The sequence below is a fragment of the Chelonoidis abingdonii genome, chromosome 11, assembly GCF_003597395.2.
Source record: "Chelonoidis abingdonii isolate Lonesome George chromosome 11, CheloAbing_2.0, whole genome shotgun sequence".
NCBI classification, from domain to species: Eukaryota; Metazoa; Chordata; order Testudines; family Testudinidae; genus Chelonoidis; species Chelonoidis abingdonii.
In genome coordinates this window covers 32,095,911-32,161,344 of record NC_133779.1, presented here as the reverse complement: position 1 = coordinate 32,161,344, position 65,434 = coordinate 32,095,911, and the positions used below count along the sequence as shown (strand labels likewise).

General features: G+C 55.0%; 1 protein-coding gene across 1 annotated transcript; it reads left to right on the top strand.

The window, feature by feature from the left end:
* The first annotated feature begins 29,099 nt into the window (after positions 1 to 29,099).
* On the top strand, positions 29,100 to 46,698 carry KLF16 (KLF transcription factor 16). The gene is made up of 2 exons (XM_032788306.2): positions 29,100 to 29,707; positions 41,305 to 46,698. The coding sequence occupies exons 1-2, from the start codon at positions 29,296 to 29,298 to the stop codon at positions 41,601 to 41,603; spliced, it is 711 nt and encodes a 236-aa protein (XP_032644197.1). The 5' UTR covers positions 29,100 to 29,295; the 3' UTR covers positions 41,604 to 46,698.
* The last annotated feature ends 18,736 nt before the right edge of the window (positions 46,699 to 65,434 follow it).

Sequence of the window (65,434 nt, the reverse complement as noted above, 5' to 3'; positions counted from 1 at the left end):
TGTGTGCATGCTTACATTTGCACACATGCACACCCACCTCCACTCCCAGCCATAAATATGAGAGCCCACATCCCCCCCACACGTGCCCCACATGCATGCACACACATACGTGTACTCACACTCAGGAGCACTCTGAGGGGTGGGCTGGAAGCCCCAAGCCCTGAGACTGGTCAAAGCAACCACAAATAGCGACCCAGGCCCTAAGGTCTGGCCCAGCCTTTTCCAGCTGCAGCAGCCCTGATTGCTAGGCTGCTGGCTGCTGTTAACCCCACGCCCGGGGGAGGAGAAGGAACCTGATGTGTGTGGAGTGGGTTTTGAAATGGACCCCACCGGGTTCTTTGGGATCACCCATCCCCCCCTTCCTGGCTGGCCTGCAAGAAGCCCCTGCCTATCTGCAGCCTTGGCTCCCGGGAACAATTAGCTGCCTCGCCAGGGAAGCTGGGAACGAACTGTCTCTTCAAATCAGGCTGTGGGTGACTCCGCCCAGCCTGGCCCCTCTGCGCATCCCTGGCCCCTTTGCTTATGGCGGTGGGGCCAGCCAATGGGGGCTGACTGGGCACCCCCTGCACCCCTCAGGATGTGGGCCACGGGGGGGAGCACCAGAGACCTGGGGCTGGGGTGTTGGACACCAGCCTCTCTCACCCACTAGCAGGGCTGGAGCTCAAAGGGGGGCGGGGGAATTAGGTTTGGGGCCTGGCATGAGAAATGATCCGATTCTCTGCCCCGCCTGGCAAGGGTGCCCGTGTGTCCCTGCTCGTATCACAGTCGTCCATCCCCTTTCCTCCCCTCCCGCCCCCGCACTGGGCGGGTCAGCCCCTGCTGGTGCACTCAGTGGCCCCATAGCCCGGGATGCACTGGAGGGGCTCAGGGCCGGACTGGGGTGGGTCACATGCAGGGCTGGGGGGGGTGGATTTTGGAAGGGCCCAAGCCTGAGCTCCAGGAGAGCTAATCAGACCCACTCGGGGGGTGCTGCTCTAACCCACCGCACCAAGCCCCAGCTGGGCTCCCTCGTCCCAGGCACAGTCTGGCTGCTGCCATGCGGCCCGTTTGCCAGGCCTTCTCCAAGCAGCCCTGTCCCAGCACTGCCTGCTCCCCTCCCCGAGGCTGGTCTCAGAGTCCCCCCCGCTCTCCCAGTCTGTGATTCCCTGTTGACCCGCACATCCCCTCCAAGGCCCGTGGCCTCCTGCAGGGTCAGGTGACACACGCTAATCTCCTTAGGGGCCTGGCGGGACTCCGGCGCGGTCATGTGCATGGGCCACGCCACAGCTCGGCTGCCTGGTCTCAGCTGGGAGGACTCAAAGGAGCTTATTGTTTGGGCCGGGAGGAGAAACTGAGGTGGCAACAGCAGCAGGAGACCAAAAACGCCGGCCCGGGGCCTCCATCCCAGCCCCAGGGTCGCCCCGTGGACAAGGCAGCCCCCTGTCTGGCCATTCGGCTCTGGGCTGCTGCCATGGAGGGGCAGGCAGGGGCACTGCCGTTCAGCGTGGGCTGCCCCATTCCCTTGCCTGGCCCTGCAACCTGGCCTGGGCCCCTTCAATGCTCTGCTCACTCTCGCTGTGCCTCTCGCAGCCTTTCGGGCTCCTACGATGCCCCAGGACGCTCGCCCTGCCTGCTCCCCACGGTATCCACCCTCGGCGTCTCTCCCCAGCTTCTGGGTGCGCCGGCTGGTGAAGCCGGAGCCTGCCATCGGGAGCTCCCTGCATGCGGATGGGCTAGTACGACACACCCTCTGTCGTAGCAGAGCCATATACTGATTACAGCTGGGGAGTGGGGCGTCCGGACTCCTGGGTTCTCTTCCCAGCTCTTGGAGGGGAGTAGGGTCTAGTAGATAGGGCAGGGGGGTGGGAGGGTGCTAGGAGTCAGGACTCCTGGGTTTTCTTACCAGCTCTTGGAGGGGAGTGGGGGGTCTAGTGGTTAGAGCAGGGGTGAGGTGTCTGGGTATACAGGAGAGGGGGCCTGGAATTAGGACCCCTTGTAAATGTAACACGGTGCTACCTCCTCTGCTGCTCTTTCTCCACCCCTTGGAGTTTTCCTCCTGTCCCTCTCCCCAGAGTCACACGGCTCCTGCCTGCAGAGTGCCCACTGGGTCTCATGCACACAGACACCTGTGTCTCTCAGGGTCCTCCTTGGACTTGAACTTAAACATCCCCGATCCTATAGAAGCTCAGCCTCTGGCCTGATCCCCCCTCGCTGCCCTCTGTCCGCAGCCACCACCCTCCCTGGCTCCGATGAGCCAGACCTAATCCTGACACAGAAACATTCTGTTTGTGCCAAATGTATTTTTATCCTCTTACTGCTGCCTGTTTCCTGTTTATAAAGACCCCTGAGGCGCTGACGTGAGCCTGGCGGCCTGGAATCCGGGCTCCAGGGCTGTGTGCAGGGCCTAGGATTGGGAAGTTTTACTTACTGTCTCAGGAGAAGGACGGTCCCGCTCACAAAACCGATCCCCAAAATAGAAAGAAAGGAGGGGATCTAACTAACCCTACCGCCAAGGAGCTACTGTCTAGTAATTGAGTGCTTGGCACTTCAACCATGTTATTGGGGACCCTTGGGGTCCATGGTGAGGGACAAGCCCTGCCCTGAAGGGTTAATGACCGATGTAGACCCACAGAGAAACAGAGAGGTGAAGCCACTTGCCCGAAGTCCCACTACGGATTAACGGTAAAACTGGCATTAGCATCTCCTGAGTCCCATCCCACTACCCTGTCCACTAGCCCCTGAGCCTTTTGGGGCATACCCCTGCAAGGGGGGCTGTTAGGTGATTGATGAATTAGGTATTTATGCTGAGCTCATTGCTGGAGTAGGAGAAATGGTTTATATGAGATGATGGATATTTCGATTCTATAGCTCGATTGGAATACATTAGCTATGAGTATAGGGATTTGATGAGATGAGAGATTAGGTGATAGCTAGCTAGATGAGAGTTTAGACTGAACGATAGACACAAGAGGGATAGATTAGATTAGCTAGATTAGCTAGAATGGTTGATGGATGACAGAGCAGAATAGATCAGCGCAGTAGATAGATGAGTCTGAATGACAGATGAAAGGCAGACTGATAGATTAGATAGAAGAGAGATTATATCAGAGTAGATGGCAGAGAGATAGATTAGAAGGATAACGGCTATAGCGGGGAGGCCAAACTGTGGCTCGCAAGCCACATGCGGCTCTTTTACAGTTAAAGTGCCCCCCCATAGTCCCACTTCTCCACCTATCAGACTAGGGGGTGGAGGGGAGAGCTCAGGACCTCTGTCTTGCAGTGGGCTGGTGGGGCTAGGGCTTCTGCCCAGACGGGAGGGTTGTCTTGGGGCTTCAGCCCCACAAGGTGGGCCTGCTGGGGCGCAGGACTTCAGCAGGAGCATGGCTGGAGCCCCAGCAGGCGCCTCCCCAGGTACTGAAGCCCCGGCTCCTGGCAGGCGTGCCTCAGCTCTCAAACTTCTGGAGATTGTCGTGTTCGGCTCAGCGGGTCAGTACATTTGGCCACCCCCCGGGCTATAGTCCAGTACTGTAATTGGTGAGTCAACTAAATTATTGATAGATGAAAGTAATATTTAATATTTTAGATGATACATAACCAGATTCGACACAGTGCTAGATTTGATGATTGAGAGGCAATGATCTTGGACGATAGATTCCGTTAGATTATTGTCTTTTAACATTTCTGTCATGGTAGCTGTGAGCCCGAACCGAAACAGCTGTGTTGGCAGGATCCCCAGGTCTGGGCACAGGTTCTACTAGCAAAATAGCACTTTACAGGTATCGCTCGTTTTGTTGCGGGCTGGAGGCTGGAATAAATGACCCCGGTAAATGCACGGCTTTGGCAGTATAAGATGCAGCCACAATGGGAACAGTTAACTGGCATATTGTACTGGGATAGGTGGATTGGTGAAGTGCCCTGAGTGTGGACATAGCCATGGGCTTTGAGTTTTCAGACAGGACAGAAATTATACTAGACATACAAGCAAAATATCACCAGAGAAAGAGAAGAAGAAAGAGAAGGAGGTTCAGTGAGCTGAGAGCAGGAGCTCCTTGTGTCTGTGTCTTCTCTGCCTGGCCTCGAGTTTATAGGGTTTATGCCCCCTGTTGCCCTGCTCCGTCATGACAAGGTGACATTGTGTCGTGACCTTGTAGTGCCACTTCCAAAGGAGGCCCAAGCCCGAGCAGTGAGCACTCAGCGCCCACCTTGGGAGCCAGATTTCCAGAGTTCAGTGCCCCATGTGGGCTCGTCCCTTCCAGGTTCCTGAGCAGCCTCTGGAAGCACAAAGGAGAAGGTTGGTCCCTAACACACAACTCCACCCCAGGCTTTTGTTCCATGCCGAGCCCGGTGCATGCCGGGAGCAGGCTTTGCTGGGTTCTGCCCGCAGCTCAGCTGGGATTGGTGGAGCTCAGTGGGCCTGATTCTCCAGCCTGTGCAGCCCCTAACACCAATGCCCAGTGGATGTCAAAGGGCACTGCCCCAGATGATGGGGATGCAGGCACACTCTGCCATGTGGTACAAGGCTACACAACCGGGCAGCGGTGAATGGGGCCCATTGCCCAGACCCCTCACTCTGGTATCCCTGAAACCTGGGAGGTAACAGACACCCACACTTCCCTCCGCAGCTGAAAAGCCCAGGGGGACTTTTAATCAGGATCTTGCCTAGAGGCTGGGACCTTTTGGGCCAGGTTCTGAACAGTATTTAGGCGCCTAACTCCCATTCCAGTGGGATTTCAAGGGGAGTCGATACCAGTGAGGAACTGGACCTTACCAGCCTGCCTCCAACTCCACACTGTGTTTATTGGTAAAGAGATGGAGTCTTCTGGTGAGGTCTGGAGACAGGTTCAGGCACTGCTTCCCCCATCTCAGTCCCCTGTGGTCCCCTCCAGCCTCTGCTCTGCTTTGATTCAGCTAGCACAAGGAGGGTGAAACTTACATGGCCTGGCTCATGGTGAGCAGTGACAGCCTTGGTGCTTGCGCCAGAGGGGAGCACAGAGGCAGGACTTGGGATCGGCGTAGCAGGGCCCTTCCACCAACCACCCGATATTGCAGGCCCAGGGAAGCCAGAGCCGCTGCCTGCAGGCAGTCAGGAATCTCGCACCCAGCTCCCTCGGCCTCCTAGTGCTCTTACTCATTCTCCACATGGCTGGGAGGAGCTGTCCCTCTGGAAAGCAGCCAGACCTGAGCCATCAAGGGCCTGTTTCAGACAGGTTGAATAGCCCCAGCTCCCACTGGAGGGCGCTTAGCACCTCTGAAACACCAGCCCATAAAGGCTTAGAGGTTGGTGGCACATGGGAGAAGATGGGAAGCCAGCACAGGGCGTGGAGCTTGGCCTGGAAGTTCCCCGTCCAGCCCGTACCATTGAGCAGGGGTAACGGCCGCACTCCACCCCGGGTGACGTGGTCTCCAGGAACGGCCCGTGGCTCAGCAGGGTACAGGGGCCCAGCCTGGTGGCGAGAGCGCATCAAGTCCAAGAACAAGACATGGCAAGATGGCAAGCTGAAACAGATCAAAGGAAAGGCTTTTACACATAGTGCCCACATAATCTGTGGGACTCACTGCCACAAGCTGTTGCTGGGGCCAAGAACTTCGCAGGCTTTAAAAAGGGATGGGACATTTCTGTGAAGAACGAGACCATTGAAGAGTAAATATTCAAAAATAAACAGGAGCTTTGGCAGGGAGATAAATAAAGATGCTTCAGGGCGTGGGTGGACCTGTAACTGTTGGATCAGGAGGAAACTTTCCCTGGGGGCTTCTTAACCCATCCACTCCAGGGCTTCTTCCGGCTGCCTTGGAAGCAGCTGGGATGGGCCAGTGTTGGAGATGGGATACTGGGATAGATGGGCCCTTGGTCCAGTCCGGATTCCTCTGGGTGACTGTGCTGAGATCTGCAGCAGTTAGGAAAAGCTGCAAGCTCTCGGTTAGCCCCGCATGAGATGAGGGCAGACCAGCCAGCTGCCCCATGTCCCTTCATAGCTGCCGAGACCAGCAGGACAAGGCATCCTGGTCACCCCAGCTTAGAGCCCTGAGCTGGGGGGACATGGGCCTTCTCCATCAAGGGCTCATACTCTGGTATTTTCTCCTTGTGGTTAGGGGTCTGGGGCGCCAGGCGGTGGTCCCAAGTAGCTGCTTGCTTTGCTTGTGCATCAGCCTGGTGGAGGCTGAATACATACATCTCCCCCTCACTGCCACTGCCACCCCCTGGACTCCTCACTCCCCCGGGCTGACTCAGTTTCCCCATCCAGAACAGGGTCCCATTTACTCTGCCTCTGCCCACTGCTGGCGGGGATGATTTATGCATAGGCCATTCCCAGATCAGAGACTGGATGTGCATGGCATAGGCCTGGCCGTATGACACGCATCAGTCATCTCCTATCCACATGGCATGCTCCGCAGAAGGCAGTTGAGCCGGCGCCAGCCTAGGGTGGTGGTGCTGGAGGGGTGCAGCATGCTTTGCCCCAGCCAGTAAATGATCCAGCAATGGGGGTTTCATTCCTGGTTAGGTTAGCATGGGGCATAAATGAGCCCTTTGATGGCTTGGGTCTGCATGTCACAGTCATGAGACCCCGTTCACAGGCCGAGCCTGGTCATGGGACCCAGGAAACTGAATTATGGCCTTTTAAGGAGCTTTCTTTCTTTCCCCACTGTGGTTTTCACGTGCTTGTCATATGAACAAAGAAGGTATAAAAGGCCGAGGGCGGGGAGGGAGTCCAGCAGGGGCTCGGGCTGGCGAGAGGAGACCCAGCCAAAGGGAGAAGAGAGGACACCAGGGTGATGGGCTCTGCAAAGCGCCAAGGGAAGATGGAGAGAAAAGAGAAAATCCACCCGGCCTCCCCCCTGCGTGCTGGCGGATGAAGCTTGCGTGAGTCTGGCCTCCCCAGGGCTGTGGGTGAGGCCGCGGAGTCCAGGTTTCTGCGCGGCTCAGTAAGTCCTGGGAGCGCTGGCTGCATTGGGCAGACGGTGATCAGGGCAGCGGCATTGGTTGGGTTTCCCAGGCTAGAGGCCAGGGGGGTCGGCGTGGGTGCAATATAATCCAGGGTGAGTGCAGCCCCTGCCTTTCTTCCCAGCCCCTGGCACGACTCGCTCTCTGGATGTGTCAGACAGATGGCTCAAGAGAAGAAATGTGGGCGTTGGAGGGGAGGAAGGGGTTGCTTGTCTGGCATGCGGCTGGGCACTCAGGGCACACGGCATTGCTCTTGTCCTCCCATTGGCTGGCTGGCACTTCCCCAAATGGGAACCCAAAGGGCACAAGGCGGTGGAGCCTCCCAGCTGATCGGAATTCTCCTGGCTCTAATGACATCAATATGCCTCAGCCACCAGCTGCCATCCCTTGCCCTCCCAGCTGATATACGGGGCCCTGTGCCAGGAGAGAAGCCACTGGATGAGGGTGGGGCTGTCTGGGACTGAACGGAGCAATGGCTAGTAACCAGAGCTGATTCCTAGCTCTGCAGCCACACGGCCAGGGAGAGCAGTGGGTGGAAGACGGCAGCAGGATCCAGGATGGAGAGTGGAGCACCATCTGACTCTGTGTATTCTGCAGAGATGCTCCAGCCAGGTCAGTCCCATCACCTGGCCCACTGGGGTGGGAGTTATCTCCCAACAGTCTGGGAGGGGGTGGTAGAGAGGAGGCAGAGGCAGCACCCGTGCCCTTATCACGCCCTGTCTCTGTGCTTGCTGGCTCAGCCAGGAGGGGATCACCTGCCCTGGGGCCCATAGCAGGCGGATGGTCCTCCAGGGATCGCCAGCCACACAGCAGCAGCCGACTGTCCCTGAAGCCCCTGAGGTGGGGCAGAGACTGGAAATAACTCGACATCTGCCACTTCCTCTGCAGGTACCCTGATCTCTGCCTCCCCGCCGAGGCGTGGAGACTAGGGCAGAGGGAGCTGCCAGAATCCCCACAGCCCGGCTCATGGAGTGTCCCAGGGATGTGGCCCCACACAGCCCTGCTGCCTGCGGGAGGCTCCAGGCAGACGTGCTCTGCACGGAAGGGATGACTGAGGGCGAGAGGCTCAGCCGCGCCCTTTCTCCGCTGCTGAGCCAGCCAGCAAGAGCCCCAGCTCCCCCCCTGCTGCCATTGGCCCCTTGGCACTGTGAGCCAGGATCCTGGCATAGTGTCGAGGCAGACATGCTGTTCAGGCCCAGGCACTCGGCCTTGCCAGGAGAGTAAGGAGCCATTCCCAGATCTGCTGCTGATTCTCTGTGAAGCAGCCCCCTGCTTCGTGCCTCAGTTTCCCCCATCTGGAACAAAGTTAGTGATCTTTAATGGTACCTCACTGGGGCTGCGGGGTCTACAGAAGAAAGACCCTCTGGAAGGGCCAGCTAGTCACATAGGCTACAAGGGAAAAGAGCGGTTACATTCCCCAGCTCAGTAATAAGGCTGATGAGAGGCTCTGTAGCACCTCCCACTTGTAGGTCATGGGTTCAAAGCCAGCTCAGGTGAGACACTGTTGTTGCCAGCTGCTGGCTATTGCTGTGTGAAAGGCCCTGGGAAGCGTTCCAGTCCCTCTGTTAGGGATCTGCTGTTCACATCTCAACCTTTCCCTTCCTGGCAGTGTTAGCCAAGGAACAAATGAGTCACAGAGGCCAGATTCCTTTGTCTCACCCGTGGAGGGGGGGCCACTGGGAAGCCTGCATACCCTGGTGCAGTCCCTCTGCCCCTGAGGTTACAGGGCTGCCTTTTGGGGAGGGGGATTTAATTCTTCAGCTCCAGATGGAGATCAGGGCTGGCCAAAACCAGGTACATATTTTCCATGGCCAATTTTGGAAGAGGCGAACCATTGTTTTCGTTGAAACTTTTTGTAGAATTTCCCGCTTTTTCGACAAACCAAAATGACACGAAACGAAATGAACATTTTTATTTTGACAACCAAACATAGATTGGGTTTTTGAGGGGTGGGGGTAGGTTTGGGGAGAAAAAGGGGGGAACCCCCCAAAATACAAAAAGAGAAAACTAGAAAAAGGAAATATTTTTTTTTCCTTTTGAAAAACCGAAAGGAACTGAACATTTCCAGTTTGCGCCGAGACTAAACAATCTGGTGTGTTTAAGCCAAACAATGGAACATTGACAAGGAACCCCAAAAAATTGCAGTCATTTTTGTTTCCTTCTAAAAACTTTTTTTTGTACATCAAAATAACTCTTCTGTGACAAAATGTCGCCTGGCTCTGGATGCAATAACAGCCCTAATTTCTCTTGCTGCTTCTCTCAGGGTCCTCAGTCTCAGCCTGGCATATTTTGCCAGCACTAAATTCACTCCATATGTTAAAAAAGTGAGTAGCCAAAACTGCTGCTGTTCCGTGGTTTCTTCTAGGTACCACTAGAAGGAGCTGGGTTCTAGTTCTGACTCTGTCACGGCTTTGTTGGGTGAACTGGGGTGAGTTGCTTCGCCTGCCTGTACCTCGGTTTCCCCAGTTGTACAATGAGACTGGCCTTGGTAAAGTGCTTTGAGGTCTATGGATGAAACATGTTAAGAGCTAGACGTTGGCGTTAGCTACGTTTGAAGCTCAGCACGAGGTTACAGGGGAGCAGGGTGGGGAGCCAGACAAGAGACGAGTGGGGAGCAGAGCAGGGTTGCGGGGGGTGGAGACAAGGCCGCACAGGAAATGCCAGGATTTGGACGGGGTGGGCGATGATTACTGAAGCCCAGCTCTGCCTCTGGGCCTTACCCCCTTGTTCACTGTACAAGGTGGTGGATCGGCACAATCTGGAGTGGGTGTAAATTGGTTGATCACCATAGAAACCAGATAAAGTCCTGATCTGCGATGGGAGCGCGGCGGCCAGGGGGAATTCCAATGAGTCTGGACAATATCCATCCCCTCCTTTGCTCTGTCAGCCCCCCTGCCAGGACTGGCTCTGGGTCGGTCTCTGCAAGTCGGCAGCCTTGGGAACCTCACGCCCAAGCCCTGTCTTTGCAGAGACAGGACCCCCCACACACTGCTGGGCCCACCCTTGAAGCTCAGACAGTTTGGATCTGTGCCCAGATGGTGGCCAGAGACTCCCTGCTAGTCACTGAGCACTGACGGAGCAGTGAGGACTAATGGGCGTCCCAGGACGACCTGATGTCCTGATATTAGGGACTTTGTTTTATTACACAACTCTACCCTCCCCCACCCAAAAAAAGTGTGGATTTTTCTCACACGCTCTGGCCACCCTAGATGTGTGGGGCCTGGGGAACCCTCTCGCGGTGGCTTCAATTACAGCACTACTGAATACAGGAAAGTGCCCGCTGGGCAGCGCTCCGCAGCCCGTGGGGTGTCTCTGGACTTGGCGAGGGGCTGGGAAAGGCTGGGGGGTTGGTAACCGACCTCGAGGCCTCCAAGCCACTGCGCTACACCCCAGTCACAGGAACAAGAGCCAAGGGCCTGGAGTCGGGGGTCACTCGATCCCGCGCCCTGGTGGGCAGGTCCACGCTCCTGCCCACGCTGCACCGAACCACGCGATGCCCAGCGGCCGGTGGAAATTCACCTGCATTTCAGCCCTCCGGTTTGCAGCCCTGCCCAGCCTGGGGGTAGTCTCCCCCCAACCCACGAGGTTCGGGGGCCCCTTGAGAGCACTAGACAGATAATCTTTGCACACCCATGCCTCCTTGCACACACACGTATACTCACACACACAACCTGTCACTCTAACCACCTCGCACTGGTGTTTTTTTAACCTGGCTCATTTCTAGGAAATAAGAGATTTATGGCCCTTTGTTTATTTTCTTTAGCAGCTGTGATGCTTAGGGGGCTTCCCCCACCCTTCCTCCTCCCCTCCCCTCCCCCCCTTGGGTCCTTTTCTTCTCCCCTTCTCCCACCTCTTTCCTCCCCCTTCTCCCTCCCCCCCACTCAGATTTTTGCCTTCCCTTGGCTTGGGACTCTGAATCCTCTCACTGTCCCTGCTCCCCATCCCTGCCCCACATGCAAGCGAGGGCGATTTGAGGAAGGGCACCAAGTTCCTGCCGCGAAAAGCCTCTCCGGTGCGCCCTGTGAGCTTCCCTTTGTCATCCTATGCCTGAGAGATGCCTGGAGGCTGGGACGGTGAAGGGAAGCCCACGTGGCTGCCAACAGCCCTCACCAGAACAGACCTGATGTGAAGACACGGGAGCCTCCCTGCCAGCTAAGACCAGCCCTCCCACGAAGGGCAGCATTAGGAGCCTCCCCTCCATCCTGGACACTGGAGGGTTTGTCCTACTCAAGGGGGCTACCACAGGGAGATGGGGTAGGGGGAGGATTCAAGCCAGCCCATGACTGGGCATCAGGCTGCGCAGAGCTGTTCTGCTGACTCATCCTGGCGACCAGATCAGGTGGGTCCCACTGGGCCCACTCAGGTGCAGAGAAGACTGAGAATTTCCCTGAGGCGAGAGAGGGCACATCTACACTGCAAACTGACCTGGACTCTGAGACTCAGCCCCGCGGATTTTTCTTTGCAGTCTTGACGTACCCAGAGAGACAGAAGGAGGGGCAGAGGGTCCTGCTGGGTGAGCTTGGGAAATAGCTAGGGTGCTACCGCTTCTGGTGGGAGTTTCAGAGGCACGATGGGGAGTTATTTGTCTGGCTCCTTTTGGATTTGGTGGGAACAGGATGCTCCCTTCAAAGATCCCAGCCTGTGTTAGCACCGCCCTGCCCAGGAAATGGGTGAATCATTGGGCACCGTTCGGTGGGGGGAGGCTACCCGATCATACTGCCGCTGTCAGGAACTGGCATCTCCGGAGGGTCTCTTCTGTCAGTACCCACCCGGGTCGAGTGAGGCAAAGTCGGTGGCGTGAGGTTGTTAGGCAGGCCGGTGTCCCCGGCGTGTCCCATCGGCATGTAGGGATCCCCTGTCTGCAAGTCCCACGGTGGGGGACAGACATTGGAAGGACCTCAACAAGGGTGCAGGCGGGGGGCAGGTTGGGGGGGATGGGTAAGAGGGATGCAGATGGGGAAGCATCCGAAGGCAGCGAGCTATCAGGCTGTGAGGCTGTCTCCCCTGGGGGGCAGTTGCTATGGGCGGGGCATGGCCGGCCCCTGTGGGGCACAGAGTGCGGGGAGCAGCCTTCAGCTGACCAGGCAGGGGGGATGATGTGATCTGCTGCTCTGGGAGAGGATTTCCCCGCTCCACTGCATCAGGGGGATTTGACCCCATGCAAGAGGCAGTGAGGCCTTCTCCCAAGGGTTTGTGCAGATCCCGGAAACTAGCAATGCTCCAGGCTCATCCACACTGGCTGTATCCCCCTGGCCTGAGCTGCCAGGAACCCCTCTGCTCTGGCTGCCTGGAAGGTGAGGGCTGCCTGGAGATAAAGCCCCAAGCCCCCGCCAGCCTGCCCTGTCTCCATTCTCTCCCCACTGGACTCCAGATCTGCAGCAAGGGGATTGGGGGGACAGGAAACTATAGAGCCAAGGAGACAGCTGGGTCCCCCAAGCCAGGCAGACCAGAGTGAGACCCATGCCCAGCGGGCCTACTCCCTGTCCCGACCTCCGAGTATGCTCTGAGGTCCAGGGCTTTAGAGCCGATGCTGGGAGGAGCCCGAATGAGAAGGGAAGGAAGGTGAGTTTTCCAGTATTTGGGGCAACACTTGGGCGGGGGGGGGGTGTTAAATATTGATCCCCAGTGATGCCAAACAAATAAATAGTTTACAAAAGCCAGCTGCTTTCAGAGTGTTTTTGAGTGTTTTTTAATTGCATGAGCCGTTCAGGGTGTCGTCTTAGGCAGGCCTGAGCTAGATCCTACCTCTGGTCTTAGACCTCATCTTCTGTTCCAAAATGCATCAATTTAAGCCAAGGTAAAGTTTGATTTTTTTTAAAAAGCTGATTTAGTTCAGCAGGTGCCAGCCACAGTGTGAACACTCTCAATCTGAATTAAACCAGCCTTCTATCAATTCAGCCTAATATGATCCTTTATCAGTGAAACAAAAAAAGTGTATGCCTGGCTTGAAGCCAATTAAGGGTGTCCCCACTCAGTGGTTGACACCTCGTTAACTAAACTGGTTTTTAACCTGATTTAAAATTAAACTGATAGGACTTTGAATAGAAACCAGGCCTTGCTCCCATTGGAGAGCACCTTGAAAGTACACCTGTTCATTTCAATGGAACAATGCTTAGAGAAAGAGGCTACTCAGGGTGAGTAAAGATGGTGGGATCTGGTCTTCAGACTTTCTGTTAAAGGGGCATTTTTTAATGATTAAATATAATTAGGAAACTTCTCTGCATTTAAAAAAAATAACTGTCTCTTGCACTATTTGGTGTTTTTTCTTAGAGTCCCAGGTCCTGGAGTCATGGGATTATGGTAGAATCTCAGGTTTTGTTTAAAAACAAAGTAAATTGTTAGTCATCATTGCTGCAGAGAAAAGCTTGAACACTTGATTTCTAACCCCCCCCAACCCTAAAGCAAATACCCTCTCCCCATAACATTGTTTTTAAAATCATGATCTTTTTAAGTCAATCTCATGCTTTTGAATGATGGGGTTGATATCCTGTCTCCATTTCCCCACAGCAGGGGACAGCTTTGCTGAAGTGCCAGAGGATCAGTTAGTGGTACTGACTATAAACTGATAGGGAAACTGACCAGACTGCTTTGGCTGAAATGCAGAAAGCAAACCAACTGCATTACTGGTGAAAATAACATTGACTTGTTACAGTTACCATCTGTACTTTGGTAGCACATATCAGAGATCTGGACATCAGTGTATCAGGCACTGTATATTAAAAAAAAGTCCTCGCCCCAACAAGTTTGTATGAGTTTTTTTGCAATTGCAGTATTAACATTCTAAAGTAGGATAAGTAATGGCAATAAGTATTGTAAAATAGTGTGAGAACAGCCCTTTAAACATCTTTAAGCACATGCCCTGGGAGGACTACAGCACTCAAGATTGTTTGGGCAAAGTATATATTGTAATAAATCCATTCCACTTAAGTATGTCACAGCAACACTAGGGAAAGAACCCAGGATACTTCTGCTCTAAAGGACTAATCCAGCAACCACTGACTTCATTTAGGCCCCAAATGCACAAGCCTCTGCCACTTGAATTAAAGGGAAATCTCTATTTTCTGCTGTCCCTGCAGGGTCTATGACACACACCTGAGCAGTACGGAATCCATCCAGTAGAGGGCAGTCATTACAACCTTTCATGGGCACTCTTGCTCGCCTGCTGAGAGACAGAGTTATCGATATAACAGTGCACTGTTTCACCATTCCATCTATAGTATATCCTCATTAGGCTGGAGCATGAGGCGCTCAGCACCATGTGTCTATGCATTCCTGCTTCACCCCTAGGGGGCTGAGTTCAAATCCTGCCACAGTGAATTCAGGCTCGCTGCTCCACACACCCACTGAGGTGATCAAGAAAGGCTGAGGAGTGAATAAGCAGTGAGTACTGCAGGTCAGGGCAGACATGATTAGGGAGAAGCTGGTACAACTCCAGGCTGGCCATTGCCCCTTGCTGAATTCATTCTCAAGTTCTCCTTACCTGGCACCTTTCACCCAGAGATCTCAAGGTGGTGTACAAAGCTGGTGCCTATTCTACCGATGGAGAAACCGAGGCAAAGGGAGGGAATGTGCCCTGCGAGCAGCGTCAGGATCAGAGCCCAGGTATCCTGAGTCCAAGTGGGGTGCTCTAGCCACTGGGCCACACTGTCTTGGGTAGTGCTGGTGAATAACACTGGCAGACTTGGCCTATAGGATTCCCCACCTCTGTCGCTGGAGGGGGAGAACAAACGCGACCAGTTGCAGGGTTTGTGGTCTTCTTCTTTGCACGAGGGCCAGGAGTGCCTGGATTTTCCGGTGACGCTATTCCTTCACTCAGCCACGCCGGAACCCTGCAACCAGAGCAACAACTCCCTGGCAGCCCTGCCTTCCAAGCTGGTGATAGCTGCGGCCTCTCCCGTGGGGGTGGCTGACACACCAGGGATTGAACTGAGGGGGTCCAGAGCCAAAAGCAGGCACTAGCACAGCTTGGGCGAGAGACGGGCTCAGCTCCACCAAGGCTCAGGCACAGAGCAGGAGCTGTAACACAGGCAGCGGGTTATGCTTACGCAGACTCAGCTTGAGGCTATCTGCTCATCCATCAGGGAAGAGAGGAGGGCAGGGCGGTGAGAGTTTATTTTTAATGCAAATGTTTATGTAAATTAGGGTACAAGCCTCAGGCTCCCTGCAAGTTTCCAACACAGCAGCTGGGGGTGTGCAGATTCTTAGCCCCCGTTGCCAGTCTGGTCTCTTGCTTAGGGTTTGGGCTCACCCTGAGCGAAGTTGTGAAAGTCACAGGTGGGCAGCAGTCTGAGGTCTGGGTCTCCACTGCAGCTTTACCTGCTCAAAGGGTCCAAAAATCATGAGTTTTTTTTTTTTTCTTTTAAAAAGTCATTTGGGGTCATTTTATTTTTCTTTAGGGTGCATGCCAATCCCATTGTCTGCAGCCAGGAAGACTAGAAACCTAGGGGCAGATCCTCATCTGGCGTAAACTATTATAGGGCCAAAATTCCCATGACTCCAGAAGCTGGGGCTTTAAGAAAAAACTCACATAGCACAAGAGTTGGTGATACCACCATTGCCCTGCTCTCTGTGCAGGGCAACGTGGGTGCAGGAGGCAACAGTTCTGATCTGACGGTGTTTGACACTCGCTTTGCCCTGGGGTCAATGGCTGACAAGGTGAAACTAGCCACTCAAATCTGGTTTGGATTAAAGAATTGTCCTGGCTGTTTCCCTCTCAGTCCTAAACTGAAACCACGGTGTGCGTTTAATCCAGATCCCCACAGCCATGGGCAAGCAAGACCCATGTTCTCCTTCATGGCAGGGGGCACCTGTCAGTAACCTCATGGGGAGAGCTAACGCTGCGGCCAGAACTTGCAGCAGCTAAGCCAACAAGGCAGCCACACCCTGTCCAAGTGCTCGATATGCAGGGCTTGGATCGACTGCTCCGCTCTGGTCCCATCCCTGAACACCCACGAAGCTCCGATGAATGCATAAGAGCCTGTTTAGAAAACCTGCCCCCTCCCAGATCTCCGCTTTGCCTTCTTGTTCCCTTGGTATACAGACCCCCACCCCGCTTTCTGGACAAAGAGAGGATGCAAATCTAGTGGTTAGAGCAGTGGCCTGGGAGTCTGGAGTCCAGGGTTCTGGCTATGGGTGGAGACGGGGGGGCTAGCAGTTAGGAATAGAACCCAGGTGTCCTGACACCCAGCCCACTCCTCTAACTCTGAGCCCTGTGGGACCTTAAGAAAATCAATGTGCCTCAGTTTATCCATCTGGAAAATGGGGAGCAATGATATTTACTGACCACTCGGGTGTTGTCAAACTGCTGCTCCAGAAAAGTAGAGTCCTGCCCTCCTTCCCTGGCTCCTTATCTTCTGAGGGATTTAGTGACGTCTGAGAGACGTTCACATCTTGGGGCCCTGGGACCTGCCTGAACTCTGCTTCCGGAGGCAGCCAGCCCTGATGAAAGCAGAGCGAGTGACTTCCCCTCTGAGCCGCAGCCTTTCCTGCCTGTGGGAGGGTGAAGCGCCTGGAGTGTGTGGGCTGGCAGGACATCCCTGTGTGGGATCACAGTGCTGGGGGCCCTACCGCTTCTCAGCTCACAGCAATTGCACCCAAGCTACAAACAGGGGCTTGTCTGCAGCCACCAACATGGAAACTGAGGCAGGCTGGGGCCATACTAGACTTTTGCCAGCAAAGCAAAGCCGGTTGGGGGAGGGGGAGTTTTTAATGACCTGTTGATACCAGCAAAAGCCTGAGCGTAGACCCAATTATGCCAGCAAAATAATCCTTTCACTAGTACAGCTAATTAGTACAGCTGGCTGGCAAAGGGAATTTCCCTGCTGCAGAAAAGGCTGTTTCGAAATTTTGTTTTCATTCTGAATTGGAACAAAAAGCCAAAATTTTCCATGGGATGCAAATTCCAAAAAATATCAATTCTGACCCATTTCGTTCCATCGAAATGTTTCATTTCAATGGCGGTAAAAGCGTTTCCTTTCAATAACGTGACTCCAAACACTGTAATAGAAAATATTAACTAGCATGTCGAGGGCATACAAGACAATACGGTGTCATCGTTAGTACGCCACTGGGTCAGTGTTGTGATCGTGAACATTAATATTAACAGTTCATATCAAAACTGAAAGAAAATGAAGCCAGACAATAAAGTTGAACGCAACCTTTTTGCTGCATAGAAACAAAATGTTTTCACGTTATCAAAACGAGAAACTCGAAAGGGTTTGTTTAGTCCGTTTCATGTGGAAAATGTCTTAAAAATTGACAAGTTCTTGCAAAACATTTAGATTTTCATAGAATCATGGGACTGGAAGGGACCTCAAGAGGTCATCTGGTCCAGTCCCCTGCACTCAAGGCAGGACTCAATATTATCTAGATCATCCCTGACAGGTGTTTGTCTTAAAAATCCCCAATGATCGAGATTACACAACCTCCCTAGACAATCTATTCCAGTGCTTAACCACTCTGACAATTAGGAAGTTTTTCCTAATGTCCAACCTAAATCTCCCTTGCTGCAATTTAAGCCCATTGCTTCTTGTCCTGTCCTCAGACGTTAAGAAGAAGCATTTTTCTCCCTCCTCCTTCTAACAACCTTTATGTCCTTTTGACCAAAGTCCATTTTCCGATGGTCCGTCGAAACATTTTCAACCAGCGCTAGTTATTTTGTCTGGGACGCTGGCGTAAGCTATACGAGCAAAAGGACTCTTTTGCCTGGCTGCATGTCCACCACGAGGCGTTGTTCCAATACTGCCTCCACCAAACCTTCTCCAGCAGCACGTAGGCTGGACTGAAAGCTATTTGATGGGCGATCCCAGAGCCACAGCCTGCAGGGCTGATGCTGAATGGGTTCCCCTCTGTAGCAGGTGTCCATGCTTGCGGGATTCATCATGCTCAGTGGTCTCTTTGCAGCCCTAAGCCCCACCTTGGGAACACCCTCGGGGTTAGGGGCTGCTCTGAGCTGGAGGCCTGAGGACGCATGGCCAGACTGTGACATGTTGGCTGTTTGTCCGTGCTGCAAGGGACCACTGAGGCAGGGCATAAGTTAGGAGGAACCTTGGGGTTGCTCTAACTTGCCCTGGGTCTGAGCCAGCAGTCTCAGGGAAGGCAAGGACCATTGGATCCTTGATTCTTATGTCAGGCTCTACGTTGTCTGGCTAACACCCATCCCCAGGGGAGGTGGGCAATCAGGCTACCACCTCTCAACACCTTTTGCTGGTGTCACACAGCCGGGAGGTGGGGAGCTTGCTACCAGCTTCTACAGCAAGGCTCTGTCCCCTTCTTGCTGGCCTGGCCTTGACTACATGGGGCTCTCAGGCAAGTCAATTCGAATTAACTTTTAAAACGGGTTAGTTAAACCACATTACATCCCATGTGGATGCTCTTAGGCCTGGTCTACACTTATAGGTCATCATAGTTATGTCCCCAGGGATGTGGAAAATCCCCATCCCGCTGTGGCTGTGCAGACCCAACCCCCAGTGAAGACGCAGGTCAGTTAACAGAAGACTGGTTCCCGTTTCAAAGCGCACCACGTCCAAGTGCACGAGGGACAGGCTGCTGGGTCCGCATGGAAGTTATTGAGTGGGAGACTCCCATCCCAGCTGGCTGTGCACTGACTCCTTGTCTGGCCAAGTCCTCCGAATGACATCTGTGCAAACGCCACGCAAGCGAGGAGGCTCCCTCACTCCGAGAGGATCGTTCACTGTACAGGAGCTAAGGGTCAGCTCCTGCACCCATTCAAGGGAACGCTTTGATGTCAGTTGCACAAGATCAGATCTAAGGCCTTGCCCGCATACAGAATCAGTCCCACTTTAATTAGAGCAGGGGTATTAAACAGCACAGCCCATCTTGCATGGACACAGTTATACAGGTGTATGCTGGCATAGCCACTCCCCTACGGAAAGAGGAATAAGGCACCTGGTATAAGGCACTTTTATAGCAATATAACTGTGTCCACACTAGAGATTATAGCAGTAGAATGATACTGGGGCTTGTCTAACATGGGGAAATTGACCAGAAGAGCTGTTGCAGGAGAGATGGAAGTGGATTGAGCTAAACCAGAGAAGGGCAACTCTTATTCTGGGATGAGAGCATCTGCACCGGGCGCTGGTCGCCATCGGGTGAGGATGGCAAGGAACGATTCCTAGCGAGGCTGATGCCCCAGAAAATTCCACATCCAGGGATCTGACTTGCAGCATTCAGTCGATTCTCGGCCCCTCCTCCACCACTGGTTTGCACCATTGCCAATCCTCTCCCGTGGCAGACACACGCCCACGGCTGCTCCGCCTTCCCTCGTTGCCTAGCAGCCACCTTCCCGCCCCTTGCATATAGAGTCACATTGTTTCATCCATGGACTCTCACAGCATTTCCCCCCACCCCAGCATGACAAGAGTTTTTCACCCTGCTCAAAGCCTGGTTGAGAGGTGCTGTGCACCAGCAGCTCCCCTTGCAGCTGCAAGCGCATGGCACCTCTGAAAACCAGGCCTTATGGCTATTCTGGCTATAAAGATGAGTTGCAAAGCAAGCCTCTGGGTTGTCTGTCCCCTTTCCCAGCTGATTTAGGAGACACAAAGATGGCTTCAAAGTTTGTTTTGGTTTCCTTTAAGGTTGGGGGAGCACTAAAGTTTATTTGGGATTTGACGCGTCAGGTCCACCTGAACTTTCTCTTGCAGGACTTTGGCAAGCAGTGGAGGACTAAGGAAGTGACATAAGCAGAAGGAGAGACAGGAGGGTCCAGTGGCTAGAATCCTCAATTCCCTGCTTTGCTGAGGACTTTCCCTGTGACCTTGGGCTAGTCAGTTAGGGTGGGACCCACAAAGGGACTTAGGCTTTGCAATGCTGGGTGTCACAGCGCCTGGACAACCACAGGGATGCTCTGGGATTTGCAAAGCCAAGTTAGACGCTGAGGCTCTCTAGCCTATGGATGGGGAGAGACAGGTGCCCAGGAACACAATCCACAAAACCAGGGTGCTTGGTGGGAAGCCTAAGCTAGCCAGTGGGAGACACTGATGAGGGGGGTGTGTGATAAGCCCTGCCCGCCTCTCTCTTTAAGATTGGTGCCTAAGTCTGAGCAGCAAGGAGGTGCCTAGATCTGTTAGGAATCCATGAACGGGACCCTCTCTCCGGGGCTCTAATGGTGTAAGTGACTAAGGTGTTTCTTGTGTGCCTGTCTCGTGCCACGCAAAATGGACAGAGGCAAAGGCCAGGGCCGTCCTTGGGTGGATGCAGCATACGTGGCTGCATAGGGCACCTGAAAATTTAGGGAACCACCAGGACCATAGATGCCGACTTCTCATCTTGCCAGGGAGTGTTTGACCCCACCTCCGCTCCAGGCCCTGCCCCCACCCCGCCTCTTCGCTCCTCTGCTCCACCCCCACTGAGTGTGCCCCGTCCCCGCTCCTCCCCCTCCCTCATGGAGCTAGAACCCCGCAAATCAGCTGTTTGTGGTGCTCCAGAAGCACTGGGAGGGAGCGGGTGGAGTTGGTAAGTGCAGGGCTGCTGGTGCACCACAGGTATGGGGGGAGGAGGGTAGAGGGAGGGAGCTTGGTGCCAGTGGGTGCTCTGCACCCACTAAATTTTCCCCGTGGGTGCTCCAGGCCCGGAGCACCCACCCATAGAGTCTGTGCCTATGACCAGGACAGCAGGTAAGAGCGCGTCAGCTCCTGCACACCCAGTATGCGCTGCAGTCTCCTTACTAGGCAGAAGGCAGGGGTCGTATTCACAGAGCCGAATGCGCTGGCGTAGGGGCACCAGTGCAATAATACTGCATAGGGCCCCATAAATCCTCAGCACGGCCCTGGAGAAGGTGGGACTCCCTTTAGCACAGTAGTTGGAGCACTCACCTGGCCTGTGGCAAACCCCGGTTCCATTCTCCCCTCAGCCAGAGGGAGAAAAGATTCGAGCAGGGATCTTCCCTGGCTCAGCAGGGCGCTCCGACCTCTGAGTCCGGCCCACTGATGATCAAAATATTTATCCACAGTGGGCAGCGCGTGGGACTGACTCTAGCCCAGGGAGTAGGGAACCCACCTGGCAAGTGGGAGACCCCAGGTCCACTTCCCCTGCTCCAATCACTCTTACTCACCATGGAACAGTGTCTGAGGGAACCCCCCACGAGGGTGGCCCATCACCCAGCGGTTGGCACCTGCTCTGGTGAGGGGGCAGACCTCTAATGGAGAGGGGGGAATTGAACCTGCGTTGCCCATGCACATGCCCCAACCCGTGGGCTCACGTTAGAAGGCAGGTGCTAGGGTCTCCTCCTCTGGCCAGGTTTGGAGCAGGACCCGACTTGGGAAGCAGTGTCTAAGTGCACCTATCAGAGCGGGGCCTGCATGTGACTTAGGCAGCCGAACACTCATCTCCCCTTGGCTTGGGACCAGCTCGCGTGCCCAGAGGCGGGAAGGTAGGCATGGCAGGAACATTTTACACCAGAAGCTTAAGCGCAGAGGGAGTTTAGGTGCCTATGGGGCTCAGTGGGAATTTTGTGGATTGTGAGGGAGCCAAAGCCAGGCCCCGTCTTGCATTATTGCCCCAGCTGAGACCACAGCCCTAGAACGTGCATGTGTAAGTGGGGCAATGGTCACGCTATTGTGGGGAACTTTCCTGGCTTATACACGCCCCAGTGAAGTGGGCTAGGGAAAGGATCAGAAAGGATTTGAGTCCCTGCTCCCACTCCCTTTACCCAGAGGCCTCCCTGCCCTCGAGGGCTTCCCTTCCACGTGGCACAGTCCTTGTAACCCCGACAAGGCTGGGCCCAGGATTCCAGGGGGGCTTGACCCCCAACCTTGTCGTGGTCACTTAGGGCAGGGGCTAGGGGGGCTCTCCGGGGGGCTCTCTCTGCTCTGGACTCTCCCCTGACCATTGCATACAGCTCAAAGCAAATACAGTGTATTGAACAGCAACCAATGTAAAAAAATAAGGAAAACATGGGAAAGGTTAAAGGAAAACCATCACCCCCCTCTGTGGCATGGGGACGTCATGACCAACGTCTCTGGGATGTCAGGGCAGTTCACAGTCCATTCCTCATGTCCCAGGCCTCCTGCCCAGGCCCTGGCTATGCTGCAAGGATGCTGCAGGTCGGACACTGCTCTGGTGGTGGCCACATGCCCTCAGGCAGGTGGCAGGTCCCTTCTTCCCAGCATCGCTCCCGCCCCATTGGGGTTACAATCCCCCTCCAAGGCCTCTTGGCTGGGGGCTTCTCCCTGCACTGGGCCCGCTGCCCAGGCTCCCCCTTGCTCTGCCCAGCTGCTCACCGCACCCAGCTGCGGATGTCTCCAGCCCCAGCTCCACACTGTCTCAGCACGGCTGCTGCTGCTGCTCTGCCTCCAGCCCCCTGGGCTGCATCTCTGGCCCCTCTGGCTCTGGTTGCTGCAGCTCTGCTCCCAGCACAGGTCTGCTCCCTGGGCTGCTTCTGTGACTCTGCTCCCAGCTCTGACCTGCTTCCTGGGTTGCTTTTCTGGCCCCTCTGGCTGGCCCTGGCTCTGCTCCCAGCTCAGCGTGGGCCCCTGCTCTCTCCTTAGCTCGGCCGCACTCTGTCTGACCCAGGCAAGTCCAGCTCCTACGGAGGACGGGCCCCACCCTGGCCTGCTGTCTCCCTGATTATCTTGCCTGCCCTGTCAATCAGGCTGACCTGAAGCATTATCTTCTCCCCATTGTTCCTGGGGACTGTCAGTCTCAGGGTTCTGATTTCCCATTGACCCTTCTCCTTTCTTCTGGTGCTGGGAGCTAGCAACCAAAACACCCCACTGAGTTGTAGCAAGGGGACTGTTGTCCCCTTGCACATGGGTTAAGTCGGAACTAAACTTGGGCACTCAGCGTTTCTCAGGCTTAGCGGCAGGGACTGGCTTTTCCTGGATGCACCAGCACCTTGCCCCATGCTGTCTAGGGTGCTGGAAAGCCAGGGCTGGGCCGTGTGGCTGCAGCCTGGGGAGATGGTTATCGGGAGTGGCCGGAGCCCGACACTCCAGTTGTTCACTCTGAACATTACCCGTTTCCCCATGTGATACCAAGGCCTGTACTACAGACTGAGTTTCCCAGTGTCTGGATGAGGCTACGTTACTGCCTGAGGGGCTGTACAAAATCCCCCTCCTGCTATGGGGCCACGGGTGGCTGCCCTGGGAAGGAAGGCTAAAACGCAGCCCACTCTTCCGCTCAGGGAACAGCCGTTGTCACTTTCACTTCCTGATTCCCTTCACCTGTTTCCATGGCAGCTGTTAATGCTCTGTGCCATCACCAGCTCTGGCTTGTTCATAGTCTAGCCCTGGCTCGTGCTAGGGGGGCACTAGTCACCCCGCAGAAGAGGAGTAGCCAGCTGCTGCTGCTGCCGGGCTCTGCTTAGGGGAGTTTGTACAAGGTGCGTAACAAACGTGGCGGCTTTCTGGTGCACGACTGCCTGAGTCAGTGGCTTTCAACCATTCTGTGCCCTGTTACAAGAGGAAAACGACCTAGGACCTCGCCCCCATCTCATTATAAACCAAAGGAGGGTGGTTGGGACCCCCTGAAATCTGATTGTGCCCCCCAAGTTGAGAATACCTGGGCTGAGTCACTGGTTCCCTTCCCCCAGAAAGGAAAACACCAGGGAACTATACAGGCAGGACCAAAGCCCCAGATCCAAACCCAGTTGAGGGGAGGAGGGCAGTTGGAACGTAGCAGCTCATCCTTTAGGCCCAGATCTGAACACCCCCTGGGATGGTTCTGGATCGCGGCTTTATGACTCAGCCCTGTCCTTGTAGCGCGAGCAATGCTCGTGAGCGGGTGTGCTAGGGAGCAGGTGGATGTAAAATGAGCCGTCACGCACAGAAAACTGTCGATCCGGGACTCCTCTCTCCTTTCGTACCTGAGAGACACAACAGGTAACAGCACTGACATTTAAATGATCACTGGGCATCTGAGTCAGCCACCCAGTGAGATGAAGGGGGCAGCTCCCACCGCTCAGATCCAGGGTGCCAGGCACTGTGCAGCCTCATCTCTGCATCAGTTAGTCTCACCCACAGCAGCTGAGTGTTTCTCCACAGCTCCAGCCTCGCTTGCGATATTCAAATGAAAGCAGAGAGTCTGGAGAACCAGGCCTTGCCAGCGTGAGCGCACAGCGGCTGTTCTCGAGTGCTGAGAAGAGGGGGCGTTTGTCGTGCCTTTTCAATTGACAGCGGCCCGTTAAACTTAGCTGGCGGCCTGTCACTAATTTGTCGCTTGCATTTCTCTGGCCTTGGACAATGAGAATTGGCAAAATCTGTTTCACTTTCAGGTTCTCGTTTGGGCCGCAAATGCTGTTGGGGGATTGTGACGTTCCCCTCTGGTGGTATCTGGACTGGTGATCTGCTAGGTCACTCCGAGCCTCGACTTTGGGAGCCGGCCTTACTCTGCTCGACTGGTCCCCCACTCCTGGGTTGGTCACGCACAGGCTCTGGCACGTAAGCTGCGCTTTGGATTGTGCAACCGAATGACACTAGCCAATATCTCCAGTCCCAGACACAACCCTAGGAACCTCCATCTTGCAGCGTCCAGTTATGCCCGCTGGACACTGCAAGCTTATATAAGTTCATCAATTTAACAAAAAAATTGATATGTACCAGGCTTGTTATCACAGGGGGAGCCTCTGACACACTGCAGACAAACGCACTACGACAGGTAGAATAAACAAACAGATTTAGTGACTATAAAGATCGATTTTAAGTCAAAGCAGAACAAGTCAGATTTAGTAAAGGAAGAGGGTGACTCCCTCGAGGGTCTAGCACAGGGGTGGCCAACCTGTGGCTCTGGAGTTAATGTGCGGCTCCTTGTATACTCTGGAGCTGGAATTACAGGCGCCAACTTTCCAATGTGCCAGTGGGTGCTCACTGCTCAGCCCCTGGCTCTGCCCCAGGTCCTGCCCCCACTCCACCCCTTCCCCTGAGCCTGCCGTGCCCTCATTTCCCCCCCCCAGAGCCTCCTGCACCCCACGAAACAGCTGATCAGGAGTTGCAGGGAGGGAGGGGGAGGCACTGATCAGTGGGGCTGCCAGTGGGTGGGAGGTGCTGGGAGGGGGAGGCGGGAGCTAATGAGGGCAGCTGATGTATTACTGTGACTCTTTGGCAATGTACATTGGTAAATTCTGGCTCCTTCTCAGGCTCATGTTGGCCAGGCCTGGTCTAACAGATTCTTTTGTTGCTGCCTAAGCTGGTGTCCATTGTTCCTTGCAAAGCTAGCCTGGGTTTCTCCCATCCATGCCCTGATGAGGTGTGAACTGCCTCCCTGCTCTTGGAGAGTTTTTGCCTGGGCTTGCTTTAAGCCATGAGGATACATTTTCAGCCTCATAACTATATACATGAAATTATAACCTTACTGTAATGTTACAGTAACAATCATTCACTATAACAACCATGCTCAGGGCATTATGAGCTTTCCGAAGACATGCAACATGACAAACATCGCGTACCACACAATCATTTTATAAAGATGAACATGGGGGTGTTGGTGTTTCCCCTGAGGTACAGAGCATCACAGGGATTTTTAAAAAAAACTCTACTTTCATTGATTACAAAGATGTGGAAAAAAGTCTGATCTCAGGGTGTGTAAAAGCTCACTTACACCAACTTTAAACGTCCGAGCCCAAGTTAAAGGCACAGCCTTTGAAGCAGAGATGCCATTTGGCCTGATGCAGTGCTGTCTGTCTTCCTGAGTCTGCAGACAGGCAGCGCACTACCTCTTCTGCTTCTGCTTTCCCCAAGCAGCAGTGATGGAATGAACACAAGACTCCAGTCCTATGGGCAGCCATGAAGCTGATAATCATGGTGCAGGCACTGAGCTGGTCGCAGTGGAGAAAGACCCAGGAAAACTAGACTTCAGGAGGTCTAGATAGCCCTATCTTCAATATTCAGGGATAAACAGGAGCTGACGAGTCCATTGTCCTGACCCTTGCATCCCCAAATCTGGTCAGTAAGTGTCTGGTAAGTTTTGCAAGACCTCCATGGTTTGCACAAACCTCTTGAACAATGTCGGGATCCCACTTGTTTTTGGAATGCAGCTGACTCTGGGGTTTAACTGCAGCTATTCAACAACCGCCAACACTACCAGCCAGGAGCAAGGACAGGAAGTAGGGGAAAGTGCCTTATCTCTTTGTGTTCTATTGTTCTTGTGTGCTCAGTTCTATTCCCCTCCCCTGTGTAATACGCACATGCCAGACAATCTCACTTGGCAGCAAAGCACCTGCTGTCTGAGACACCCTGCAGAGACTGTTCCATGTTGGCTGCTGCAGCGCTGCTTTCTCTTGTCCCAGAACCCAGGGGCTACTGCCAACAAACCAGAAGTGGGTGCTAAAGTGCAATGAGCTGAGAACAGCTTGGTGGTCACCTTGTTAACCTTAACCTAAATGCCCCTATAGGAACTGAGGGGCCCCATTCTGCAGAGCACGGCCGGCATTCTGCTGCCCTTTAGCTCCTCTCTGCCTGATGCCTATAGCTAGCTTTTCTGTCTGGCTCCACTGCCCTAGAAACCAGGGAGCCACAAACCTGCGGGGTTGTGCGTATGGGCTATTGCATGGTAAAGGAGACACTGAATAACTGGTACAGGGACAGGGGGGCAGAAAGGGGCAGGACACTCGGGTCCCTGAATACGGCACCGGAATGCGGTGCCAAAGGGAAATTCCGACTCAGAGTCCAGGTACAAATGGCAACGAGTCTCTGGGACTGTCACCCATAGGACGGTCCCACCTCTGAATATGGGATCGGGACGCCGGCTCTAACAAGCAGCCACCAAAGGCTGTTAGTTATGATGACCCTCTCCAGGATGGCTTCATAACTGCCCCAAGCCCTGTGTCGCCGAAGGGAGCTAAAAAAGGCAGCATGAATGTGATAGGACCTGTTCCCCTGCCCCGTGCATATGAATGCTCCTGTCAAACCCTGAAGGAAGTCTCAAGGATCTCCTAATCCAGGACTTGTATTGGGCTAGGTGAGTGCCCTCTTTGGAGGTGACCATCTTGTCCTCCAGAGGCATGGCAAGACCCATCAGACCATCCTGCCTATCTCCAGCCGCCTGCCCCGCAATAGGCAGAAGTTGGCTTCAGCCCAGGAGTAGGAGGGTTAGAATCTCTGCTTTCATTAGTGGGCGAAAAGCCCTCTAGTCATAAGGGTCACAGAGAAACGCACGAACGTGTCAGTGAGCAGTGAGGTCTAAGAGCCCGCCAGACCGAAACAGGGCCTCTGAGAAATGTGATGTGCCCCGTTCCTGTTACTCAGCTGCCCGATAATGAATCCTTGCACCTCAACTTTTTTAACTGCTTCACTGATGAAAGCACATGGCAAAGAAGGGTCACAGATGTGCCCTGAGTGCGGTTTCATTTTGGTGCCTTGAGTTGGTGGCATTTAGGAGACACCCCCATGCTTCCCCCACTCCGACTCTGGGAGCCACAAGGCCAAAGTGGGAACTGGACATGAGCCTCACCAGAGGGGCAACACACCCTGAAGAGCTCAGGGGCATCCAAGCCTTTCCCCACATAGCAGGAGCCTGGTCTGCTGCGGTGGGGAGTGTAGGGACCAGGGGTCCCTCTCTCAGCCGGAAACCGTCTGCAGACTCAGGCATGCATCACTGCGGTGGTTACTCACTTCCCCCCCCCCCGGCCCCACCAGGCTGTCTTTACAGCCACAAGGGCTAGACACAATTTAAGTAACAGTTTAAACCCAGTCTGCAAACTCATTGAGTGGCGATATAACTATTTCAGTGAGGGGAGGTGGCTTTTGAACAATTCAGGTTATGCTGGTACAAGCCCTAGTGTGTTATGCTGGTATAAAGGTAACGTGTATAGCTCACTGCCCTTCCTGTGGCGGAATAAGCTGTATCTTGTACCCAGGGGCAGCTCTAGGTTTTTGCCGCCCCAAGCACAACAGTTAGGCAGTGGCTTGCCTGTGGGAGGTCCCCGGTCCCGCGGATTCGGCGGCGTGCCTGCGGGAGGTCCGCTGGCCTTGCGGCTTTGGCGTACCCACCGTTGAATTGCCACCGAATCCATGGGACTGGCGGACCTCCCGCAGTAACGCCGCCGAAGGCTGAAGGCTGCCAGACTGCGGCCCTTGCAGGGACCAGCAGGGCGCCCCCGGCAGCTTGGAGCGCTGGTTTCTGAAGCTGCCGCTGGCTGCACCAGTATGACTGTATACGGCTTTACACCAGAACAGTTCTGTGTGTCGACAAGGCTCTGGAGTCCGACACCACTTGGGTGACTGGCAGACAGGGCCCTGGGCACACGCCCCTGCCTTGATTCAGCCCCCCTGCCCATGGGCATAGCTGAGCATCACTTAGCGGCATCCCAGCAGAACACGCATGATCCTATGTCTGTTACAGTTTCCCCCACCTGATCTTAGTGGCATCCTGGGGGCGGGGGGGATTGTGGACAGTATCACTACTCTCCCCAGTTCTAGCTCTGCCTCAGTTTCTTCTGGAGCCACTTCCTGGATAGACTTATTATGCTAGAACAATCCTGGTTTGGCAGGAACCCTGAGTTGGGCCCACGGGCTGTTTCCCCACTCTGCCTATGGCCGTTTGTGTCTGTCATGCCCAGTGAGGGTGCTGCAAACACAGGTGCTTGGTGAGTTGGCCTGGCACATACTAACTAGACCAAGGGAGATGCTGGGATCTCCACCTGCGTGCAGGGTATCCTGGGTAACACTGGGGGATTGGGAATTTGCAACACTAGTTGCAGAAGAGGTCGTGGGCCCCTTCGCTCTGGTTTGGCAAGGGGAACGGGGAAGGGAATGTGCTCCAGGGGCCGCACGGTGGGAGCACGGGGGCCACACTCCACATCATGGTGATCAGCAGAGAGGAGAGGCATGTCAAAGCGGGGGGGGCAAGAGCATGGCTGGTGTGATGGGAGCAGAGGCGGCGCTGGCTTTAGGGGAGGGCTGGGAGGGAGGGCGGAGGCAGCATGGCACGACTGGGAAGGGGCTCGCACCATGCCGCTTGTGCCCGGGGGAGGGGGCTGCCGCCCACCCTGTGCTGAGACGCGCGGAGCTGGGGACGGGCCAGCAGCAGCCCCCGGCCCCTCCGCTCACCGGGGGCCATTGCATCCCCCCACGCGCTCCTTCCGCCGGCGTGTGGGCCGATGTGCCAAGAGGCGGAGCCCGACAGCGAGTGGGGGGAGCCCTGGGCTGGGCCCGCCTGTCCCTCCTTTGCAGCCCACGCCTTAGGGCGGGCGGGGTGGTGCGTGCGCTCCCGGCAGGGCGGGGACGGGTGTCCCCGTTTCTCTCCGAGAGCCAGGGCGCGGCGCAGCCACTCGGTGCGCTCGGAGGCGGAGCAGGGGCCACCCGAGCCTGAGCAGCCGCCGCTTTCTCGGCTGCCTGGAGACACAAAGGCTGCGGATCTCGCCCAGGAGCCGGGCGAGGCGAGTGGAGCAGCTCCAGTCCCGCCGGGGCCCCGCTTGGAGAGCCATGTCCTGCCTGGATTACCTCGCTGCCGAGTGCCTGGTGTCCATCTCCAGCGGGGCTCTGATCCACCCCGCCGCCGCCTCCAGCCTCCCCAGCCCCGATCCCGCTAGCAGCGAGGACCGTGAGGTGCGGGACACCCTGCGGGGCGCAGCCCCGGCGACGGCCGGCTGCAGGGCGCGCCCCGGTTCGGCGCACTCGGAGAGCAGCAACTCGTCCTCGTCGGCCGGAGGGGGGGACCTGGAGAGCGGCTACACCACCCTGTCCGACGGGGGCGGCGGACCCCAGCGCGCCCCGCTGCCCGGCCACAGCCCCAGCCTGTCCTCCCCGGGCAAGCGGCACCGCTGTCCCTTCCAGGGCTGCTGCAAAGTTTATGGCAAATCGTCCCACCTGAAGGCGCATCTGAGGACGCACACAGGTGAGGCCGCCTGCCCCTTCTCCTGCCCCTTCTCCCGGCGTGGGGACCCCATCTGCCCCCGACTTGCGCGGGGACCCCGCCCACCTGCCTCCGCCCTCACGCTCCTCCCCCGGCCCCACTTTCCTCCCCCCCGCTCCTGCGCGCGTTTTCCCTCCTTCCCCACCCGCGAGGGGCCCCCGCCTTTACGCGCCTCCCCTTGCTCTCCCGGCCCCCCCTTTTCCCTCCTGGGGTCCCGCCATCCCCCCAGCTCTCCAATGCTGTCGCATCTCCCCAGTACCCCAGCCCCCTCCCCCACGCCCTCATGCCCATAGATAGGAACACCCCCCCCCCCACGTCGCTTTTTCAGATGGTGCCTTTATCCTGCACCGATCTCCCTTCCTCCTTCGCCCGGGGGGCTGTGACCCCTCCCCCATGACCTACCCCGGAGGCCTCTCTGTGGCGGGTGGACGCGGGGGGGGGGACAGCGTGATGTCACTTCTTGCTGGGGGGGTGTTAAGCGATCTGAAGTTGTGTCCAACTCCCTCCACCCTCGCCGCGTGGATCAACGCGACTTCATTTCCATTGGCCTCAAGTCCCTCAGTTGCCAGCCCCAAAGGGTCAGGAGCCCAGTCTATTACCCCTCCCCCACCCTTCTGTGGGGTGGGCGGGGCTTGGGCTGCCTCGGAGGCGTGGCCATGCCTGTGACACGCTTCCCTTCCTTCTCTGCCATGCAGCACGGCAGTGCGGGGCGGGGACGTGGGGGGCCGCGCTGGAGCCGAAGTGTGCTCACGTCAGTCCTGGAGCCGGGGCGGGGGGCCTGCCCTGCCCCCCCCCAAATCCTGGGGCTGGCGCTTCCTGCACGCTGAGTCTGCGGGGTGCAGCTGGCTCTGGGGAAGGGCACGGGGAGGGCCGCAGGAATCCACATGGCACGTCTCCACTGGGCATAAGGCCGCCGGGTGGCTCTCTGAGTAAACTGGCGGGTGGGGCTGGTGAGAGGCAGGAGGCAGAAATGAACGTGAAGGGGGAGGGGGGGAAATCCAGGGCAGAAGCTGCCTGGTTTCTTGCTTCTCTGTCTCGCCCTGATGGCGCTGGGGAGGCTGCTGCACCCTACACTGGTGCCAGGCAAGGAGGGTGGAGCATTGGCACTGAACAGAGCAGAGGAGATCAGGGGGGGAGTGTCATTAATCCCCCCCCACACACACACACACACCTTTCTTGTTTCTAATTGGGCAGGTTGGCAGTATGGGGGAGGAAAGATAAGAGGCCCTTAGTAAGCCTTGGCTCTAGCCACAGGGTGAACAGGGCAGGGGCTGAGGGAGTGTGTGGGATACTGTTCTTAAGGATTGGTTCAGCTGGCCTTACCTGCAGATTCTTGGGGAGGCTGAGGCTGGGTACTGGTGTGTACCCACAGAGCACCCCCGCGATGTGCGCTTAGTGTGGATGCATCTTAGATCTGCTGTGAGCTCTCTCATGTGAAATAGGCTGGCCTGGTAAAACTGTACTTGTTTGCTGCTATAACTGTGCCTATCCGAGGGGCTCCTGCCAGCCCGGCTGAGTGGGTCAGAGATCACACCCCTGACCAACGTGGGGATGCTGGCAGGAGTCTGTTGTGTCAATCTGGCCTGAATGACCCCGAGCCGTGAATTTTGCATGCTGGGCTGTCAAACTGGCCCCTTTTGCAGTGTTAAGCTCACACTTAAAGTAAACTACACTGAAATATATGGTAGGGGGTGGCCAATTGTTAGGACGATAGATACAGGCCCATTGTGGGTGTCTGGAGTCTTGCACCCCAGCATTAGGAAGCATTTGGATCCAGGACTTATGTCTTGGCAGAGTTCGGATCTGGACGGCCGCCAACCCAGAGGTCATGAAAGTTTGGGGTTATTCAGAGACCCAAAGCAATTGGGCCCAGCTCTCCTGCCTCTCGCCAGTGAATCGGTGGAGTCTTGTGGATTTGCTGGGGGTCAGGAGTGGGCCGTCAGTGTGTCTGCCCAACCTTGGGAGGAGCAGAGGGTCTCATGGAGTCAGCAGCCTCTTCCCACAGTTGCTACCTGAGTTATCAGGCGGCAAGATGCCTAGATGTGAAACCTGGTGTCCCAGTGAGGCTGCGTGTGAAGCCATGTCTGGCTTCACTCCAGGGCCTCTTAGGCACCATACCATGATAGCATGAGTTGGGAGCAACTGCCTGGAAAGATCTGCTGTTCGACATGACCCATGAGCCCTGGAGGTTTTTCACCTTCCTCTGCCATGTGGGGCATGGGTCACTTGCTGGAGGATTCTCTGCACCTTGAGGTCTTCAGACCACGATTTGAGGACTTCAGTAACTCAGACATAGGTTAGGGGGTTGATACAGGAGTGGAGGGTGAGGTTCTGTGACCTGCGTTGTGCAGGAGGTCAGACGAGACGATCATAATGGTCCCTTCTGACATTAAAGTCTATGAGTCTATGAGCCCTGCCTTGATCTATGGTGTGTATAGTCAGTCGTGTTATCGGGGGTAGGAGTGGGGAGTTGGTTTGGCTTTGCTCAGAGCACTTAGTTGTCCTTTGATTTCAGTGTGGAATTTCCATGCTGGTTCGCTGGCTCCCTGTTACCATTGAGGGGCCCAGTGGGCGGGAGGCGGCGTGGGCTGGACTGTAGAAGTGGCCTCTCCTGGTCTGCCTGGCGAGAGACCTGATCAACCGGCCTCATCCTAATTGGGGGTAGTTACACTGATGGTGCTGCACCAGTGCAGAGCCCTACTGTCTCAGTGCGAATGCACTGATGTACGGTGATCTGCACGGATTCACCATACCTTGGCTTCAGATAAGGCCACAATGCAATGAGTTCTGAGGCTGATCATAGGCTGGATTAATTTAGGCAGGGTAGTAGCTGGCTCCTGGTAATGTGCATATGTAAAAGGGGTTCTCCTGGGGCATAATAGCCTTCCCCAATGTGATAAAGAGTCTCCCAAATTAGAGCCTGGAAGAGATCGCTATTGAAAAATCCCCCTGCCCACGGTGAATAGGAAACTTGCCCTGCAGAGTCTGGAGCGGGGACATGAAGCCATTGGTCCATGCAGTATTTGAGGCCTGGACTATACATTTTTTACTCTGGTATAACTGTGGGGACTATACTGGCATAGCCATGCCAGGATAACCCCGTAGTATAGACGCAGCCTACAGAAGGGGTTCTTCTGTCAGTGTAGGGACCCCACCTCTCCGAGTGACAACAGCTTTCTTCCTTCAGCCTAGTTGCGTCTACACTGGGAGATAGGGCTGTGTCGCTCAAGGCTGTCGATTTTATGCACACCTCGAGAGATGTAGCTATATTGAGCTAGTTTTTAGGTGTAGAACAGGCCCCGTATAACTCCATCCACACTAAGGATGTTGTCCCCCTTTTACCATGCTGATGTGGTTAAAGTGGTACAGCTTTTGTGATAGACAAGGCAGAGTTTCTGTGCATTGTGGCAATGCGGAGGACCCTCCAAATGGGAAACGTTATCTTCCTCAGCCTGCAGGCAGTTGGGTCCAATGCTTTGGGTGCAGCTCATAGCTTTACAAGTAGCAGCTCGCGCAGTGACACTGGCAGGGTGCTGCTGAGTTCTGTGGAACTGTCAGGAAGGCTGCCAAGGCCCTCGGAGGAAAGCTGTGAGGAGCTACCGTAGCAGAGATGGGGACTGGAGTTATTCCTGAAGGTGGGGGTGGGGGTGAAAGCTGAGGTAGAATTCGAGTAGTAGAAGTGCCATGCACACAACCCCCTGTGCCAGCTTCCTCCCAGCAGCTGGTGTATGGAGTGGGGGGAAGGGTACATTTTGCCCAGCTGCAGCCAGAACATGCATGACTTCAGATGTCAGACCCCTTCTGTGTTTGTGCAGCGCCTGGCACAGTGGGGTCCTGGTTTTCCCCCACGTGATGTGGGCTGAAATCCTTTGCAAATAAGGCCTCGATTGTGGATTCGGAGCACTTGAAAACTTGAGCCTCAGCTCGTATTGGGAATCTGGCCCTGAACTGAAGATCTGCAAGGTGGCCTGGAGCCAATAACCTGAAAGGTGGAGCCAGAGGGCAGCTAGCACCTGGGAAGTCACCTCATGGCTAGCCACAGGCACTCCCTCCACCTTGGGTAGAAATTAGTCCTGAGCAAGATCTCGCTGAGGTGGACTTGAGTTTCCTGCTGGGAGGGACGCCCCCGCTCCTGGGTTCCCATGTCGGGGTAGACTGTGTGTGTCTTGTTTACCCCAAGCCAGCATCCCGGGGGGCTTTGCTCACCCGGCAGGTTGGCTCTGGCATGACCACGGAGAGGCAGCTGGGCTCGGGCTCGTGGCATTGTGTGCAGGGCCTGCTGTCGCGTCGTTGGGGGATGAAAGGCCCCATTGTGGCATGATGGCTGGACTCGGGACGGTTTGAACTTGACGAGGTAGCATGGTTTGAAATAGAGGCACTAGGAGCTGGGGCGCTTGGCAGGGGGTGGGAGCTCAGGACATCAGCGGAGCCACCTCTCCCCCCCCATCCTCTACAAAGGAATGGCTAGAGAGTGGCTGGTTTAGAGGGTTCTTGTAACCTGAGCCGGTGGTGGGAGGGAGGTGGTGAGAAGCCAGGTCCCCTGGGACGGTGGGGCGCTGGAGCCAGGCTTCTGGGGGAGTTAGTTCGGCCTTTGCAGAGGGCTGGACCCAGAGGGTGAACTGCCAGGAATGGGGCAGCCTAGGCGTAGGCCTGCGTGGCAGGAGGGAGCTCCGGAGCGGAGGAGGGAAGGATGAGGCCTCTACGTGGATCAATGTCAGAGTCAGCCCTTTGCTAAGGCCTGTCCTCCGGTAGCACCCTAGAGAGTGGGAGGTGCCCGGACACCGGCCTTCTGTGCTGGCAAGAACCTACAGAACAACTGTCCCCAGTGTGGAAGGGGACAGAGACCTTCCAGCTGGAAGTCCTTGCATTTGGTCCCTGGACACCACGGTGACGCCAGCTCTCCAGAGTCCCAGGCCGCCCTGCCCCCTGTTGTGAATGCCTCGTTTGTTTCTCGGGGCACCCACAGCTGCACCCCCCTCCCCAGAAGCACAGCGTGGTTGGGTGACTCACTGAAGATCATGCTGTGAGTCGGTGGCAGAGCCGGGAACCGAACAGAGGAGTTCTCACTCCCAGCCCCCTGCCTTGTTGAGTAGGTCCTGCAGATAAATGAAGCTGCACAGGATTTTCAAAGCACCTAAGGGAGTTACGCTCAACTCCCCCGGACCTTCAATGCGATGTGGACACCTGACTCCTGTAGCTCCTTTCCCCGCCCCAGCCCCCGCCTGCAGCAGGCGGGCAGCTGATACTTCCAGTAGGAAGAGTGGCAATTGGTGTGTGCTTCTCTGGAGGTGGCACGATTGGTACTGAGCACGGAGGGTGCCTGATCGCAGCGTCCTAGGGATGTGGAATCTGGGGTCTAAACTGCTTGACCACGTCCCCTTTAAATCCCTGCTGTTAGGAAACCACTGGAGTGGTGAGATTATCTCTGCATTGGGCTGAACTGCGGGGGCTGGAGCTGCCCTGAGATGCCTGGGTTAGGCTCTGACAGAACCTGCCCCCCTCCCACCTTTTGACCATCCTGCGGGCACAGTCCCGGCCTCCCCAGACGCCCTGGATCTGGACCAGGGTTTGAACCGCTGAGTGAAAGCCCGGGGTGTTGGGGAGGGGGCAGCCTCCATACACTGGGAGGGCTGGCTGTGCCGCAGAGCCGGAAGATCCCGTGCCGACGGAGCCGCTGTCCTCGTCTCACCCTGCTGCTGCAACTGAGCTCGCTCGGCGCTGGCAGCACAGATGGTGCGTGAGATTCCTCGGCTGCACGCGGCTGCAGGAGCCCATGTGCCTGTCTCTTTCTGGAGTGTGGCTTGCGGGAGAGTTGCCTGCATGTGGCGTTAACCCATGGAGTTCCCAAAGCAGCTGCTGGCACTGCCTCCCCCTCACCCCTGCCCACAAATCCCCTGCCAGGAACTAGCCGTGCTTCTGTGAACCCAAAACTGGTGCTGCCGCTGGGCTGAGACCTCTGCCACTGGCTCTCCCCCGACCTGGAGCCAGGGCCCTGCTCTCGCTCTAGTTCCTGCATTGAATTCTTGCCCTTTGGGCCTCCTCTTCCCACCCCTTCTAGGTAGGATCAGCCTGAGCTGCAGTGTCTGGCCTGGGGCTTGGCCCTTTGGCGCCTTGTGTGAGGCTTTTTGTTCCTGGCTTTAACGTTTGTTTTTGCTCCAAGACAAAAGGGTTTCCCAGCGCCTGCACCCAACCCCTGCTGAGCTGGGCTGGCAGGATGAGTCATGGGGCTGTCCCCATGCTGCCTGCATCAGCCTCTCAGCAGCCCCTGAGAGCTGCGGGGGAGGGGGCCAGGCAATTACTTTTGGGGGGGAGGGTTGCATTGAATTAGTCGGGTGGGCTTGGTCTCACGCCCTCTGAAGTTCAAAGGTTAGCACCTCTCCGCCCCTCACCTGGGCCTCCTGGCACTGAATGACTCCCTGGCTGTAGCCAATGGGAAACCCAAGTGTTTAGCTTGGCAAACCACGGGCAGCTTTGCTCACGTGGCAGCAGAGGCAGGCCGGGAGTGCGCTCAGGGCAGTGAGCCACGACCCAAGATGCCTTGGTCCCGTTAGCAGCTCTGCTGTGACCTTGAGCGGGTGACCTTGGGGCCGCTGTCCCGCCCTTGGCTAAGCGGCGGTAGCATTTGGTGCAAGTCAGCGTCCGTTCAGTGCCTTGCAGAGACAGTGCTGCGGGAATGCTCTGTACAGGCTGGATGCTCCGGGAGGGACCGTGGGCTTTATACGGGGAGGGGTGGTGAAATGAACGTGGATCAGAGCAGAGCTTCCCAGGTTTAGCTCCTTACACAGGAATCTGGTTCCAAAAACTGTCCAGGCCCGGCACTGCCGGGGAACATCCCTGCAGGGAGAGCAGCCCACCCTGCTCTCTGTTGGCGGCTCTCTTGGTCTGTGTCCCCTTTGAGCCACAGCCCGCCGGCAAACCCAGCCGTAGCGGATTTCCCCCACTGCTTGCCTGGCGATGCTGTCCCCTGGCTTCCCCCTCGTGCAGACTGCAGGCCCAGTGTGGGAGGCAGGGAAGGGGTGGGAGGTTACGCCTGACCTGAGGAGCTTTTGACGCTTATGCGGAGCGATGGGCCGGCTCCAACACCACGCGGCTCTCCGGCCTCTTGCGTGACATAAGCTGTTCTCCAGGGCGGAGGGCTGGCCTGCACATCCTGGGGCCAGAAGTGTGCTCTCCCATCCCCCACTCTTGCCTCCTGCCCTGAGCGTCTGGCTCGCCCCAGTTGGAGGCAGGACAACCGAAGCAGCTGACGCGTTGCGCTCGGGCACCAGCTGGGGTCTGACGAGAGGCGCGAGTGGGCATGGATTGGCTGCGGGCATTTCTCTTCATGCGCTGGGGAGGAGCGGCAGGGCTCAGGCTGCCTAAGAAAGGGAGAGGCAGGGTCCAGGGCAGGATCTGAACTCAAAGGGACGCTGACCAGTTTCTTAGGGCTGGTCTGCAGTGAAAACTTATGTCGGCTTAGCTACGTCTCTCCGGGTGTGACAAATCCACCCCCCGGGAGACAGGCGTGGGCAGCGTTGGGGCGACGAAAGAATTCTACTGACCCTGCTACTGCCTCTCGGGGTGGGGGGTTAACCACAGTGACAGGAGAATCCCTCCTTTTGCCGGTGTAAGAATAGGCATCCCCATCGATTCGCACTGCGTGTTGCCATCTTAGTGGGCACAGAGCAGCCAAACGCCTTTCCCGTTGAGTTGCCGGGGTTTTCAAAGCACATCCCAGCCGTCAGGGAGCAAAGCTTTTCAAAACACAGGGGAAGTAGTGGTATCCCTGTTTCACAGATGGGGAAACTGAGGCACGGGAGGGCTGTGACTTGCCCTGGGTCACGTCGGGAGTTGGTGGTATAGCCAGGAATTCTTACAGCCCCTCGCCCATCTAGCTGCTGCCCTGGGTCCCTCTTGTTTGTGCAGAATCTGAGCTGAGTAGAAGTATTTTAATGAAGAGGGCGAAGGAGCTGGGCCTTGAGAAGTGCAATGTGAAAACAGTCAGTGGCTCGTGCGGGGATGCGAACCTGGGAATACAGACAAGCAAACCAGACTCTCAAGGCATTCATTATTAATCCTCTGCGGTGGGGTTACTAGTACAAAACTCCAGGCAGCAAGAACAAGCCACATAATGCATCACAGGTGGGGCAGGGACCTTCGCTTTCTGTGCTGGGGGAGGGGTGCCTACTGCAGTGGGGCCTGGCTGGGGTGACCGTATTTCCCAAAGTGAAAACAGGACACTGTGCAAGCCTGGCCCAAGTCCGCCCCCTCCCCCAACTCGCATGGTCCTGTTCGCTCTTGCCAGCTGATGATCAGTTGGTCAGAGCAAACAGGACGAATGCCCAGTTTTGCCAAAAAAGTCAGGATGCCTGGGATGGGGCTTAAAAAGGGGGACTGTTTCCCTGTGGGCTGGTAGCCACTAGAGGAACTCCTGGTACTTGGGAATATGCCCTAAGTGGGTTGTTTTTTGTTTTTTTTTTCTGATTTAGTTGGGGTTGGTCCTGCTTTGAGCAGGGGGTTGGGCTAGATACCTCCTGAGGTCTCTTCCAACCCTGAGATTCTATGACTGGCCCAGCCAAAACGGAAGGTAGGGTCACCCTAGCTCCTGGCCCCTGATCGGTGCCACCAGGTTCTGTTGTAAGGATAATACACACATCTGTTAAATTCATGTCAGTGATGCCAAAACATCTGTTAGACCTATGTGCTTAGCGTGATACCATGAGGAGCCCTCCTGAAGTTAAAGGAAGCCCAGTTAAGCCTGCCAGGAGCGGTTTGCAGTCAAGGGCGACAGGAATAAGCAAAGATTTTGATTTCATTTTACCTTGAAAGGGTCCCCTGAACATCCCACGCTCTTCTGCCAAGCTTGGGCTGTGACTCACGCTGGCGCTGGGAAAAAGCTCTTGAAATTGGAGCTGCTTCTGACTCCTTTACTCGCCTCACTCCTTCGCCCTGGGCTTACGCAATCAGGAAGAGCTATTTGTCACCAGTGACGGGGGCTGCGTTTTCCTGTCGAAAACGGCTGCGTAAGGTTGTGCCAACTGGTGATTGTGCAGTCAGGGGAAAGCCTCTCGTGTGCAGGATTCACAGAGCAGGGTGATATGGTTTAAACGTTTCATAGTCGTAAGCGTGGGGTGGTCTTGTCGCATTCCGGGCCGAAGCTGTGAGTAGGGGAGGCTGGTCGCTCCAAATCTATGCTGACGTTAAAACCTTGACACCCCGTCCTTCTACCAGCAATAGATGGGTGAAGTATCTTCTTGCTGGCCTGGGGAACTCCTTGCCACAAGGGATCACCGGGGTCAAGAGTTTTGCAGGATTAAAAAAAAACATCAAAGAGTTGAACAGTGTAGTTTAAAGATACAAGAGTTTTGGCAGAGAGAGAAACCCAACTCAGGGCATGAATTGTCCCCTAGCCATAGGGGTCAGGAGCCAGCTTTGCTGGGGGCAGATGACCCCATCACTACTGAGTTTCTTGCTCCTCCCACTGAAGCAGCTGGTGCTAGCCACTGTTGGAGACAGGAGACTGGTCTCGAAGGGCCCCTGATCTGATCCAATCTGGCGATTCCTTTGCAGTCCACCTGTGTTATACATTGTGGAAAAAAAAAATGTAAGAAAGTTTAACTTGGCCCTAGTTTCTGCCTCTGCAACTGTAGATGCAGGTGTTTCAATAACTGTTCAGCTACACAGTGGGAACCCGCTGATACGTGGCAGGGAGGAGTCAGGCAGGGTCAGACCTGAAACAGCCATGGGTTCAGGCCGTGATACTCCCGTCCTGGGCCTTGGGACCAGTCTGCTGGGGGTGAGGGGCTGGGTGGATGAAGCCGCAAGAAAGGCCAGAGATGCAAGTGGGATTGGGTTGGAATTTCGCTCACTACTGATCCGGTGACGATCCTGTCACGCTTGTGATTGCGAGAACCTGCCGTAACCCGGAACTGAGCCCAGGCAGATCAAGCCCTGGGGTTCTCTCGGTGTCTCATTGCAAGTGGCTCTCGGCTTTGTCAGCCCAATTGCTCCTTGCACGTGGCCTCAGGAACACCCGGCCCTTGTGTCTCTGGTACTGACACTCCTGGCTCTCTTCGAAAGACCTTCAGTCCGGACAAGCTCGGGAGTCCAGGCATGCGGCATAGTCTGCACCTGACTAGCAGGGGGTGCCCTAGTGAGAGATGCAGCAGTCTCTGCAGGTGGAGAGATTGATGAACTGGGGGCTAGGTTGGAAGCCGTGTGCCGAACATCTAATTAGTCTCTGGGGAGGCAGTAGCTGGCAGCATCTTAATCTGAGGTTTTAATTTTGCCTTCGTCCTCTCTGGGTCTGTTTTTATTCTTGCTCAGGTCAGTTGCTTTGCATCAGGATTAGGCAGATGGGGGCGGATTAGAACCAGAAAACAACCCCCAGGAGTTGGGTGGGCTTGGAGCTCTCGGCTGAGTCTGTCTGCTGTGCACGTCTCGTTCCCGGGCTGCCCATGGACGGTGGGGGGCCCACAGGCCATTTGTGTTTCTGGGGCCAGTGGGCATTGGACTTGTCCCAGCACAGCGCCCCCTAGCTTCTCTATCACACAAGCCCTGCTCCAGTGGCCGAGCCCAGAGTCGAGCAGGTGGTTTGTTGCAGGTAGGGTGACCAGATGTTCCTATTTTATAGTGACGGTCCCGATAATTGGGGCTTTTTCTTCTGTGGGCAGCTATTACCCCCCATCCCCTGTCCTGATTTTTCATACTTGCTGTCTGGTCACCCTAGTTGCAGGAGAACTGAACTGCCTCTGACCCGCAGCCCCCCTGCTGTTCCAGTTCAGTACCTCCCGGTGTCCCCAGTTCTGCTGCAGGGCGGTTCGGGGACACCAGGAGCAGAGCAAGGCGCATGCGGTCCCAGTTCCCTGGTAATGCAAGACGCGAGACGCTGATTGCAGCTGTCTGGGATCTGCGCTCTGACTCTGCTGGGGAAAAGGCTCACGTGGCAGAAATATCCCCAACCCAGGGAAACGTGCTGTGTGTCACCGTCCTTAATTAGCGTGCTGCCACCTAGCTGGGACAAGGGAGATTGTTTTGGAGGGGTAGGAGCTGAAATGACTGATGAACTTTCCCTTTCTCTTTGCATCTTTCTCGAGCTCTGAGCCCTTCCCCGGGTTAGTCCAGGGACTCGGAGCTCACACTGTGCTCCATGAGATCATGTCACTGGCCTGCCAAGCCAGCTGCCCCTGGCTACAGCAAAATGCCCAGTACTTGGAGCCCCCAACTCACAATGCACCTGGGTTGTTTGGCCAACGCTGTTATTGGACTGCTCTGTGGAACACTGCCCTCCATTGGGTGGAATTGAAACTGCTCAGCTGTGTGTCATAGGCCCTATAGTGTAAATGGCTGATGGAGATTCTCCTTGGTTTGAAGTGTTAAGAGCCTGTGCTGTTTGAGCAGGAGAACTGGGGGAGCCCAAAGGGGTCAGAGGTGGGGGGGGGCACAGGGACTGTCTGGGGGAGTCCAAAGGGGTTAGGGATGTGGTGAGGTGGGGATGTGGGGACTGTCTGGGGGAGTGCAAAGGGGTCAGGGAAGAGGGCTCGGGGACATCCCCCCTGGGCTTCTTGCTGGGTCTCACCCTCTTTTCCCCCTCCTCCTAGGTGAGAGGCCGTTCCCGTGCACCTGGCCCGACTGCTCCAAGAAGTTTGCGCGCTCGGATGAGCTGGCCCGGCACTACCGCACCCACACTGGGGAGAAGAAGTTTGCCTGCCCGCTCTGCGAGAAACGCTTCATGCGCAGCGACCACCTCACCAAGCATGCCCGCCGCCACCCCACCTTCCACCCCTCCATGGTCAAGCGGCAGGGCTGCCCCAGCGTCTCCCCCAGCGACTCAGCGCCCGGCAGCCTGGCAGGGAGCCCCATCGCTAGCCCTTCCCCCAGCCCGGCCAAGTTCCTGTAGGGGCTGGTGCTGCTCCAAGCAGGGACCAAGTGGCACGGACCCCAAAAGGTGCCGCCTGGCCCAGGCCAGCCCGGGAAGCCACCGAGAATGCCCGGTGTCAAGGCTGCCCTTGGATCTGTGGGGCGAGTGAACCGTCTGCTCCTCCCTGACGAGTCCCTGCTCGCGGGGCCCTTCCACCTTGTGTTCTGGGTGTCTTTGAGCAGCAGCCTCTCCCCACCTGGCTTCGTGGTGATGTCCAGCATCCCCCACCCCCAGCGTGCGTGGCACAGTGGTTGGGCGTCCAGTCCCGCAGGCCATGCTGCTCCCCCTTTGCGGCTGTGGAAGGACCTGGGCGGGGGGAAGGCTAGGACCTTGCCCTGACTTCCCCTTTCGTAAGCAGATTCCCGCATGGTGGTGGGAGGTGGCGCCTCTCCGGGAACCCCCAGCTACCATGATACCAGACTCTCTACTGGCTCGACTCGTGCGGGGCTGTTTCGCCCTGGAGATGCTGAGGGGCAAATCAAGGCCCCTTGCCTCCTCTCTGGTTTACCCTCCTGGTGCTGGTGCAGTGACAGTTCCCCAGCAGGGAGCACCCTAGGGACGGTTCCAACTTGCACCTTGGGGACTCCTTGACGAAGGCAGCTTAAACCAGGCCAGTTCTGCCTCCCGTCCCCAGAGGCTGTGACTGCTTCGCTCTTGGGACAGAAGGCTGCTCAGGGAGGAGATGGCAGGTGGCTGAAGTCCCCTGCGTCTCCCACTTCCCCTCCCCTCTCCTCCTGGAAACCAGGACCTGCTCCCCTGAAATTCACCCCTCTGCCCCCAAGGGAAGCCCAACATATGTGTATATATATATGTATTCCTCTCCCCCTCCCCCAGAGGGGAATTCTGAATATTTATTTATACAGACTGACGCGCCTCCGGCTGCAACCTTCTGAGGTCTCTGCAAGCCGTGAGTGTCTGGCCAGTGGATACAGATTGACTGCAGTGTCAGGGGGATGTACCTTTCGAGTGACTCTCCATCCAGCCCCTGCCATGGGACAGGGCTGGGCTTTTTAGGCAGGAATCTATTTATGGACAAAATCGGTTTTTATAGCTGTGGAATCGGGGTGGAGGGGTATAAAGTGAGCGTGTGGGGGGGGACAGGCACCCCAGCCAGCCTCTCTGAAGTGGGTGCGGATTGAATATTGGTCTGCGCAGCATATTGCTGTTGGAACCTGGCTGTGTGCAGCTGTTGTATTGGAAGCTTGGGCCTGCATTTTGGTTCTCGGTGATTTGGGGGGTGCTGTGGATTTTGCTGAAAACTTGTAATTTAATTTTTTTTTCCAGAGAGTGCTCAGCACTTTAAAGACACAGGGGTTCCCTTTGAGGTGGGTCAGGTGGTGCACCCAAAAAATCACTAGTCACGGCTGGAAATATAGGGCCGGTTGTCTTCAGTCCGTCGCGAGCAGGCCTGTCCCAGAACTGCACTAGGTCAGGTGAATGGATCAGGGTGGACTAGTTCATTGGTACAACAGTGGTTACATTGCAGCCTTTCTCAGCCAAGTGGGACGCTCCATTTGATTCTGCTGCAAGTGGGTGCACTGAAATCACTAAGAGTGTGTCTACACTTAACCTGCTGCAGCTGCGCTGCTGGAGCACTTGGGTGTCGACCCCACCTAGGCCGGGGTTCTCCCGTTGACGTGGGCAAGCCACCTTCCTGAGAGGCGGTAGCTGGGTCAATGAACGAATTTTTCCATCACCCTAGCACTATCTGCACCAGGGGTTTGGTCGGCTGAACTACACCGCTCAGGGGAGTGGATTTTTCACGCCCATCAGAGATGTTGCTGTGCTGGTGTAAGGTCCCAGTGTAGACCCAGCCCTAAGGTAGGTCAGGGCTGCAGAGTTGGGTGGGGTGCAGTAATGGCCCTGGTCGAGTCAGCTGCAGGGATTGAACCTGGGACCTCTGGCTCTAAAAGCAGTGAGTTTGTCACCTGAGCTCAGAGCCCAGCTCCGTTAGTTCTGTCGCAGTAGTGGACTCTGGGGTCGGACAAGGCGCTCCCCCGCGTTGGTGTGGGTGATGCTGATTTTATAGACACAGGTGTTCTGCTTGCGTTGGGGATAGGCCTGGCCTCTTGCGTGCAGTGCCGTGCCACTGGCCAGAAGGCTGAACATCAGCTTTCTCCATGGCACATGAGCCCAGGCTGATTGGCCTTGGTGGAACGAGTTTGTTGGGTCACGGGCAGTTCCCGGGTCCCACTGCCTGTGTAACAAAGCCATCGGTGTGGCTGGCCCAGCTCTCCCCTCCTGCGTTGGATCAAGGAGGGAACTGGCCCTACCAATGCCCACGCAACACCTGTTATGGGGATAGGCTGCTCCACACCCACGCCTCTCTCAATCCAAGTGCGCTTTAGATCAAGAAGCAACACCCCCATCCCCCAGTGCTTTCCCTGGGCTCTCTGGAGAGAACCTCATCCCCTGGAATGCTTCAGAGATGTCTCTGGGATGGGTCTGCTGAGAGTTCCTCAAGCTTGGCATGGCTGGGAGTTGGCCTCCTTTGCCCCCGCTCCGTATTCCACATGCCCCCTGGGTCCCAGCTCTGTGGGACTGTCTCAAATGGCCCAGGTTGTTGGACTGTTTCGAAGGAGCTGGCAGCTTGCTGGGATAGGGGCCCGATCTGGCAGCAGCCGGGATTCCAGCGTCAGAGCTTGAGGACTGTGTGGAGCTCCTCTCGTTGGACCTTGTCTCCGGCCTCCTGAACTGGGGCACAAGAGAGCTCAGAGCTGCCGGGAAGAGACGCCAGCCCAGCTGGAGGGCCCCGGCTCCGGGAGTGGTGGCTCGCCAGAGGCCGTCTTGGGTAGAATACACTGAAACGTGCTGCATTAGCCAGTGTGTCCCTTCTCATGTCAGTGTTGTGCAATGGGGCTCGGCATCCTTTCCTGCCTGTGCCGATCAGGCTGGGCTCTGCAGCTCACAAATTGCCTGGTTCTCTCCTGCTTGCACAGCTGAAGCTTGAGGGAGACCTGTTTCCAGCGAGAACTGTTGAAGGAGCCCAACATTTCCCACCAGCAAAGGTGTCGCTGGGTGACTATTCTCTGGGGCAGTCCCAGGGCCCTTGTGATGGGGGTTGGGGTGGGGGGGGACAGAGTGGCTTACGAAATGGCTAAGTGGGTGGAGGAGGAGAGGAAAGTAGGGGCAGTTAATGGACCTGTGAGGAGAGGGCTAAAGCAGGTGATCTAGAAACAACCTTTCAGGAGGGGCTCAGTGGCTGGGGCGTGAAGCAGTTCGTGGCCTGAGCTGGTGCGGGTGAGACTGGCGCCGGGTGCAGGGCTGTCGCTCTGCAGCAGCCAGCAGTGTCCCCGGTTCGTAGCCCTGCCCTGGAGCAGTTCGGACCCAACCCGCCTTAGCTGGGCTGCCTCAGTGCATTCTGGGATCCCCAATGCTCCTATCCTGTAGTACTTGGCATCATTGTTGAAGGGGGGGCGGATTCAGGGGTAACTTCCTGTGTGTGTAGTGGGGGACCTGTAGGCTGGGCTGGTTTTGCTTAGTGTAGACAGCACCTGCGAAGACCCCAGGAAGCATCGCTGAAGCCTGTGAGCTAATCAGGGTCCCTGCTGGCCCGTATGCAGCCAGGGACCAGCATGACCTCAGTTTCCCCACCGTGGTGTGGGGTGGCCAGAGCCTTGAGCAGGGCCACTTGACCCCCACCAAAGCTAGATCGGGACTCCATGCACTTATTTCCTCCTTATTTATTACTGATTTCTCCCTTTCCCCCAAGGAGTTGAACTGGAATGGGTCATTCTCCTCCCCCGTCCCAATGAACGGCTCCTGCTTTCGGAAACGCATTTCGGACTGGCTGCCCCCACTCCCACCCCCCGGGAGTGTGTGGAGAGGCTGTCCTGGGACATCTCTAGTAACACGGCTTCATGCCACCTCTCCTGGCTGGCGAACCCGGCTCCCTGGATGCTCTGCCCCCAGCAGCGGAGCAGCTTCTCTGGCACCCGACAGTGGTTGTTTTTATAGGCCCTTTACAAATATGATGCAGTCAGGGCCCCAGATGCTGCCATAGGCTGCTGCAAGCTGCAGTGTGTTTGCCCCTCTGATACTGTAGCTTCTCTGTATTCTGCCTCCCGGGCCTGGTGTTTCATTGGGGGTGAGGCCTGGTGGGTTTTCAGTGTCTTTATTAATCCAGTCCCTTTATCCCTGGAGGTTCCTCAAGGCACCAGTATCAGGGAGGGTAGGGGGGAAGGGAATGGGGCAAACTCCATTGTCACGGGGGCATAATCTCCTTGCAGTTGCTGTTCCTAGGAGCATCCCTCGCAAGGGCCCCCCCCCCCCTGCGGTCCTTACTCATGCAAAGCTCCCATTCAGGTCTGGGTCCTAGATCTTCCCCTCCCTCAACTCCCCCCCGCCCTGCCGCATTTCTCTGCCTATGCAGTTGGATTCTGATCTTGATTACATGGGGAGTAAATCTAGAACTCCAGTGGAGTGACTCTGGATTTACAGGGGTGTCGGGGGTCTTTTTTCCTGAGGGTTCTGCCCTCTTCTCGTACTGCTGAATGGAAAGGGGGGATGGGTCCCAGTTAAAGTGGAGGGTGGTTCCTGTATGGAAAAGACCGAATCCCTTCACCCTCCCAGAGGTTCTCAAACTTTTGTACTGGTGACCCCTTTGCAATAGCAAGCTTCTGAGTGCAACCTCCCCTTTATACATTAAAAACACTTTTTAATATATTTAACAACATTATAAATGCTGGCGGCAAAGCAGGTTTTGGGGTGGAGGCCGACAGCTTGCGACCCCCCCATGTAACAACCTTGCTATCCCTGCGGGGTCCCGACCCCCCATTTGAGAAGCCCATACCTAGGGTAACCAAGATCCGTCTCAACCAAGAGCAAGCGAAAGATGCAGGTTTACATCTGGGCTCCCCGGATTCCATGCAAAGTGGGTATTTTTCTGGCTTGTGATTTTTAATAAGCGTGGCAGGATGGTTTCTTTTCTTACAAGAGGGAATAACTTTATTCCGTGTGCATGTGATATTTCTACAGAGTCTCTTCTCTATCGGAGTTGGAGTTGTATAAATAGATCTCTATACCGTAAAATAAAATGCTGCTGCTGCTGCTGCTGCTTTTTTTGGGGAAAAAACCCTTACTTTTTTAGTGTGACTTTTACAGAGCAGTTTGGAACCACGACTGACTGGGTGACAAGGAGCTAGCTGGCACCCGTGATTGGGAGCTCGAGTTTCGTGCTGTCAGGGGGAGGGTGTGGGGGTGTTTGGAAAGCAGTTCTTTGTGCTTTGTATATTTATGCTGGAGGTAAAGCTGTTGATCAGTTCTTTTGTCTCCTTCCTGTCTCTTTTAAAAAAAAAATCTATGTAGCCTCTGTGTTAAGTCAAATCCTCCTATCCTTACACCCCCCCATCCCCAGTCACAGGGGGAGAGGTCCAAAATCGGATCTGCTTGTCCCAGAGGCCCTTGCTAAGTAGATTTAACAAGAGGTGGCACCTTTTTATGTGAGAAATTGACCTCTTAGGCAGAAGATCAACCATGTGGCTTAGGCTTAAACAGGACATAATTGGTGCCTAGGTCTTCGGAGTAGACGCAGGATTACACACGGGAATTTCAAAGCTAGATCTGCCCCTGGCCCGGTCCACACTTTATTTGGAGTTTCCTCTGTTTGCACCCCATCTGTCAGCCTGTACAGCTCTGCTTATTGCAGCACATGCCTGGGAGTTGAGGTCTATTCCCAGCTCCGCCCCGGCTTGCTGTGAAATCTCAGGCAAGCAGTGTCTCTCTGTGCCTCAGTTTCCCCTCAGTACACTGGCAGCAGGGTGACGCTTAACCTCATGCTCGGGCTATGAGGTTTTTGTAATGTTTTCTGATCTCTGGTTGCAGAGAAGCACCAGATGTGTCCTTAGGCCTGACCTTTTAAATACTTTTACTTACTGTATGCAGATATGTTTGTCCCATCTCAAAAAAGATATATTAGAATTGGAAAAGGTTCAGAAAAGGGCAACAAAAATGATTAGGGGTATGGAACGGCTGCCCTATGAGGACAGATTAATAAGACTGGGATGTTTCTGCTTGGAAAAAAGGCGACTAAGGGGAGATATGATAGAGGTTTATAAAATCATGATTGGTGTGGAGAAAGTAAATAAGGAAGTGTTATTTACTCATAACACAGGAGCTAGGGATCAATAAATAGACAGCAGGTTTAAAACAAAAGGAAGTATTTTTTCACGCAACACACAGTCAACTTGTGGCACTCCTTGCCAGAGAATATTGTGAAGGCCAAGACTATAATAAAGTTCAAAAAAGAACTAAAGTTCCTGGAGGACAGGTCCATCAATGGCTGTTAGCCAGGATGGGCAGGGATGGTGTCCCTAGCCTCTGTTTGCCAGAAGCTGGGAATGGGTGACAGGGGATGGATCACTGGATGATTCCCTGTTCTGTTCATTCCCTCTGGGGCACGTGGCATTGGCCACTGTTGGAAGACAGGACACGGGGCTAGATGGACCTTTGGTCTGACCCAGTCTGGCCGCTCTTATGTTCTGCTGATGTGAAGGCCAGAAGGAACCATTGGGATCATCCGGTCTGAGCTCCTGCATCGTACAGGCCAGAGACCTGCTCCAAAATGCTTCCTAGAGCAGATCCTATAGAAAGAGCCACTCTTGATTTAAAATAGTCAGTGGCAGAGAAGCCACCGCAACCTTTAGGGAGTTGTTGACATAGTTAATGACTCTCACCATTAAAAATGTGCAGCTTATTTCCAGTCGGAATTTGTCTCGCTTCAACTTGCAGCCGTTGGGTCGTGTGCAACTTTCTCTGCTGGAGCGAAGAGCCCATTAGTGTTTGTTCCCTGTGCAGACACTTAGCGACTGTGACCAAGTCCTCCCCTTAGCTTTCCTTTCGTTAAGCTAAACTGGGTCACTCTGGCTTTCTAATCCTTCAATCAGCCTCGTGGCTCTTCTCTGACCCCTCGCCAGTGTATCAACATCCTCTCTGAATTGTGCACACCAGGCCTGGCCACGCTAGTCTAGCAGTGTTCGCACCAGTGCCAAAGATGGACATAAAATGACCTCCTGTCTCTAGTGAACGGCAGAAATGCCATAGAGCTTGTAACCTGCTTCCTACAGCCCCGCAGATCCTGGCCCACCTCCGGAACGTAGGGGGTCTCCTCTGCATCCTGTCCTATCCTCTGTCCAATCTCCCGGCCTGACCCACTGTTCGCTTTCAGGGCATGGCCCTTCCCTTCTGCCCCGGGACACGGGGTATGGAAAAGGAAGAGCATTTCAGACCCCCAAGCCACAAATGAATAGGTCGTCCCCTGGAAGCCGGGGTTAAGTACTTTGGGATGGTCGTCCCCTGGAAGCTGGGGTTAAGTGCTTTGGGATGGTCGTCCCCTGGAAGCCAGGGTTCAGTGCTTTGGGATGGTCGTCTCCTGGAAGCTGGGGTTAAGTGCTTTGGGATGGTCGTCCCCTGTCCCCTGGAAGCCAGGGTTAAGTGCTTTGGGCTCCTCAGATGCAAAGGGCCATAAAGGGGCTGAGTACTAATGTCAACTGGCCTGGAGGACTGAAGGGGTTAGCATGGCCCTGGCCTAAGGGAGCCATTCCCATGAGCCTCTCGGCCAACAAACTTCGGCCTGGGGCCATTGGAGGCCAGCGGATCTCTAGGGAGTGCCGAGGCAATGGGTGGTGCCCTTCCCTCCGAGCCCACTGCAGCCCGTTAAGGAGAACTGTGCTGATGGAGGAGCCCTCTTTTGAGACAAGACCTAAAACCCAGGCTTGGGGCCTCATGCTCAGCAGAGAGCCCGTGGCCCTTACAAGAATAATCCTGTAGCCCTTATCCTCCTAGATCTCAAAGCACTGAACCAAGGAGGGTCAGTATCATGACCATTTTATACATGGGGGAAACTGAGGCACAGAGGGGAAGTGACTTGTCCAAGGTCAGCTGGGAATAGAACCCAGGTATCCCAAGTCCTAGTGGCTACTCTCCCTGTTAGAAGGGCAAGAATCAGAGGTTTCATCTTGGCATCCTGGCTACATTCCCACTGGAGTCATTGCATTCAGCCTCCTTGAAGCTCCCCAAGTGGCATTGTCAGGGAGAGGTAGTTCTTACTTCCCTTCCCAATCGGCTGCATAAGGCTGCTGAGCCGCCACCTCATTCCTTTGTAGAGGAGGTGGCAGGGTGACCAGATGGCCTGATTTTATAGGGACAGTCCCAATATTTGGGTTTTTTTTCTTATATAGGCTCCTATTACCCCCCACCCCTGTCCCAATTTTTCACACTTGCTGTCTGGTCGCCCTTGGAGGCAGGTAAAGGGATCCCTGGGTACCGTTTGCACCACGCTCGGCCATGCTGCAAAACGACAGGTGCTGTGTGTCTGGGCAACCAAAGCTTCTCCCGTCAGCGACGGAGCACGTGAGGGGCAATGAACTCTGGGAGAGAACTGGATCCTGTTTGAACGTTTCCTTGGGGAGCAGGGATAGCTTGGGAGGTCAAGGAGGTTTAATGTTACGGAAGCCACTTTCCCAAAGAGAAATCTGGTTAATTGGTCTGGTCGTTCTCTGTGTTTATTTAAAGAGCCACAAAGCCAAGGCCCTGCGTGGTGGGGTGGGGATGCTGGATCTGAGCAGACAGAACTTTTGGGGAGTGGGTATTGTTACCAAATCACTTCCTTGTTAGGAATGGGTAAAAGAACCTTTTTGCCTCCGTTTCTAGCAACTGGTTATTTTTAAGACAGACTGGAGGTGCCTCACCAGGATCCTAGAATATCAGGCTTGGAAGGGACCACAGAAGGTCATCTAGTCCAACCCCCTGCCAGCTGTTTCCCCAAACCCAGCCGTGAGGCTGCGATCTCTGATGTCCACATCTCAACTAGGGAAGAATGACCTTGGTTTGGCAAATTTCAAGCCCACTGGATCAGTGTCGGTTCAGTAATTCCTCTAACGCTCCAACAGGACTGGCTCTTGAGTTTGCTTAGAAGCCACAAGAAATCCTCATGGAAGGGCAAACGGGGCCTTTCTCCTGTTTGTTGAACCCCGCTGAGGTTGGGAGGCTTAATCTCTAATGCAGGTGGCCCTGGGTTTTACACTGGCCTGCCTGTCTCCTCAGGGCTGGTGAGGGATAGTGGGTTGAAACAAGGTGGTGGAAGAAAAGCAGTCGAAAAGGCTGGCTGTGTGCCATTGATGGTTCCCCTCTATTTCTCGGTGTCTCTGGCTGCAGGGGAAGCTGGTGGACGCTGTGCTAGGAACTGGGTGCTGCATCACCAAACTTTTGCCTTTGCCGGCTGACCTCCCACTCCCCACCCAGTGGCAGATTCTCTTCCCAGCAGGAGCCGCATGTTCCCTGTTCAGGATCAAGCTGTGAGCGGGGAGGATCCCTGTCACTTCGGAGGGAGATGGGTTCTCTGATGCTGCCAGCAGGAAGCTCTAGATTTTGTCTGACGCGCAGTTTGTGGGTCAAACTGTATAGCTTGACTGTGGCAATTCTGCTGTTTGAGTGGAGGAGGAAGCATAGTGGGTGTTGCTCTCCCATATGTGTCCTGTGCGGGTGAGAAGCCAGTGGGTGGAACCCACGTGGTACGTGGTTAATTGGCTCATGTAGGGTTTGCAGGAGGGTGCGCTCGTGCTCCCTGGCCAACAGGGGGTGGGATTCCAGGCCATGCCTCCCACATCCATCTCCCCCTGGAGCTCTGCTCAGGGGAGGACATGATATATCAAAACAAGACCCTTTGCAATGTCCTGAGCCCAGATCTTGTGCTGACCCATGAAAAACCAGCAAGTGAAACTCACGGGGGCTGAGCTGAGTGAAGTGTGACTAGCACAGATGCTGTAACAAGCGGGGTCCCCTCACCCTGTTTAATGTTCAGTTTCAACAACCTCCGGGTTCAGAACACACGGTGATGCGGCTTTTAAACTGAGGTGGCGGCTGCGGGCACAGGCCAGGGAAGAGAATCGGAGCTGCGGGATGGCTGGTGGAACTCAGGCAGATCCAGCCCAAAGCGCTGTAGGAGTGTGTCGGTCACTGGCCTGCCAGTTCTCGGATGGAAATCATCCTGGGCATTGCCAGGACAGCGGGAGCCGGTGTCTCTTCTCAGGTGGGAGCGGGGTGCTGGGAGGGAGCAGACCTCCTGGGAACTTTCTTTTGCAAAATGTGGGGTTGGTGGGTCCCTTTTTTAACCAGGTGTCTGTTCTTCAGGTCGCTGGCCTGGAAGGATGGGTTGAAAACGTTGCACTGTCTTGGTGCTGTATTTTAAAAGACATTTTTTATTAAAAAAAAGAAGTCAGTGAAATACTTTGAGTCGTGACACATTTAATTCTTGGGATGCTTCTTTCGAGCTTGTCTGTTCCCTCTTCCCACATCCTCCTTTCAGCAGGACAGTGCCCCAGTCCAATGGATATTGATCAGACCCAGCCCTGCCCTCTTTCGGGTGCCTGCCCACCTTGTTGGCTGAGCTTCCATTGACTGAGCTCATGAGACCTGACCCTCAGCGGGATGGTGCTTCTCTGTAAGTCTGTAACGCAATGACTTCTGAACACCACGGGGGTGGGAGGGTGTACGTAGCCCCTGACATGGAGGGAGAAATGGGGGATGCAGCTGGAATGGGGGGCCACACAGAACCATAGGGGACCCTGCCATTGGGGGAATGGGGGTGCACACAGCTGCTCACAGGGGATGACATGGGTATGAGAGGAGATATGAAGAAAGGCCACACAAACCCCTGGCCGGGGAGAGATTATGGGAAGTGCAGGGAGTCCCTGAAATAGAGCGGGGTGTGAGGGGGGAAAATGGAGGAACATAAGGAGCCTTGCTATGGATAATAAGCTCTGGCTACAGAAGCTAAAGACATTGGCAACCCCTCCTTAATGATAGTAACCAATCGCCAAGGTAGAAGTTGGCTGGCAGATAGACCCCCTGAGCCCTGCAGCTACTTTCTGAGCAGGTTCAGTTTCATTTCTCTCTGCTGGACCTACTGTCGCCAGCTCCTGGCTCCAAGACCTTCTGCCTTTGGAATGGAGTGGGGATAATGGGACACATCTGCTCTGCCTCTTGGCATGAGTCAGCGGAACAGCTCTGCACCTGCATATGGAGCTCTGCCGTTATACAACTGTTGTGTTTTGGTTTTGAAGGCCAGGTAGTGCCAGTGGCTAACAGCATTCCCCACTGGAAATGGGGGGTGGGACAGGCCCTCTCCACCTGGGGAATGAAGACACCAGGCACCTCCTGGAAGCCGCTGAGTATCTTCCCCTGTTCACTTCGGTGTGACCGAAGGCGGTTGGGTCACTGGGTTCTGTTCCTTGCTCTAAAGAGTGAGGCTGTGGCAGCTTTGAGAAATCCCTTCACTGCTTGATGCCTCAATTTCCCTATCTATAAAAGGAAGTTTAGGCACTTAAAGGGTTCAGCAGCAGCTGATTGTGTGTGTGTGTGTGTGTGTGTGTGTGTTGTGAATCCCAGTGGGGCCTGATTCTGGGATTTAGGTGCCTGAAAGAGCAGTTAGACACTGAACCCTTTTGTGGATCTACATCCTCAGACTTTGCACTTCAGCATCTCCACTGACATGGATACCTTCCCCTCCTCATGGGGCATTGAGGATAAATACACCATGGTTACTGGGGGTCATATCGGTACTTTAGCGCCCGTCAGTGGAGCCCACCCTGTGTCCCGAATGGTTACCCTGTGCATGCTGCTGCTAGGTGGCTGGGATTTATAGCTAGAGATGGGTCTGATCCAAACACAGATACATGAGCCTACACTGTGTCTCGGGGGCAGCAGAAGGAGATTTCCTGCACCCCATGAAAGAATCCTGGTCACTTTAAAAGGTGAACCTATGAAATGCCCCACAGAAAACTTTGTTACCATCGTCTAGGTTGGCAAATGCAGCGCAAATGCCGGCCTCATTTACACTAGTCTGCTGAACCTCCAAGTGCAGAGCAAAGACCCCAGAGGGGGACCCTGTAGCTAGGGCTGGGGCCTGGCTGCTTGGGAGAACGGCTCCTGGGTAAAGAACTCCAGGTCACCAGATGGAATTCAGGAGGGGTGGCAAGGAGCGTCCCCCAGGGGCCTGTGTACAAAGAGTCTGTTGGTCTCAGGCAGCTCCCAGTTGAGAGGTGTCGCCACATGCAAACTGCCCCTTCCAATGGCAGACTTAGCGCCCAGGAGTTGGCGCAGAGAGGCCAGGGCCCAAATGGCACAGAAAAGCCCTCTCGCCCCAGGCAAAGCTGAGCACAGCACCGGGAAAGCCTGCCCTGCTGCTGGCTGGATGGGCCTGTCCTGGTGGGCCAGCGTCTGTCAGTTGCACACAAGACACTTTGCCTGGCTCCCTGTAAAAGCTCTGCTTGGCAGCTCCTGAACCATTCCAGGGTGCGTCAGCCCCAGGTTCCAGCCGGCGGGATGTGAAAACTGGTGCCACGCTCGAGCGACGCCAGAAGCAGGAACATCCCACCTCCGCCAGCGAGCTGGGGTGCCCAGCGGCTCACTAGAGAGGCCTCGTCTGTGCTTCAAGATTGGCTTGACCCAGCTGTGACCGGTCGTGCGCCCTGAGCACCCACCCTTCTGTGGACCCAGCTGCCGTCCCTCTGAGAGAGGGATTAATTCCGTCGGCAGAATCCCCCCCACTCTTTCCGCCTCTGCACTGTGGCACTCCCGCTGGCCCGCCATAGCGGCTGTAGTGTAGACATAGCCTGAGTTTCTCTCCTTCCTTGCATGAAAGTGTCACCCACGCGCGTCTCCTCTGCTAGGCAATGGGCAGGCTTCCCTCGCCTATCGCTAGGCAACTGAAAGCCGCCTTCGCCTGTTGCAGAGGTCGGATGGGTTCAGCGCTGCCCCCTCGGGCTCGTCTAGACACGCACAGGTTGCATCCGTGACATTTAAATTGGTTTAGTTAAATCAGAGCAGCTTTGGTGTGTGGATTCTTCTGTTGCTTTAAAATGGGTGAGACTGATTTAGCTTCTGCCAGTTGATCTACACCCACAAAGGTTCTGCTGTGCCGAGCCAGCGGAGCTAACGCTTTACACGCTCCCCCAAGCCTGGGGACAGTTGTGCCTCGGGACAGGCGCTCCTATGGGTGTTGTCAGTTCGCTCAGGACAATAATGCTGCTGCACAGTCGCTCTCTCCAGCTCACTGGCCAGAACTGTTGCACTACTAGGGAGGTGGCATTGATTTTACCGGAGCAGCAGAAAATCCCACCCCTCTCTGAAGCCTTGATACAAACAAACCCTGGAGCTAGGTCAGGACCCACAGGTGCAGATTAAATCACTGACGGCCAGGCTGAGTGACCAAGGGTTGGCTGAAGTGTAATGGGGATTACGGGTGAAGGGGGCTGGCTGGCGGATGGGGTGGGCTCAGCGATGTGTGCAGAGGGCAAGCACTTTCTGGCCCTTGCTCACGGCTCAGGATCAGTGCCTGGACAGATGGCAAATGCCTGTGGTCACAGCATGCTGGCCCTACTGGGCCGCTGCCACTGGGTTCTGGCAGGACTGGCGCTAGGGTTTCTCGCGCCCTAGGCGCACGGCCATTTCGCTGCCCCCCGCGCTGATCCCGTGGCTCCAGTGGAGCTGCCGCAGTCTTTCCTGTGGAGGGTCCGTTGGTCTGTGGCTCTGGTGGAGCTGCCGCAGGCATGCCTGCGGGAGGTCCACCAGGGCCGCGCGAGCAGCCGACCGCCCGCAGGCATGACTGTGGCAGCTCCGCTGGAGCAACAGACCCTCCACAGGCATGCCTGCGGCAGGTCAACTGGAGCCGCCTGCCGCCCCCCCCCGGCAAAATGCCGCCCCCCAAATAATCCTGGCGCCCTAGGCGATTGCCTAGGCTGCCTAAATGGTAGCACCGACCCTGGGTTCTGGACTCATGAAGGCCCTGATCCTTTCTGGAGCCAGGCTGCTCCAGAAGTTCCCCAGCGTGCTGCTGCCTGCCCTGTTCACACTGGCCACAGTGTGCAGGAAACGGGCAGCGGGGAATTGCTGCATTTCATCCCATTGCAGGGGATTCCAAGGAAGAGGCTTTAAGGGGGTTTCCTATTGGACCCCTCCCCTCTCAACAGTACTCAGGGAGGGGGGGCAGATTCGGCTCCTGGGCGTCTCTGGGCAAAACCTACTGGAGCTGAGTGTAGAATTCGGTTCAGAGGAGGAGCGGGTCCCTTGGGGCCTGCAACCTAAATCTGTCTCGCCAGCTGGTGCATTCTGACTTCCCCTTCTTTGATATTAGCACGCGATGTTTAAACCATGGATGCGAGCTGGTGTTTGCATGACGACAGAGGCACTTAGATACCCCACGGTGCTAGCTGCTGTACATATGCACAGTCAGAGACAACCCCTGCTTCAGAGGCTTCTGAGCCAAAGAAAACAGAGCCAGGATTAGAGAGGCAACAGAGAGAAGGATTTGCCTGAGGTCACCCAGCAGGCCAGGCCAGTAGTCAAGCTGGGAATAGTACCTAAGTCTGCCACATCAAAGGCTGGGCCTCTCCACCTCATAGCTAGAGTGAGATTGGCAGTGTTAGGAGGTCTGGGTTTTATTCCCAACTCTTGTCACTGTGTGACCATAGGCAAGTCACTTTGCTTCTTTGTCAGTCACCAAGGGGCAATGAGCATGCAGTCCCACAATGCCATTTTTTCCATAGTCACTTTTTGGAGTCAGACTGTATTGTGCCTCAGTTTCCCCATCTGGACAATGGGTCTAATGAGTCTAACTCACAGCAAAAAATAAACCATTCATATTTATTACTAGCCATGACTCGGTGGAAATTAATTATGTACAAATCATTTCATCCTGCTTCTGTCAGAGCTATTCTCCCTAAATACATTGCAAGCTATCCAGGGCAGGAATCAATGCTTCAAACCTGTCCGTAAAATGCCTGGCCCAAGGATGGTGCTATACAGATAAAAATTAATGAAGATAACCAGTGGCCTCATCACCAATTTTTCATTTTATTACTATTAGGAAGTATGTCCTAATTACTTTCCAAACATTAATTAATGTAAGTGATATTACCCCTTATTTACAGATGGGGAAACTGAGGCATGGCAAGGGGTGTTTGTGTGTGTGACTTTTTGACGCAATCTGATTAAACTGTGGAACTCCTTGCTGCAGGAATTTGTCGACGCCAAGAACATCATAAGATATAATTAATGGCAACAGACAATTTGGAAGGGATATTGAGCTTCATGCTTCAGGGCTTAACCCAAGCTCTATTAGAGAACAGGATGAGGTAGGGGGTGGCAGATTCTCCGCATCTGCTACTGAGGGGTTCTTGCACCTTCCTTTGAAGCACGGGGTCAGAGACAGTACACCTGGGTAGATGGACCCTGAATCCAATCTTACGAGGCAATTACTTTGTTCCTATGACTTTTTCAAGGTTGCAGACAGAGGCAGCACTGGAGGCGGAAAGAGAATTCAAGGTTTCCTGGCAGTGGGCTCAGACCATACTTAAGTCAAAGCCAAAATGTCTGCCAGGAAGTTCTGCTTTTCCTGGAATTTTGGTCTGAGAAAAATGATTAGAAGGAGAAGTGGAGAATGGGGAGAGAAAAGGGAAAGAAGGAGAAATGAAAACCCAAAGAGGAATTTAGGCATTGTTGCAAGGATCTTGACTTACCACCTTTGAGTGTAAGATTGAATGGTAGTTTGCCTCTTTCTAGAGCTTATCTTGGCCAAAGTGCCTGACTAGAGACACTTTAAAGGACCTGATTTGCACTGGAGCGGCACCCAAAAGCATTAGTCCTTCTTGAAAATCTAGGACCCAGCATGCTGCACACTTCGCTGATTGGGCCTGGAAGAACAGGGACACAAAATGGCCACACGTGATCCAGAAACTGATGCCCTGATCACCAGATCTGGGCACCAGGGATGGGAGAGTTTTTTCCTTTCTTCAAAACATCTGGTAGTGGCCCCGGCTGGAGGTAGGATGCTGGACTGGATGGTCCAATGATCTAACTCAGAATGGCAAATCCTCATGTTTCTCTGCCCCTTGGAAAGGAAGTAGTAGAAGGCCAGGCATCCTTGATTGTTAAATTTCAGATAAACTTTCTGAACTGGAACCAGTATAGGGTAAAATATTGTTGCTTAGGTTAGCTTTTTGCACAATGTCCAGTTAGCTAGCGGCACTCCTTGCCAAAAAGTCTCCCTGAAACCAGGAGCTTAGCAGGGTTCCAAAAAGGGGTTGATATGGATGCTGAGGACAAACAGAGCTAGAACTGTAAATATTAAAAATAACCGAGAATTTGACAGGGAGATTAAACTCTCCTGCTTCAGGGCATGAACTGACTTCCAATTAAGGGATATCAGGAAGATTCTTTCTCTGGGGGCAGGTTACCCCATAACTGCTCCTACAGGGGTTTTTGCACCTTCCTCTGGTCTCAGTTGGGGACAGCGTACAGGACTGGATCCAGTCTGACAATGCCCGTGTTTCCATGAGAACAGCCCAGGGATGAGGAAAAACGCAATACAGACCTGAGAAGGCTAGAGAGCCCCGATGCAAAGGTACAGGAGCAGACCCGCAGGTGGGAGCTGTGATATTGGGTGTATCTGCTTGAGTGATGAATACAGTTTAATCCCTCTCACCGCTGGCTTCCTTTGTCCACGATCCAACAGAAACACCTACAGCGCTCCTCAGAGCTGCACCCCAAAATACAGCTCTCTCAGCACACTGCCTAGCACCACTGCCCCCATCCTGGATGGAATCAGAACCGATGGGCTGCTTGGGGTGGGCTAACATGCTGCTCAGAGTTTACGGCAGGGCCGGCTTTAGGCCGATTCCCCTAAATCGGGCCCCACGCCTAAGAGGGCCCCATGCCCTAAAGATGAGTGCTTAACTTAGGCGCCTTTTTAATTTTTACTCACCAGCGGCACTTTGGCGGCGGGTCCTTCACTCACTCCAGGTCTTCAGTGGCACTTCGGTGGCGGGTCCTTCACTCGCTCTGGGTCTTTGGTGGCACTTCAGCAGCGGGTTCTTCACTTGCTCCGCGTCTTCAGCAGCATTTGAGTGGCGGGTCCTTCACTCGCTCTGGGTCTTTGGTGGCACTTCGGCAGCGGGTCCTTCACTCGCTCTGGGTCTTTGGTGGCACTTCGGCAGCGGGTCCTTCACTTGCTCCAGGTCTTCAGTGGCACTTCGGTAGCGGATCCTTCACTCACTCTGGGTCTTTGGTGGCACTTCGGAGGCTGGTCCTTCACTTGCTCTGGGGCTTCAGCGACATTTCAGTGGTGGGTCCTTCACTTGCTCCAGGTCTTCAGTGGCACTTCGGTGGCGGGTCCTTCATTCGTTCTAGGTCTTCAGTGGCATTTCAGTGGCGGGTCCTTCATTTGCTCTGGGACTTCGGTGGCACTTTGGCGGCGGGTCCTTCACTTGCTCTGGGTCTTCAGCGGCACTTCAGTGGCAGGTCCTTCACTTGCTTCGGGTCTTCAGTGGCATTTCGGTGGCGGGTCCTTCAGTGCCATGGAAGACCCAGAGCGAGTGAAGGACCCACCGCCGAAGTGCCGCCAAAGACCTGGAGCGCTGCCAGGTATTCGAATTGGGCCCCACACTTCCTAAAGCTGGCCCTGGTTTATGGAAGTGTCTACCACTCACCTGAGTAACTAGGGCCTGTGCCGTCACAGTAGGAGTATTTGTTGTGTTAATTGAACCATTCATCTAGATTCCCAGCTAGGTTCCTGAATTTTCTGCACTGATGAGGCTTCAGCTGGAGTATTATGTCCAGTTCTGGGGGCCACATTTCAGGAAAGAAGTGGACAAACTGGAGAAAGTCCAGAGAAGAGCAACAAAAATGATTAAATGTCTAGAAAACATGAGCTGTGAAGGGAAGATTGAAAAAATTGGGTTTGTTTAATCTGGAGAAGAGAAGACTAAGAGGGGACATGATAACAGTTTTCAAGTATGTAAAAGGTTGTTACAAGAACGAGGGAGAAAAATTGTTCTCGTTAACCTCTGAGGACAGGACAAAAAGCAATGAGCTTAAATTGCAGCAAGGGAGATTTAGGTTGGACATTAGGAAAAACTTCCTAACTGTCAGGGTGGTGAAGCACTGGAATAAATTGCCTAGAGAGGTTGTGGAATCTCCATCATTGGGGATTTTTAAGAGCAGGTTAGACAAACTCCTGTCCGGAATGGTCTAGATCAGAGGGACTCGAGGTCCCGTCCAGTTCTGTGATTCAATGCCAGGCACAGCAGGAGAGCCTGGGGTTCAGTTTCTCTCACTTGAGATCCAATTAACTGACTCAGTTTTAAACCATGTGAATTCTCCCCAGATACAGAGGTAATGGCTGTAAATGCTGGTGAGAACAATTTAAACTGTTAAACACTCGTGGAGACAACTTGATGGCCCTGTAAAAAGCTCCTCTGAAGCCCCGTCAGTCATTCTTTGCCTACCAAGGGCAATATGCAACACCCTTTCATAGTGTACAGCCCTGTCTTCTACTGGGTAGAATCTGAACCACTCAAGGAGGTGTCACAGGTTCTACCCCACTAAACGCTAATGGGGATTCTCCTTCGGCTCCTGAGGCCTCTGTTTGCAAGCCAGTGGGATCTGGATTTGATTGCCATGACTGTTGTGTTGTTCAGGCATGCAGCACAGCGACAACCAGGAAGTTAGTAGGTGCCTAGAGACGTACCACTGTGTTGTGTGTGTGAAGAATGGCTGGCCACAGGTTTAAGACTTAAATATCTGGGATCTGGATGTGCCACTGAAGGTATGTGGTCTGCAAAAGCAGCAATTATCCAGGGCTGCCCAGAGGATTCTGGGGGCCTGGGGTCTTTGGTGGTGAGGGGCCCTCGCTTCAGCGGTAATTCGGCGGCAGGGGGTCCTTCCACACTGGGACCCGCTGCTGAAGTGCCCTGCAGACCCATGGCGGTGGCCCCCCCGCCGCCAAAGTACCACTGAAGCGGGACCCGCCGCTGAAGTGCAGCCAGGTCTTTGGCGGTAATTCGGCGGCAGAGGCCCCTGCCGCGGGTCTTTGGGGCACATCAGCGGCGGGTCCTGGAACGGAAGGACCCCTTGCCGCCGAATTACCACCGAAGACCTGCACTTCGGTGGCGGGTCCCGCTTCGGCGGTAATTCAGTGGCAGGGGGTCCTTCTGCCCTGGAGCGGAAGGACCCCCCGCCGGTGAAGACCGGGAGTGGAAGAAGCTCCGGGGGCCCCGCTTCAGGGGCCCCGAAAAACTCTCTTGGGGACCCCTGTGGGCCTGGGGCCAATTACCCCACTTGCTCTCCCCACCTCTCCGTGGGCGGCCCTGGAACTATCCCAAACTTTACCCTGGATCAGAGGGAATATAACCCAATAGGGAAAGCCCACCCCGCAGTGAGAAAGCAATAGAGAACTCTCTAATCAGCATATTAACTGAGATCACTTATTTCATATGTTCCACCCAGCCCAAAGGAGAATGGATAACAGTACCACTGCATGCAGGAAATGTCTGTTACACAAGCAGGGTGTATCTATTTTTATCTGGTGGCTCCAGACGATAAAGGAACTGTCAGGTCCACCTACACACGCACTGTGTATTCAGCACCACTTCAGAGAGTGGCTCTGAAATCTCCGGCTACTTCTCGACGTCTCCCACCTCGCGAAGGATTGCCGGCTGCCGCAGCTGAAGAATACCAAGCGGCGAGCCGCGGTTGCCATTGCTTGGGAGCAGGATGTCCTGCCAACTTTCTATTTGCAGAAAACTGAACATCCTTGCCCTGCCCCTTCCCAAGGCCCCTCTCCCCACTCACTCCATTCCCCCTCCCTCTGTTGTTTGCTGTCCCCCACCCTTGTTCACTTGCGCATTTTCACTGGGCAGGGGGTTGGGATGCGGGAGGAGGTTCAGGGTGCAGCCGAGCTGAGGCTGGGGATTATGGTGCAGGAGGGCGTAAGGGCTCTGGGCTAGGGGTGTGGGCTCCAGAGTGGGGCCAGAAATGAGGGGTTCAGGTAGCAGGAGGGGGCTCCAGGCTGGGGCAGGGGGGTTGGGGTGTGGGAGGGGGCGAGGGGTCCAGCTGGGAGTGCGGGCTCCAGGGTGGAGCCAGAAATTAGTGGTTTGGGGTGTAGAAAGGAACTATGGGCAGGGGCAAAGGGTTGGGCATGGGATCCAGGAGGGAGTTTGGGTGCAGGAAGGATCTCAGGACTGGGGCAGGGACGGGCGTGGGCTCCAGGCGGTGCTTACTTCAGGCACCTTCCAGGAAGCAGTGACATGTCCCTGTAGCTTCTAGGCACAGCGATGACCAGGGAGGCTCCGTGCGCTGCCCCCAAGTGCCGGATCTGCAGCTCCCATTGGCCTGGAACCGCAGCCAATAGGAGCTGTGGGGGTGGAGCTGTGGGGAGAATGTGGAGTCCCGAGCACCAGCTCTGTAGCTCCCACTGGCCCAGAACTGTGACCAATGGGAACTGCGCAGGTGGAGCTGTGCGGAAGGTATGGAGTCCTGAGCGCCAGCTCTGCAGCTCCCATTGGCCCAGAACCGCGGCCAATGGGAGCTGTGCAGGTGGAGCTGGGGGAAAGGTATGGAGTCCTGAGCGCCAGCTCTGCAGCTCCCATTGGCCCGGAACCGTGGCCAATGGGAGCTGCGTGGGTGGGGCTGGGGGGAGGGTGTGGCATCCCAAGTGCTGGCTCTGCAGCTCCCATTGGCCCGGAACCGTGGCCAATGGGAGCTGCGTGGGTGGGGCTGGGGGGAGGGTGTGGCATCCCAAGTGCTGGCTCTGCAGCTCCCATTGGCCCGGAACCCCGGACAATGGGAGCTGCTGGGACGGAGCCAGCGGCAGGGCGCAGTGACTCCCTGGCCACCCTTGCCCTAGAAGCCATAGGACATGTCGCTGCTTCCCAGAAGGCGCCTGAGATGAGCGCTGCTCAGAGCCCAATCCCCGAATCCCCACTCCTGGGCCCCAGCCTGCCTGGGCCCGATCAGACTTGTAACAGCCCGGTCAGCTCTGCTGACTTGAGCCGCCAGGGTCCCTTTTCAACCAGGCATTCTGGTCAAAAACCAGATGCCTGGCACCCCTAACCCAGGCAGCCTCCTGAAGGGTAAAAGTTATGTCTGTGTCCGGGGTAGGGAGATTCATTTTCTTTTGCAGGCAGGGCTGAGGATGAGGTAGAAGAATTGATAAGAGATGGCCTTTCTGGACTTCACCTGCTCAAAGAAGACAAAGAGGCCTGGTAAGCACACCCCTGCTGCAGGAGGAGCTAGGAACAGGGGGCACATTTGGGCCACTGGGCGGCATCTTTTAACCCTGTAGTCAGCCCACAGACGCCCTATGACCAGTGCTTTAGGAACACTGCCCGGCCAGACACCAGCGGTGGTGGTGCATGATATAAATATACAACAGTCCAAGTACAGAACCCCATCTGTTGATTCAGCTCCCCCAAAACTGCTTGGAGGACTAATGTCCTCTGGTCATTCCCAGAGACAAGCGCAGCGTGGAGCGTGCCAGGGTGCGTTCATCCCCGCCGCCCCAGCCACCTGCCTCCAACCTGAGCCGGAGGCAATAGCCAAAAAGGGGAGGAAGGATGGTCCACTGGTTAAAGCACTAGTCTGAGCCCCAGATTCAATTCCCTGCTGTGCTGCAGACTGTCTGTATGACTCTGGGCAAGTCGCTTCGTCGCTCTGTGCCTCAGTTTCCCATCTGTACATTGGGGAAAATAGCCCTGACCTGCCATACAGGAAGGTTGTGAGAATAAATACATCACAGGCTGTCAGCTGCTCAGCTACTGCAATAATAGAGAACCATATAAGATTCATACCTCTGTCTCTCAGGAGTCGAGACTGCAAATTAGTCTCCATTCGGGGATGTTTTTGTGCTACGCCCTCTTGGGAAACTGAACTGATGCAGCCAACTAATGACACACAAGCCACTTTAATGAACAACCAGTCTGGCCACTCTTGAGTTGGATGCAATCTGAACTAGCAACTTTGCCAGCGTGCTGAGTAGGGCTAGTCAACATTTCTCATCAAAACAATTTTTCAACAGTATTTGCAGAAAATGGTCAGTCTGGTTGATATTTTATTTTTGAAATGAAAAACAGGGACCTGGAACATTTTTTAGTAAAAAATATTAGTCTTTTTGGGAAAAAAATTGGTTTTGAGGTTTTAAAACTGATTATTTTTACTGATCATGGTTTTCGAAAACCAAACATTTTTGGTTTCATTTTTAATGAGGGATAATAAAACATTTTCAGGGATTTTATTTCTGAAAAACAATTTTTTTTGCAAGTTCCTGTGAAAAACAATTGGTGGGTTTTGACCTGCTCTAGTATCGGGCGGGCCCATCTCACAGTCTTGGACTTGAAGACCCAGAAGTTGAAATAGGGGTGGGCCTCCTCAACACAGCCCTAAATGGTAGCAAAACATCACTATATTGAGAGTGCTGATTGTGTGGACAATTTGATGGCACTTTACTCAAAATCCACTGACAATCCTTAAAGCACCCACAATCCCACAGAGACTCAATATTTCCAATAAAAGGATGAAAAGAGAAAGAATTAACACTGAGAGCTAAATTGTAGTTATTAAGCTTCAGCGTAAACACCCAACTGATATGAATGGGGATAGTTCTTGTCTCTCAGAACTCAATCTCTGTAGATTCAAGACAACGGCACGGCATCAAGTCACAGACAGAAGCTCTTCCTTGCAACCAGAAGGGGTAGAAACGGGATCCCATCTACACTACAGGACACCTGACTCAAGATGCTTTCCCCCTGCTCAGCTACATCCAACGCACTTTGTATCTGTAATGTGGATGGGATCGCACTGATTTCCCGAACTGGGCTAATGCTGGTGCTGGCTCTTAGTTCTCATCTAGAACAGCGAGTGCACAACAGAACTTTCCCCGCCTGCGGTGCATTCATAGGTTCTCTCCCACATGGACACACTAAGTAGGCGCAGTGGTTGAAGCTTTTCCCACCGTCAACACACTTGCTCACTTGAGCGGAGCCTCTCATGTAATAAGGTTGGAGATGTGACTGAAGCTTTTTTTTCCCCATGCAGGTTGTCCGATTGCCATCAGGGGCCACGCTGGCATAGATACTTCTCCCGCACTCGGGAGATCCCCCTCCCCGTTTGCACTCTCTGATGTTTCAGAAAGTGCAATCGCCCGTGAAAACTTTTCCCAGTCGGGGCAGCCATCGAGTGTCTCTCCTGTGGGGTGCTCTGATGTGCAGGCTCTGAGCTGTGACGGAGGCTTTTCCTGCAGCTGGGGCATTGATGGAGGGTCTCTGCTATGGGGATGCTCTGAAGTTCTTTTGGAGGATTTCCCCACAGGTTCCAGCCCTGCCCCGTGGGGAAATACACAGCAACCTCAGGGCTGCTGCAGTCATGTCCCTTCCCCATCCTGTGGGAGGACAGGATGATCTGGAGTGAAACTTAGACACTGTTGTGCAACTGGATGGAGATTTTTGTGGGTTCTTGTGCAGCTTATGCTCCAAACCCCCATAGCTGGGGGGGATGTGAGCGGGAAGATGCTGCCTGGCTCCTAGTGCCCCCAGACTTGGGGGAATCCTCTGTAGTCCTTGATCCAGAGGGGTGCTGTGAGGCTCATTTCCCCTCTTCGTGCAGTAGGCCCTGCTTTGGCTGCTTCTGATCCTATGGGCTGGAGACTCCCCCTCCCCCACTCCAAACCCTTAGCCTTTTGCCCCTCTCCCCTCTTATCTGCCTCCTCTTCCTCCCTGCCCTTTGATCTGCCTCTCCCTCTCCCTCCCAATCACACTGTCCCATCTCCTTCCCCTCTCCCTGCACCCCCATCCCCCTTTTGCACCCCATTCCCTCCCTTCCCCTCCCCATCTCCCTTCCTTCCCCTTGCACATCTCCCTTTCTTTCCCTCCCCTTGCACCCCCATCTCCCTCTCCCCTTCCTTCCCTCCCCCTTGCACCCCATCTCCCCCTTGCACCTCCTTCCCCTCCCCCTGCACCCCATCTCCCTTGCTTCCCCTCCCC

Excerpts from the sequence above, each read along its gene's own strand:
- KLF16 (XM_032788306.2), top strand. The coding sequence starts at position 29,296 with ATGTCCTGCCTGGATTACCTCGCTGCCGAGTGCCTGGTGTCCATCTCC. Across the intron at positions 29,708-41,304 it reads GCATCTGAGGACGCACACAG|GTGAGAGGCCGTTCCCGTGC; the intron begins GTGAGGCCGCCT and ends CCCTCCTCCTAG.